The 72,089-nt window shown below is 42.8% G+C and overlaps 1 protein-coding gene across 1 annotated transcript; it reads right to left on the bottom strand.

Annotated features, from left to right (window-relative positions):
• Positions 1–8,929: 8,929 nt before the first annotated feature.
• Positions 8,930–41,602, bottom strand: LOC126982125 (uncharacterized). The gene is given in 7 exon segments (XM_050833947.1): positions 8,930–9,352; positions 15,429–15,624; positions 34,331–34,507; positions 35,661–35,685; positions 35,687–35,789; positions 36,728–37,540; positions 41,554–41,602. Coding segments are annotated over 6 exon segments (1,362 nt in total). The 3' UTR covers positions 8,930–9,352; position 15,429.
• Between the last annotated feature and the right edge of the window lie 30,487 nt (positions 41,603–72,089).

Genomic DNA, 72,089 nt, shown 5'->3' on the forward strand with positions numbered 1-72,089 from the left:
CCATATACACCAAGTCAAGTCATACACAGCTTTGTGGGAGGAGACACGGCCGAGGCGTGGTTTATGCGTGACACTGCTTGGAGCCAAACTAGAGAATGTAGCAACAGGGATTTAGAGAAAACGAGGAAAGGCGGACTAATTTAAATCAATCACTTCAACATGCCCTCCCTCACACCCCACACCGCCGTTTGTAGTCATTGAAATTACAGTCACGCAATAGCACAATAAAAAGACATATTTTTTCGTCAGTGGCTTGCCTGAACGCGCTGTGAAAGAAGGCGAGAATGCACATCCAGAGTGCACACACGGCCCCAACTTTAGTCACCCCTGAACTGGCGCGTATTTTTTTTTTTTTTTGGCTCCAAGTGACGTCATCCCGCTGCTCCGCCCCAAAACCGCCTCCTGCGCGTACCGGTCGCAGTTTTGGAGCAGAGTGACTTGACTTGGTATATATATAGATGTTAACATTCAAGTGCGCCTGGTATAGGTTATGGAAAACTACAAATACGAACAAGAAGAGCATGAGATAACCACATAAGAATTGGTCAGGCCATGTGCATGCTTGACAGGACCAACAGCTTGAAAAGTGGGAAATTGACTTCGCATTTCATTCTACTGTAATATTTTAATTTTTTTAATTGACGTATTGACGTGCGTGCAAAAATAGCAAGTGAAATCTTACCTTTTACATCATCACTCCCGTTGTAATTTTAGTATGTAAAAACAATATGGTCGGTATCATAAGACACTGTCGCTTCTCACATCAGTATTTCTAAAGGTCAAAGAGGGGATCAATTGTGTTCTAATGAGTGTTTCTTTAGGTTCACGGTACAGAAGAAGGGCAAAACTACCACCAGGGTCATGAAACTACTACTGGAAATGCCCAAAACTCCTCCAAAAGCCTTGTCAAATATGTGTACTTGGTCGGCGAAATTTTTAGCAATACGGCCCTATATCTTATAATGGAAAAATGTCATATTTCATTGTTGTGATAAAACTCAAACCTTTTCCCAAGGCTTTATTCAGCTTAAAGTCTATGCCATACTCTGTAAACACTAAACAGAGAGAGATAAATGCTATAGAAACAGCAGGGGTAAAACAAACAACCTAATACAAGAACACATAATATACAAACAAAACACTATAAATGCTGAAGCTATGATCATATGGTAATATAAATGTTGTAACAATAATAATGCAGAGATTGGAGTAGATACCTACTGAGCTGCTTGCGCTGGTGAGGGCTGGCTGGACACTGGCAGCTGCAACTAAACCAAGCTGCCATTACTGCCCCCCAACCCAGTGTTGCCAACCCAGGAACTACAGTGTAGCCAACCTAACAATAACATTTTAACCCTAACATTCATTATGTACATTTTGTTTCAAATTATAAATAGGCACTCATTTACCGACAAACATGAACACAAAGAAGCACAAAGGAAGAACAAACAACAGCAGACCTGCTGGTCCTTACGAAGCTGTTTGTGACAAGCTACACTAACTATCTAATCAAAGGTGGAAGATGAAGGACAGCAAAGGCGAAGGTTGAGGATGAGTTGGGGAGCTGAGTTGGCTGTGTGCGGATTGCCCAATTTAATTCAACAAGTCGGGGAGGCGGTGGCTGAATCGACAGAGTAACACCACCGCGTTCAGGAGGACGCGAGTTCAATCCCCGCCCGGTGCCACCAAGCTGGGATTTTTCACCCGCTGCCGAGTGGCTTAAAACTACCCACATGCTGTCCAGAAGACCACCTATCAACCCGGACTCTAGATTCTAGGATTAAAGATGAGCTCCGGGAGGGCAGCATGAGCCAATGCAAGATGGCGCCACTTTAAACACTCGCCTGCGCCAGAACGGGCTGGGCCGACCATCAGGACCCACCGGGAAGAAGCCTTGGGCCGACCATCAGGCCCCACCGGGAAAAAGTCTACGGGCGCTATAGGCACGAAGCCCCCCCAAGTGAAGGAAGCCACAGGGATGCCCACAAAGTTGAGCATGGCTGCGTGAGGACTTGTTTGAAGGAACCACAGGGATTAGCGTGTAGGGAGAGTGAGGCGATGTGCCCTCCCAGTGTATGCCCCTACTGACCGATCGATATTTAACCAGGTAGCAGCCGGGATCATGTTTCTTAATGGTCCCCCGAAGCGAGTAAAATGAGAAAAAATCACCCCTCACACAAACCATTTCATAACATATATCAAAGCATTTGTGATCAGATTATGTATCATCTATTTTGGGGGGTTTAAATCATGGCACAAATTTGGCCCGTCACTGCTACACGGTAAAGCCACAAATTTGGCCCGTCGCTGCTACCGGGTTAAAGTTCCAATGCTAACCCTACTTATGTTGCATTGTTGGGTAGGCGGTGGCTGAGTGGTAGCGTGCTGGGCCCACATTCACCACGTGATGGACGACGCGAGTTCGAATCCCCACGCTACCACCTCGGATTTTTCAGTCACCGCCAAATAGCTTAAAACTACCCACATGCTGGCCTGAAGACCACCCATCAACCCGGACTCTAGAGTAAACCATCCAAGTGAATCAAGGAGTTCCAGGGGGCAGCATGAGCCAAGAGAAGATGGCGCCACTATAAAAACTTCCCTGCGCCATGACGGGCTGGGGCCGACTACCATCCAGGCCCCTCAAGAGAGCCTACCGGCGCTATAGGCCTAGACGTAGAAAGAAAGAAAAAAAGTCTTTTGTTAAGTCTCTCTTTCAATAATACAACAAGGTGTGTATTTCTTTTATTTGCTACAGTTCAAGTATTTCCCTGGATGACATATAATTTTGTAACAATCTTCTCAGACTCTAAAGAAGTACAGAGCTACAATACTCAGCTATATTCAACCTCTGTCATGGTGCCACTGGATAGCAGGGATGATATTCCAAAGTTTTCACCAACAGTGTTACAAGGGAATTTAGGTACAACTACTGAGCAAGTATATAAATATTTGGATTCATGGGGGTTATAGTAGACGGTGGTTTAAAGATATTTTAATCCTGTCTCTCATGCTGTTTGGATACATCTTAGAGAGCACCATGAGATCAGATGACAGGAAATGGGTTCTATGAAATATTTCATTCATTTTTTAAATATTTTCAAGGAATAACTATTAGCATTAGGAAAGATGTCACTGTTACCTATAAATTATGTAATGTGGTATGAAGACACATAGGTTGTCAAGAGGCATAGATAAAACTTAAAATAATGCATCTCTCAATAACTGCCTTGGTCTCTCAAACACATGGAAGCAGGAAAAGGAATATTACCGATACAAAGTAAATATTCTGCTTTGTTAACACATTTAACCTTTACAGCCATAAAATTAATTCAGCTTTTTCCATCAAATTTATGGCAGAAGAAAAAGAGACAAAATTTAATTACATGTAATGCTACCATTGGAAACAGTATGGGCTTTCTTTTCCATGCCTATGCACTGCAAATGCAAGGGGTTTTATGCTACACATGAAGGAAAAAAATACTGACAATGATCTGTAGATACTTGTGTGACGGGATAACTTGTGGTTGAGAGACTACTGTACTACAGCAATTTTTCTGAAGCATAAAAACAAAGATTACACACAAATAAGAAGGTCTGTAACACTGCCCAACACTTCCTTCCATTGATGAATATTCCTCTCCTGCTCTGAGACTTAAGTAGCAATGCCTATAGTAATATGTTATTTACCTCTATTGCCTACACTAGCAAGCATTCATCAGTCTGTACATCATAAATAGCCATTCACTCCTCATGAAGTCTGACTAGTGTCGGTGATCTGGATGTCAGTGAAGCATGTGAGGACTCCGCTTTTACAGTAAATGAGTATATAGACTAAACTATACTGTCAATATATTACATGAATGACTGTTTGGTGCTTATACAACAAATGGATGACTACGAGTACATGGGTGGCCATAGTTGAATAACACTGAATGTAGGTGAATGATTGGTGATTGCATATGAGGCTCCTGACACTACACTGACATGAAGCTCTGAACCAATCGTCCCCCCCTGCCCCATGAAAAAAATATGTGTGTGTGTGCATATATATATATATATATATATATATATATATATATATATATATATATATATATATATATATATATATATATATATATATATATATATATATAATATATATATATATATATATATATATATATATATATATATATATATATATATATATATATATATATATATATATATATATATATATATATATATATATATATATATATATATATATCTATATATATATATATATATATATATATTTTGGTTTTATTTGGATTTTCATAGATTTTTTTAGGATTTTTAAATTTCCCGACGAGCAGGAAATTTAAAAATCCTAAAAGATCTTCCATGAAAATCCACATAAAACCAAAACAGAACTATTGGAAACTGTACTATTTGAGGGACGACTGTATATACCTGCTCCCTCCAATGCTTCCATCCGGCTCAATTTCCCCTACCTGCCAAACACAAAAACAGAACTATTGGAAACTGTTCTATTTGAGGGATGACTGTATATACCTGCCTCCCTCCAATGCTTCTATCCAGCTCAATTTCCCCTACCTGCCAAACACACTCCCTCCTAACACGCCCCCACATATACAAACAAGACTGCTCCCCCACCCAAACACCCAATGGTTACCCCACAAATATATTTTCCTAAATACCAATCACATCCTGCCAAGCTTAAGGAGAGTGAGTTTATTTCTCGCTGATCCTTGGGACGGAAGAATCTCTCAAATCAGTTGAGTTTATTAATTCTGATAATTCATGACTTTCAATTTATGTATTCCTTCCCAGCACACAAATGGACTTTTCAAGATCAAAATGGTGCCTGATTTAGTTTGTGTAAAATCTTATTACAAGAATTATCTAAAAAAAAAACTTTAAAGAAATAAATGCAGATATAGAACATGCAGTGAATTTGAAATTTACATTTAACAAGGAACAAATCAAAGTAATACATAAATATGGTATTAAAATAATATGTACAAAGAAAAGTAATACATTACTTACAATGATAATGTACTGGTGAAATTTACATGATTTGAACGGGGAACTTTGCAAATGTGTAGGAGTTCCGGGGGGCAGCATGAGCCCAGAGAAGATGGTGCCACTATAAACACTTGCCTGTGCCTTGACGGGCTTGGGCCGACTTCCATCCAAGCCCATAGCTGGGCGTTAAGACTCAGAAGGATGATCAGAGGATCATAGAGTTAGAGAATAGGGTTACGACTCTCGCCGCCCAGGTACACTTACTGGTTAGTGCAGCAGCAACAAGCCCCGCCTCCTCCTCCTCCCCTTCCTCTTCCTCTTCTTCCTCGTCCTCCTCCCCTCTAGTATTGTCTTCACTCACACAGCAGCCCCTCCCATCCTCCTCCTCCTCCTCCTCGACCATCTCCGATCTCCCCGCTTCCCACCCCTCCTCCTCTTCTTCCTCCTCTTCCTCCTCCTCCTCCTCCTCCTCCTCCTCCTCGCCTTCCTCTTCCGTCCCCCCTCTCCCCTCTCCCCGCCCACCCTCCTCCTCCTCCTCTCCCTCTTTCTCCTCCTTGTCCTCCGCCTCTTCGTCCCTCCTCCCACACCTGTCCTTCACCTTCCCTTCCCCTCTTCCTCCTCCTCTCCTCGTCCGTCCCTCCTCCCCCACCTCACTCTCCCTTTCACCTACTCCTCCTCTTCCTCCTCCTCCTCCTCCTCCTCTCCCTCTTTCTCCTCCTTGTCCTCCGCCTCCTCGCTCGTCCCTCCCTCCAACACCTGTCCCTTACCTTCCCTGTCCCCCTCGTCCTCCTCCCGCGCCGCGTCCGTTCCTCCTCCACCACCCTCACCCTCCCTTTCTCCTTCTTCCTCTTCCTCCTCCTCCTCCCCTTTCCACCTTCCACTTCTTCCACAATTCTCCTCGTTCTTCACAGCAGGTCCCTCCCTCCTTCCCGCTCTCCCTCCCCTTCACCCACCCCTCCTGGCCCCCTTCCGACCGTCGGGTTCTTGTTGTTGGTGATAGTCAGGTTCGTTATGTTGACAGGTATTTTGCTCCAAGGATAAGAACAGGACGAGGGTGTGTTTCAGGGGCAGGGGTGGGCCATATATCAGACAGGATTGAGGCGTGTATGGCAAGCGAGGGATCGAACCCCATTGTCTTTCTCAGCTGTGGCGGAAACGACGTTTCTCGTGTGCCAAGCGAGGACCTTCTCAGGCGTTTTAGATAATTGTTAGGCAGGATACGTGACGCTGGTGGGTCGCCAGTAGTGTGTGGCGTCCTGCCAAGGAGTGGCGTTGGCGATGGATGGCTGTCCAGGGCGATAGCAGTGAACAGCAGACTTGCTGAGCACTGCGAGCGCAATGGGTGGCTGTTCGTCGACAATTGGGACCTCTTCTTTGGCAACGACGCCCTCTACGCCCGTGACGGGATACACTTGACGTTCAAGGGTGTTGAGGCTCTCTCAGACTCCCTTGAGCGAGCACTTGGTACCCTGAGGGATTTTTAGTATAGGCGAGGGGGAGGAGTAATGGAGCAATGGGAGGAGTAATGGGGGGACATCTAGCTCATAATATAACCAGGCAGCTTAGAAGTAATTCTAGAGGAGTAACAGAGGACGGGCTAAGAATCTTCTATACTAACAGCAGGAGCCTCAGAAACAAGATAGACTTACTAAGGGGTGAAGCTTGTTCAGAAAATTTTGACATAATAGCGATCACTGAGACATGGATAGACACTGCTAATAGAAATTTTAGATCAGAATTTGAAATAACGGGTTATCAGATGTTTCACAAAGACAGAAGGGGCAGAAAGGGAGGTGGAGTTGCGCTATATGTTGAAGACTCACTTAAATGTTTAGTTAACAACTCAGTCAAAACTAACATGGATTCAGAATCAGTTTGGGTGGACGTTTACAAAGGGAAAGAAAAACTAACTCTAGGAGTTATATACAGGCCACCCAACCTTAACAGGCAGGACACGAGTATATTACTACAGGAGATTGGCAGGGCGAGTATGAGTAGAAATGTCTGCGTAATGGTGGTACTGTATGTTTGATTCAGCTTTCCAGCAACTCTTAATGTGTTAAAAAAGCATTGTGAGACTGTACAGGTCTACACTTAATGGTCTGATCATGCGCAGTTCACGAGAGACCAGTGTTTGTAAACAAAAGCGCCAGCTTTTGACGGTGAGACACCAAATAACACAACACCGGGTACCTTCAGTATCATGGCATGGTCACAAACGAATATGGAATATCAAATTTGAGGCAGTGAATAATCATTTTTGGGGGCAAAGTTAAATGATTTTTCTCTATGATATATTGATTTTTGAGTATCATAAAAAAATAACCTAGTGTTTTAATTTTCATGATCTAAGTATGAAATCTCATCACCGAAGCTATTTCATACCCCGAAGTTTTTTCATACAACACCGGGCCACGCATGCGCAGTAGGGAGACAACGGTTTTTTTTTTCTGAAAGGCGGAAAAAAAAGTAGCGATTATCGCTAGTTTGGTTACAAAAGTAACGAAGATACCGATATATATTTAAATAAGTAGCGGATGGTCGATAATCCGATTTTGTTATCAGCGATAAAGTATCGCGATAACTTATCGCGATAACGCCCAGCTATGTCCAGGCCCCTCAAGAGAGCCTACCGGCGCAACAGGCGTACACGTAAAAAAAAATAATAATAAATATAAAAAAAATTTGTTCTGGCTGGAGCCGAGGGAGAGGCATTGCTTTGGTTCTCTAAAGGAGCTGTGAGGCAGAGTACCATAATACTTCACTGAGATAATTCAAGTACACCAGGCAGTATACGTTATATGCGAGGGTTACGTTCTGCAAAAAGCTTGCATCATGTGAATTCGCATATATCGAACCCATCATCCCATTAATTATAGGGGGTTATGTTCCACAGCCTGTTTTCAAACCCTCTAACTATTTATTCCAGCATCGTTTCACAATAATAAAGCACATTGATTCCTTTCGGGGAGACACACCCAAACTCTACGATTTAAGTCGATAATTATAATTAGCTGCCTAGGGATTATCTTTAAGATCAGAGGGAGGAAAAGGTTAATTATAGGTGAGGAAAGTGCGGGAAAACATTTGCACCCGCCGCCCTCTAGTGCAAGTCGGCCACCATACCTCACCAACCACTCGCACCAGCGCCGCTACTCGCATAATAGCGAATTTTTCTCGCATAAAACAAATATTTTGCTCATTTTGGTTAAGTCGCATATGAGCGAATTTGCATATTTCGAACTTGCATATATCGAATACCCGGTGTACAGATAGTCCTCAAGGTAAAAGGAGGTTCAGTTCCAACAGGCAGGTCATGAGTCAAATAAAACATACAGCGTGCATCACAGGATTGCCAATTGAGTGGGTTCTTCACTAAATTTGGTGGAAAATCACATCAGCCCAGCGCGGCAAATCTACGAACGAGTAACTGGTGGATATTCTTGTCCAATAGAGCGGCATTTTTGCATTGCATATTCCTATCAGATGGAACCAACAACCAGCGGGTGACTCTATCCTCACTTACTAGGCAACTGGGCACCTAACACAGACCTGTACAACATACATGAGTCATTTCTTATTTATATATTACTGAACAATTTATCAAACCATTATTTGAATAAAATGTTATGGCCTTACAGCTCTTTTAGAACTAAAAAAAAAAAAAAAGTGGGATACATAAATTGCTTTTTCCTCTGCTCCAGCAAGAGGAAATAACAGGTAGTTCTTCCAAATATTTACTTGGAATTTGGAAAGTTCCTCATTGAAAATCTACAGTAAAATAATAATAAAAAATAAATATAAAAACTGAAATGTATAAGCACCTTTATGCTTTCCAATGAGTCTAAGAGCCGATTTCACAGTCCAACACAGTGTCTTCGTAACAGCCCGCACCAAACTACAGAAGCCCATACAATCCAAAATGGTGAGGTCTTCGATGCCACACTAAATACACAAGACTTTTCCTGTATAGCTTCATCAAATTTGTGAACTTAAATACATACACCAGACACTACACAAGGAAACTTCGAAGGCTCTGGTATTGGTTTGGGAGCTTACTAACCTATCGTGGGGAACTGTGAGACTGGCCCTAAGAATGATTGAGACATGAGCCTAACAAATGACAGCATAAAATAAATATGATTAAAAAAGAAATCTGGAGGTAGTAACAAATGCACGGTTTGCACGAAGAATATCTGTTAGTCTAGAGCACCAGTCCCATCTGTTCCAAGAGAGCTTGAGGATATGGTCTGGTTGTAACAATAAAACACTTCCTTGGTGTTTGGGTGCGAGCCAGCAGTTCAGAGATACACACACAGATCTTTGTAGCAGTCAACTGGAAAGAAAGTTAGATATCAATGAAAACACACAGCTATACATACAGAGTACAAGTGACTCTTGCTAGTTCAATGAAAATTCACTTTAACCCGGTAGCAGCGACGGGCCAAATTTGTGGCTTTACCGTGTAGCATCAACGGGCCAAATTTGTGGCTTTACCGTGTAGCAGCGATGGGCCAAATTTGTGGCTTTACCGTGTAGCATCAACGGGCCAAATTTGTGGCTTTACCGTGTAGCAGCGATGGGCCAAATTTGTGGCTTTACCGTGTAGCAGCGACGGGCCAAATTTGTGGCTTTACCGTGTAGCAGCAACGGGCCAAATTTGTGGCTTTACCGTGTAGCAGCGACGGGCCAAATTTGTGGCTTTACCTTGTAGCAGCGACGGGCCAAATTTGTGGCTTTACCGTGTAGCAGCAACGGGCCAAATTTGTGGCTTTACCGTGTAGCAGCGACGGGCCAAATTTGTGCCATGGTTTTAACCCCCCAAAATAGATGATATATAAACTGATCACAAATGCTTTGACATATATATATTATGAAATGGTTTGTGTGAGGGGTGATTTTTTCTCATTTGTCTCGCTTAGAGCGACCATTAAGCAACATGATCCTCGGGTTAATGGACATAGCATTTTGCTACTCTTCATTCACTATCAACACCAAAATTCACTAAAACAATTTTTTCTTGCTTACAATTTTAAACAGCACTCAGTCATTAGAGAAACTGCAATAACACGGAGAAAATATCCATAATGAACACCAATGAGTGCCAGGAATTGAACCCGAGCTGTGCCATAAGGGAATGATTAAAAGCGTTTCCGACGGGCTGCGTGTGTGAGCGGGGTCGCAAGAAAAAATTGTTTAAGTGAATTTTGGTGTTGATAGTGAATGATGAGTAGCAGTGGTAGCAGCAGGGGTCATGTTTCTTAATGGTCCCTCTAAGCGAGAAAATGAGAAAAAAATCATCACTCACACAAACCATTTCATAATATATGTCAAAGCATTTGTGATCAGTTTATGTACCATCTATTTTTGGGGGTTAAAACCATGGCACAAATTTGGCCCGTCGCTGCTACACGGTAAAGCCACAAATTTGGCTCGTTGCTGCTACACGGTAAAGCCACAAATTTGGCCCGTCGCTGCTACACGGTAAAGCCACAAATTTGGCTCGTTGCTGCTACACGGTAAAGCCACAAATTTGGCCCATCGCTGCTACATGGTGAAGCCACAAATTTAGCCCGTCACTGCTACACGGTTAATGAAGAGATTTTCTATTATCTTTTTCTATTACTCTCTCGGTCCCACACGTCCTCTGCGTGTATCGAAACACACAAGAAATTAATCACAACAAGGTGAGGGTATTCCCCGGTTGCCTGGGATTGAACCCGTGACCAGCGTGATGGGAGAGCCACTCCTTACCGAGTCGGCCAAAGAGGCACCCCACTCGCCCAGTGGGTTATGGGAGGCTCCCTCACCAGGCCTGGTCGCTGCACTACACAATGGCCTCCTTCCTCCACCCCAATTGCCACGACAACACAAGGGGCTGGTTTCTCAAACACAACAGCTGAGGATATTCAAAACATACTCAAGTCTGGCCCTATTACTCTTGAAGACTTGATAGCAAGGGCAAAGCTGCTAAGCTGGAAGAAAGCCAAGAGGAGGAGAATGTGGAGGATGTCAGATGTAGGGGTTTGTTGTTCACATTGATTACTGAGCTACTCAGCCATGGGGTGCTGATCAGTCACATCCTCGAGCAAGTTTCAACACTTACCAATGCATCAGACAAGTGTGCCATCCTCATTAACAAAGTATTGCATGGCTATTTGGATACTTGACTATTTGGGGAGGCGGTGGCTGAATGGTTAGCGTGCCGTGCAGCGTCCAGGAGCTCCAGGAGGGATGCAGGTTCGAATCCTGGCTGCTGCACGGCCGGGATTTTTCAGTCACCGCCGAGTGGCCTAACGGCCGTACCATAAGGCAGCCTCCTCGACTATAGAAGCTCTTCGGCCAATTTCTCATACCATAATCTTAGAGGAGCCTGCTCCGTAAGTGAAGGAAAGGTGTTGACAGGCGAAATTGTTGGAATCTGGCAAGGGGTCGAGATAGGTACATCCTCGTGAGCCCCTTCGCATATTTTAAGTGTCAATTCTGCATTTCTCTCATTAATATAGTAATAAATGATCCAGGAATTATAATAAAACGTATTTGATCTAATATGAATCTGCAAAAGTTTTTTTTAAATAAATGATTTAAAGTTTTGTTTAAGACTTTAGGGTTGTATCATGATTTTTAACCCTTGCCGAGTTGCAGTGTCAACACACCTCCTTGGTCAACTCAAGGAGCTAGGTAGTCTTTTCCTATAGCTCCGATGGGGCTCGAGCACTTTTCTAACGGCTCCTTGCTTGACGGATGGTAGCGAGGGGCAGAGAAGTGATGACGCCGGGCACATGTGGACTCCCTGGCTGTGTGCGTGGAGAGAGGTGGAAACCAAGGGGTGCTGACGTCACTCCCCACCCCCTATAGGCCTCCCCTCTCGTAGGCCTCGTGGAAACACGGGCCGCGCAGGGATGCCAACCCTATCACTCACGCTATGTTCCCAATTATACCTATATTTGCCTTTCAATCAACCATTTTCTTCGTGATTATACATTGAAAAATATGTATGATTACACTAATATATGTAAAATGCTTCAATTATCAATATTTCCGTGTAGAGATGTTTACAGAGGCTACCAACCCAACTCGGAAGAAGCTCTAGCGGAGGAAGGGACCAAGATCACCTTATAGTATCCCACAGAAAGGGGACACCGTTTAAGGGAAGAGGAGGAGGAAGGTTTAGAGGCTGCCTAATGGTACGGCCGTTAGACTACCCACATGCTGCTCTGAAGATCACCTATCAACCCAGACTCTAGATTACTTCTCCAAAGAGAGGCTCAAAAATGAGCTCCGAGGGGCAGCATGAGCTAAAGCAAGATGGTGCCACTATAAACACTCGCCTGTGCCAGAACGGGCCGGGGTGACCATAAGCCCCCACCAGGTGCAATAGGCCGTGACGTAAAAAAAAAGAAAAAAAAGTACCACATATATATGAACTCCCTCAAACAACAGCAGATCACCAACTTCTTTAATGCCCATAACTGAGTATAGCCTGAGCCTGACCCTGACACCATTCCTATCACCGCTGCTACTTCGGACCCTGAGCTGGAGCCTTTAACCTGGTAGCAGCGATGGGCCAAATTTGTGGCTTTACCGTGTAGCAGCGACGGGCCAAATTTGTGTCTTTACCGTGTAGCAGCGACGGGCCAAATTTGAGGCTTTACTGTGTAGCAGCGACGGGCCAAATTTGTGGCTTTACCGTGTAGCAGCGACGGGCCAAATTTGTGGCTTTACCGTGTAGCAGCGATGGGCCAAATTTGTGCCATTATTTTAGCCCCCCAAAATAGATGATACTTATAATCTGATCACAAATGCTTCGATATGTATTACGAAATGGTTTGTGTGAGGGGTGATTTTTTCTCATTTTTCTCGCTTGGAGGGACTGTTAAGAAACATGATCCCTGCTGCTACTGGGTTAAAGAAGCTGACTTTGACGGGTTCAGCAAATAAGAAGCTACATTACCTCCTTGCCGAGTTCCTGGCTGACTGGAGTGAACAGAAATAACAACCACCCAGAGTATGTAACATGGCACAGTAAAATGCCTTTATCGTAATTTGTATCAAAGAAAAATTTCAGTACCATAACTTTGCACCGTAACTATGTATTACCTTTGTACTGTACTAGTACGATAAAACATTGTGCAGGTAATCCTGGAGTTACAACGGGCTTTGGGACCAAGTCTGTTGTTGGGGGGGTGGTAGGAAGCATGGGAATTCTGTGTAAAGGCGGTGGCTGAGTGGTAGCGTGCAGGGCCCACATTCACCGCGTGATGGACAACGCGAGTTCGAATCCCCACGCCACCACCTGGGATTTTTTAGTCACCACCGAGTGGCTTAAAACTACCCACATGCTGTCCTGAAGACCACCCATCAACCCGGACTCTAGAGGAAACCGTCCAAGTGAATCAAGAAGGAGTTCCGGGGGCCAGCATGAGCCAAGAGAAGATGGCGCCACTATAAAAACTTGCCTGCGCCATGACGGGCTGGGGCCGAATACCATCCAGGCCCCTCAAGCAAGCCTACCGGTGCTATAGGTGTGGACAGAAAAAAAAAATGCTCTATCCACAGTGTGATATTTGAAATTTCATCTCATTACTTAACCAAGTATTACTACTATTATTTGCCTGGTCATAAGTGTAAGGAGTCATAAGTTGCATATGTTGTAACTTGAGGTCTACCTGTAGGGCGAGTTGGGGATGAACCGTACATGTGGACCCAATGAACAGATGTCCCCATGCCCATACATATAGGTTTAGAATGGTCTCCCTCTAACAAGTATTATTATTATTATTATTATTTTTTTTTTTTTTACAACAAAGGAGACAGCTCAAGGACACAAAAAAAGGAAACAGTAATAAAAAAAAGCCCGCTACTCGTTGCTCCTAAAAAGAATCCAAAGAGGTGGCCGAAAGAGAGGTCAATTTCGGGAGGAGAGGTGCCCTGATACCCTCCTCTTGAAAGAGTTCAAGTCGTAGGCAGTAGGAAATACAGATGAAGGAAGATTGTTCCGGAGTTTACCAGCGTGAGGGATGAAAAAGTGAAGATGCTGGTTAACTCTTGCATAAGGGGTTTGGACAGTATAGGGATGAGCATGAGTAGAAAGTCGCGTGCAGCGGGGCCGCGGGAGGGAGGGAGGCATGCAGTTAGCAAGTTCAGAAGAGCAGTCAGCGTGAAAATATTGATAGAAAGAGAGGCAACATGGCGGCGGAAATTAAGAGGTAGAAGACTATCAGTAGGAGGAGGAGAGCTGATGAGACGAAGAGCCTTAGACTCCACTCTGTCCAAGAGAGCTGTGTGAGTGGAGCCCCCCAGCCGTGAGATGCATACTCCATATGATAGGGAAGCGGGTTCACACAGCTAAGCAAAGGTGATATTGGCAGGGGATGCTTGGCTAAATTTTCAGATGTTTTTCTTTTTTCTTATTAATTTTCGATGTAATATTTCACCACAAATTAATGATTGTAGAGCCAGAAGTCATCAAAATAACAACACCTTGAGATATCACACACATCCAGCATCAAGTTAAATTATGCTAGAGAGCCATGGAGTCTTGCCCAGGATAGTTAATCGTTTAATCCACAATTGTATACGTAATAATAAATATCTTTCTTCGTGCCTTGACTCTAGTGGTCTCTGGTGTCCATGAATACACCAAGTGTGTTCATAAGGCACAGAGGATTGGGATATGTCTAGATGTGATAATATAAAGTGACCAAAGATAACTTCAACGTCTTTAAGGGGAGGTGATGGTAGTTATTTAACCCGGTGGTGGTAGCAGCGGGGATCATGTTCCTTAATGATCCCTCCAAGCGAGAAAAATGAGAAAAAATCATCCCTCACACAAACCATTTCATAATGTATATCAAAGGATTTGTGATCAGATTATGAATCATCTATGTTGGGGGGGTTAATTATCATGGTACGAATTTGGCCCGTCGCTGCTACACGGTAAAGCCACAAATTTGCCCCGTGGCTGCTACACGGTAAAGCCACAAATTTGGCCCGTCGTTGCTACACGGTAAAGCCACAAATTTGGCCCGTCGTTGCTACACTGTGAAGCCACAATTTTGGCCCGTCGCTGCTACTGGGTTAAGGGGAGGTGACATTCATTCTTTTCAGATTCTCTTGAATTTTGGTATGTATACATTTTTGTACCTGAAGTACAATATCTACGAGTATACAGGAATACAATTACAGTTGTCCCTCAAATGTACGGTTTCCAATAGTTCTGTTTTGGTTTTATACGGATTGTCATGGAAGATCTTTTAGGATTTTTAAATTTCCTGTTCGTCGGGAAATTCAAAAATCCTAAAAAATCTTCTTAGAAAATCCACATAAAACCAAAACCCAACTATTGGAGACCATACTATTTGAGGGATGACTGTATAAGGATCAACTTCTTTTATGGCTGCTGGACTTACCTCACTTCCGGAGTAGCTTGCTAACGTTAAGTATGGCCACAGTGATATTGTCCTGCGAACCACGGTGGAAGGCGTGCATGGTGAGAGCCTTAGCACCATGGTCAGGCTCGTGGAGGTGGTCCCTTACGAAGGCCACTGCCTCATCGTTGCTCATCACATCCCATAGTCCATCCGTAGCAAGGATGATGAAGTGAGCCTACAGGAGAGGGGCAGTGAGGTTTTGGGAACTTGGAGTCCTGAAAAATACAACAAAATCGAGGCCAGTGTAGTGATTACTGCAAAAGTTGGACAATAGAGAACACTTGACCCTAGCTGGTGTAGGGCCGAGCTTAGTAAGAACCTGCACGGAGTCTTGGAGAAAGTGGCCCGTCAGAGGAGGATAGTAGAGATGATGCCTTCATCTAGTGTAGGAAAAAGTTGGAAAGTTTGGTTTAGTCGGCGCAACATCTGTGGTCATATGCCGGAGAGAGACAGCAGGGGGAAGGAATTATAGGAGAAGGGAACAGACCCCAGGAGACGGGACACAACCCCCGATTAATACCTGGTACCCATTCACTGCTGGGTGGACAGGGGCGTAGGGTATCGGAAAACCCGCCCAATTTTTTCCACTCCGCCCAGGAATCGAACCCGGGCTCTCTCGGTTGTGAGCCAAGTGTGCTAACCACTGCACCACGAAGCCCCTATCTAATATAGGACAGAGGTTGCTCCTAATCTGTAGTCTTAGAAGAAAAGACTGAGTATTGAAAAATTGAGGTTGAGGATGTAGGAGTCACAGTGCTGGAAATAGTACAGAACATTCAGGGCCAGTCTTACAGTCCAATACAGCAAGTTCGTAAGCTCCCTAACCAAACACAAAATACGACGAAATTCCTTGAAGTTCTAGTGTTTGCCGTTGATATAAAAAGGAGGGAATTTTCGAAAACCACACAGGAAATTTCTTTATTAGTATCTGGTTTTGAATAGAAATAACGGATCATTGTGGTGGATATGGATTGGTTTGGATGCTTACAACAATGACTGGGGTGGACTGTTGAACTGGCCATCAGATGTGAGTGACGTTACATGTGACAAACACAGCGCTCCAGTGGTAGGGTAATTGATAACCCTCATCACTGGTGTGCCTCAGAATCCGCGGACACCCAATAATCCAAGGTCATAAGTATTAACCCCTTCACTATGGCCGGCCCAAAACAGCACCATGCGGCGTATCCAGGATCGCCGCGCACCAAATTACAAATGTCGCTATTGAATATAACAAGTTTTCAGCCATAAATTCAACATAATCATCATGTATTATATATGAAAACATGCAGAATTAAATGGTGCACATAAAGAGACTCACTACAGCCGGGCCAAAACAGCGCCTCATGCCATATCCGGGATCGCCGTGCGCCAAATTTCAAATGTCGCTATTGAATATAACAAGCTTTCAGCCATAAATTCAACATAATCATCATGTATTATGTAACGTACCTGCCGGCATACCAACACCGCAGAAGCTAGTTAAAAGCCAACTGGGAAAATTGGGAATAATCCCTTGTACATTTTTTTTTTTTTTTTACGTTGTTGCCTATTGCGCCGGTAGGCATCTTCCCGGTGGGGCCTAATGGTCGGCCCAAGGCTTCTTCCAGGTGGGGCCTGATTGTCGGCCCAGCCCGTTCTGGCGCAGGCGAGTGTTTATAGTGGCGCCATTTTGCATTGGCTCATGCTGCCCCCCGGAACTCGTTCTTGATTCGCTTGGACGGCTTCCTCTAGAGTCCGGGTTGATGGGTGGTCTTCAGGATAGCATGTGGGTAGTTTTAAGCCACTCGGCGGTGACTGAAAAATCCGAGTGGTAGCGTAGGGATTCGAACCCGTGTCGTCCATCACGCGGTGAATGTGGGCCCAGTACGCTACCAGTTCGGCCATCGCCTTCCCTGGTCCATGGCTATTTACCGGATCCAGTTTCTCCTCAGCCGAAACAATACCCGTAGAGGTTAATATGTCATAAGTCGGTAAGGGAAGAGAACGAGAAATACAAACCACGGCTTGAGTTGGCACCCCTGATATAAATCCAGCAGAATCCCCATATATTTTTATATAATATATATATATATATATATATATATATATATATATATAGATAGATAGATAGATAGATAGATAGATAGATAGATAGATAGATAGATAGATAGATAGATAGATAGATAGATATTTACGTTAGGACTTAGAAATTAAGGGAAAATTAAGTTTATAATTAACATACAAAAAGACAACCTCAGAAAGGCAGAGGAAGGATAGATTAATGTACCAAGCTGAAAGGCGAGAAGGAAAAGTGTTGGAACCTTGAGGTGGCCACGTCAGGGGAAAGGTCACGAGTTAACCGCTCGGCCTGACGAGATTCATTCGGGACTTAACCTTTCCACGGCACAGGTAAGCTCACCGCTCGCTAGAGTCCTGAGTGTCTGGGAGTGAGAGATAGCCCTAGCCGCCGTTCATTAGTGATTCATTCGGGACTTAACCTTTCCACGGCACACACAGGTGAGGGCGCGAGACAAGTTGAAGGCCGGTGTCCAGGGGTTAGACAAGGCGAGTGGCCCGCCACCTTGAAGCCGCCCCCATTGAGAGTCGGGAATGGACCCAGACGCCAGTGATGGACAAGGGTCATGCCCTCAGTCATGAGTCCTGAATGGAGCCAAGGTAAGGGCGAGCCAGTCCAGTCCCTGCCGCCCCCCCGCGACCAGCAGGCTGGTGATGGGAGTAGAAGCGGATCCGAAGCCCCCCTTTAGGCACGGCACAAAAACATAGTGTAGCTCGCAGGCCTCCACCAAGCCAAGGAAATTGTGTAAACCGGGTAAGGGGCATCCGCTTGGTGGACGAGGGGCAAAACAGTGACCTCACCCCCCCTGTAGCTGTAACAGTCTGATCTTTCTCTCACACTTATTCTTTTCTTCCGGTTTTTTTTATGAGTGTTTTTTGTGTGTGTGTGCACGCCGGTGCAGGAAGTTGAAATCGGAGTGTCTAGCCAATCGGGCGGTAGCCCTGTGATATATCCCGACATGGGTTCATTTCTCTCGCGTGTAGCATTTGTCAATAAGAATATTAGGGATTAGAAGAAAGGTTTTCACATTTGTAAACAATACATGCTACACTTCCTTCGTCTAGTGAGGATATGGTTAGAACCAGAGACCCCTAGACGACTTTTTTCTGGAAGAGGCTTAAGCCTGTGACTCCAGGTCCATAGCCTCAGTCAAAATATTAGGTAGGGTTTTCTTTTTTGGTGGATATTGTGACTTGTGTATTAACCAAAACATGCTACACTCCCATCGGGAGTGAGGATTATTGTTAGGGGGAGCAAATCAATAAATTGTATTCTGTCTGTCCTGTGTTAATGCATACAGCCTTCCTAGCCTAAGGTGCAGTCTCGCAATATCCCCCACCACGACCTCCGAAGGTAACCACGACCCCACACTACCAAACTTGGGACTGAGGATACCATCTACCTCAAGGAACAACCCATAGTAAGCTGGGGAACGACGGACACTGTCTGCCAGGTGGGACAGTTGTTAAAGTCAAGTGTTGCCAGGGCAGGGAGAGTCTGGGGACTAAACAGTTAGTTTAGTTCCCCCCCACCTGGTTCATAGAACTGCCGTTCCTCACTTACAGGCTTTGGGGGTTGTGCCATATTACAACCTCCTGGTGGCAGCTTACAGAGAGGGAACAGCAGGGAATCGAACTCAGCTGTACACTCTCTGAGGTTGAGGAATCTTAGCGTCACTATTTTTCCTCTTCCTCCCCTTTTTTTTTTTTTTTTTTTTTCCTGTGATGGCCCAGGGGTCGAACCCAAGGCTGTTATAATTATATATGAAAACATGCAGAATTAAATGGTGCACATAAAGAAACATAAATTAATTGATAATTTTGAGATGTAACCATAAATTTAGAGATAAAATAACTCATATTGGCTACAGTGAGCCAGGACACAGTGTGCGCGTCCTCGGATATGGTACGGGGCACGCAAGGACGCATTATACGCGTCCTCGTGTTGAAGGGGTTAATATATAAAATAAAATGCTGGTATAGTTTATGGTGGACATGCCCTACAAGTCCTGAATGTTAAACCACAAACAAAACATCGTCGTAAAATTGATAAAAGTTAGGATCTATCTTTTCAAAATATAGCAATTGAAAGTGGAGTGTGTCTCCAACTCTGCCAAATACTAGACTCTTCGATGTGACCCGCTGTCACTCTGCATTACGGTACCATTGTTTGTGCAGAGGTGGGCGCGGTACTGAAAAATCAGTTGTGTGGTTGCGGTGGTGCGGTACTGTAATGCGGGGAAAACTGAGAAATCGATAACCTGTAATAACTGATGTGTTGCCTGTGAATCAGGTGGTTACGAGCCGCAAGACAGACAGACGAACCAGATGTGGAGCTGGTGGCGTGACTACGCCTCGGCCGAAGGTGCCGAATGATCATTACTTAGTTTTTCACGGAGGATTGACGAGCAGAATTTTTCACCAGTATTGAGTAAGAGAACCTGTTGCTTCGAAACTACTTCTGAACTGGCGGAACCGGCCAATTGTATGTTAACTAAACCACCAATAAATGCGTTCACTGGCCTCTGCCTAGCCGCGGGCAGTGGGGGGGCGGAGGTGAGAAGGCCACGGTGTGAGTCTCCCCCTCACACACCGTCTGGACCTCACCCCCACAGGTACGTTGAACCCAGCTCCTAGGCACCGAGCTTGTTAGTGTGTTATCTTGATACAATGTTAATGTTACTTAAAGAGTTGAATTGACACACACCGTCTCGACCTCACCCCCACAGGTCCCCTAGCATACTGAGTGAGCTGGTACCTCACTTGTTGTGTCACTATGTAGTACGTGAACATCCCCTTTTGTGTGGGCTTATGATCACCCCCTTGGTATCTTAACCCCACACGAATACCTTGCCCATGATCATCTTTGTGAATGCATATTGGTGGTTGAAGGGACATTTTTTTGTATAAGTCTGCACCATAGAAACTTGACTTGGGTAGTTTTTGTTAGCTATGGCCAGGACTCTATGTCTATATATATTTTATGAAATTATCAGAGCTGGGCGCGACTTTTAAGTTTTTCAGGTACGACTTTGACTTTCCGACTTTGCCGCCGGATCTGGTGCAACTGCGACTTTGTGACTCTATTTTTGGCCCCCCAGTGCGACTCCGCTAAATTACAAAGTAAACTTTAGCGCGATAACAGAAACGTGCTTTTATAAGGCAGAGAACCCCCCCCCCCCCCCCCTTTTTTTTTTTTAGTTAAAACAGCCTAAACTAATATATACAGGTCATCCTCCTCTTCCTCCGTGTCCTCCTGGCCCATCTTCTCCAGGTGGTCAATGTTCCCCTTGAGGAACACAATGTTGACCTCATCCAGGGAGGACCTCTTGGCCCTGAGGATGTCCCCGGCCGTGCTGAATAGCCTCTCCACAGTTGCAGAGCTGGGGAGGGGGGTATTGTTCTTAATGAATAAATCCACCCACACCTCCCTGTGCTGGTAGGGGAAGAGGGACCAGGCCAGCTCGTCTTTAGAGGGCACCCACTCCTCCATGGACTTCCTCAGGACCTCCCTCACATCCTGCTGCTGGTTGAAGAGGCGGGCGTCCAAGTCCTGGGGTTCCTGCACTTCTGGCTGGCCAGGCTGACGCTGCTGCTGATCATCCTCCCTGAGCTTGATGACGGCCCTTAGCTTCCTGGTGATCGTATCCCTGATCTCCTCCATCTTGTCAGGGGCAATGATCTCCAGGGCCTTTGGGGTGGAGGGCTGTGGCCATAAGGAGGTCGCCATCCTCAAAGAGATGGCCAAACCTCTTTTCATAGCCCCTGATAGTACCATAAGTACATGTAATCACGGAAAAAATTGGAAAAAAAGGATGCAGAAGATAAACAAAGAAAAGTGACAATGTATGTTTAAATCCCCAGCACGTAGGTGGTAGACATTTAAAGATTAAAAGTCACCAAGGCGCTCTTGCACCTGGCAACAAGGCGCAGCACCTCCGCCAAGGGCTGACAGATTCAGACTGAGATTTTTTTTTTAAATTATATCTTCCAACTGAAAATACAGTTTTCCCCCTAAACTAAACTAAACAATCGAGATTTCCTAAACTCATAGGGTGGCCTAATGGATTTAAAGAAAGATAAAACCATGTGAGTTTAATAGGCTATATCAATATGATCTTTAAATTTAGAACCAAGGCCTAGTCTACGTACGATGGTCCAATTTTCACTTATATTGTTTAATTTTAAACATGTTAAAGGTAGAAGGCTGTTAGATTTTAATTACTTCTTACACTTCACAGTAATTTTTCGTCTTAGCCACAAGAAAAGTATAAGCACATATTAAAATACGAGAAAATGAGATTAATTCGCACGATAAACAACACAAGGCATAATACATTCTCGAACGTTTTTAACTGACATGACAAGTTTAAAACTTGGTTCACGCCTGAAAAGTGTATGTAATTTTACTAATTTATAATAAAATTCAGAGCGACAACCTTTTTTTTGGTACGTGTAGGTAGTTTCATGAAACGTCAGTCTCATATAATGTGAAGAATTTAATTTATCGTAAAAGGAAAGTTGAATTTTTAGCCAAATCGGGCAAAGCCAGTTTTAAACTGGCTTAAAACAGCCGCGGCAGTTTCTTTAAAAAAAGTCGCTTTTGTTCCTGTTCAAAGTCACAGAAAATTGGCGGTGCGACTTTGCTTAGTCTGACTTTTTTAAAACGTTTGCGACTTTTGACTTTGCAACTTCGAAATTCATAGTGCGGCAAAGTCGCAAAGTCGCAACTCGGTGCCGCAACGCCCAGCTCTGGAAATTATCTGTGATGGGTAGGCCCTTCTGGTGATTGGAATGATGAGTTGTAATCAGTATTGTAGAGTAACTCAGTAAGCTCGCTACCACTACCAACAGAATGATGAAGTGTAAATAATATTGTTACTTAACTTCAATAAGCTCGCTACCATTACCAACAGAATGATGAAGTGTAAGTAATATTGTTACTTAACTTCAATAAGCTCGTTACCATTACCAACAGAATGATGAAGTGTAAATAATATTGTTACTTAACTTCAATAAGCTCGCTACCATTATATACCAACAGAATGTGAATAAACTTAATCATAATTTAACCTTGTGTTGCGTCACCCTAACAACTATGAAACTCACTTGATAGTAATATATTAAAAACAGAGGATTGAAGCTGAGGGCAACACAGTACTTTTTCCGGAGTAGTGCGGTTGCGATAGTGCGGTCCAATTTTTTTCTTTCCTAGTGTGGTACGCGGTGTGCGGTACTGCGGTAGGGGTAGTCAAAATACAAAATACTTGAGTGCCTATCCTGGCTGTCCAAACAAAGGAAACATGCTTAAAATAGTACAATGAAAAATCTGGCGGCAGCGCGCGGGTTAAAGACTCGCAGTGTAGTGGTTTAGTCTGTCTAAATATTTAGTATTGAATTTTGAACAATAACTGAAAACTCACAATGATTGCATCACTGATTCTCATGACTGATACCGAATGACTGGTTGAGTCCGATTCACTGTAAAAAAAAAATAATAATAATAAATCTATGAGCATGCCGCGCAGCAAATGTCTTCTTCAATAGTTTTCAAAGTACTGCAAAAAAGTACCGCAGGATTTTTTAGTGCGGTGCGCGGTAGTGCGGTAATACTTTTTATGTGATGCGGTACTACCACACTACCGCACTAAGTACCGCACTTGCCCACCTCTGTGTATCTGAAATACCATGTGAAAAATACCACTATTGTTTCAGACACTCTGTTGGGACCCAGAATATGGACAAACAGAAGACGACCATAGCAGCACAGTTAATTAATAGTGACCCCAATCAGAGCCAAATACCGAGTGGAGATATGGAGACAAGAATTGTAAATATGATAGGAGAAGGAAGGAAAGCAATTAGTCAGATATACAAAGTTGTAAACATCTGATAAGCACTAACACTACTGAGAGGTTATGGAAAATACCCAGACCCACATACAGAAAACAGATACCCAGTAGGCGTGGTCAGGAAGTGTGGATAACCATTCAAGAGGACTCTAACATGTCACGTGCGGTGTGACGAAATGCTATAAGCGAATAACTGAAAAGAGAAGTCACTGTGGGAGTGTCTTAAGAGTGAAATCACAAATAGTAGGAGAAGTAAACAATATAACATAATGAGCGAGCCAATGGTTGTTGACAGGAAGTATTGGCTACTGGTTATGTAGAAAATGAAGGCGTGTCAAAGATGTAGTTCCGCCTCAAGCAAGGAAAAATGTGACCTAGACAACAGTGATATTATGGGCAGACCGAGCCTTGCACTCGCTTCAAGCAGACTTGCTACTCACTCAGCTGAGAATGGCTGTTGTGATTTTAATCGTGAGTAGAAATTCGAGAATCTAAGGGAAACCGATTGTTTTGTCCTGGAGATTATAATGTAGGAGATGTGTTGTAGGATTGTGAGTGGGACAGGATTGTGATTATTTGTTTGCGATGTAAAGCAAAGGTAGAAACCACTGGGTGTGGTATAATTTGGTGCTTCCGTGAAATTGTAGTAGATTATACTATAGGAATGTGTTATCAGGATGTGAGGAGAGTACTTAAATATTGTGATGTAAGCAGAGAGAAACAAACCACTGCTTGTGGAATGACGAGTGTTATTATGTTTAAAGACATGTCGTTTGTCATATGTTGTATCCATTGCTGAATATGCCAGCGTTATGATCGTCTGAGCATAGAATATTGCGTAAGGCAATTACTTTCATTTAATTTTAAATAAATTATTTTATTTTTCCCTTGTTTATCCCCGAACACGAGTCTCCAATAACAACTTAAGCCGGATCACTCTACCAGGGATACGAGACGGTGAGATCATTTATGGAGTAATTAATGAGTGATAAAAGAGTTGTTTTAATACAAGCTAATGCAAATGAAATAAAAAAAGTAAAAATTAAAATACAAGAAAAGAAGGATCCAAAACTGGTGGCAGCGGTATAGGGATAAATAGAGACATGTGCTTACAGTGCTTTTGTTTAATTTACTCTGACGAGAAAATGCCTCTCATTTTTATTAAGCTTTGCTCGTTTTAAGTGGCAGAAATAATAGTGACGATTTAATTATATAATTATTGGTTCTTCCGGAGGACATGAACTTTGACGATATGGTGGTTGAAACTCTGGCCAGCAATTGGTGTTCTGTAGTGCAATGGGTAGCTCACGCGACTCACAACCTAGGATTAATGAGTTCCTTCCCCGGGCGGAGTGGAGAGGGATGGGCAGTCTCTCTCCACCCGCGCCGCGATCCACTCATCAGTGAGAGGGTGTCAGGTGACAGGCAGCGGCAGTGTCCCGCCTCCCAGGTTTGTTTGTTTTAGGATTGTTACCCCAGGATGGAGGGGAACACACACACACACACAGTGTGTGGTGTGCCGCGGCGGGCATGCAGCCATAGAGTGACTTTATAAAGGCCTAACCCGCGACCCCACAGGTAGGAAGTGTAGAGTATGATCTAGAAAAAATGTGAATTACTAAGAAAAGTGTGAGGTATGGATAAAAAGTCAAGAATAAAAAATAAAATAAATAAATGAAGCATATGGACAAGTGTGAAGTATTAAGATAAATGTGTGAAGTAGGAGAATCAGAGGAAGAGGAGGCCAGGGTAGTGCCCCCCTCAGTTAACTACTATAAATAACATTAAATAAGTAAATGAATAATAAATAAATAAATAAATAAGCGTGCACACTTGCGGTGGAAAAAACGGAAAATAAGCGAAGAACAAAACAGGGAGTAACCTTTAATATAATAAGATGAAGGCTATAACGAACAAGGGAGTAACCTTTAATATAATAAGATGAAGGCTATAACGAACAAGGGAGTAACCTTTAATATAATAAGATGAAGGCTATAACGAACAGGGAGTAACCTTTAATATAATAAGATGAAGGCTATAACGAACAAGGGAGTAACCTTTAATATAATAAGATGAAGGCTATAACGAACAAGGGAGTAACCTTTAATATAATAAGATGAAGGCTATAACGAACAAGGGAGTAACCTTTAATATAATAAGATGAAGGCTATAACGAACAAGGGAGTAACCGCCTCACTTAAATATAAGGAAAAGAAGGCTATAACGAACAAGGGAGTAACCTTAAAAATAATGAAAAGAAGGCTATAATCAACATAACTCAAGAGTAACTTTGGTAGGCAGATCGCACTACTCATGATAATACATATGCAAAAGTGGCAGCACTCCTAGAAACAGGAGCGTGTGTGAGTTTTTAACGGATGAATTTATTAAAGAATTAGGGCTCGCAGTAAATGAATGTGAAGCGAAACCCGTGAATATTGTCTCTGTGCAAAGATACCTTATTGAAAATGACGATAAAAGACAAGTTAATATGGAAGGAAAAAGAAGTTTCCAAGAGTTATTGATAACACGCGATGTAGATTCGCCGACTCCTATTGTGTTGAGTACTGATTTTTCATGCAACACGAGATAAGTTTTAAAACATGGCAACTAAATGAGGAACAAAAGAACGAAGCTGAAAACTTATTAGATAAGGGGAAACCATGCCAATACAACCCATTATGCTAGGAAAAATAGGTCTTATATCTAGAGGTGAAGGATCTTAGCTAAATGTAGATGGAAATGAAGAATGTCTCACTGAAAATAAGGCCGTACGTTTCCAAGCAGCGGAACCTTTGCAACTGCATGCATCTGTTGCAGGTTACATAACGCTACTGACGCAACTACAGGCAAGTGAAGCTTTATTTGAGCCTTGTGTTAGTAATACTCAGGCTAGAGTCTTGTGCTCAGGGATAGTTAAGTTGACCCCTTCACCTGACAATCAAAGACCTTATGTCACTGTGCCGTATTTGAATATTGAAAGTGAAAGTGTAAAGATAGATGATAATACAACGTTAGGATTTGTGAAACCTGTCACTCATGAGCAATACGCTGATCTGCCACAAATATCTACTGTACAGACCGCTGACACAGTTAAGGCAGACTTGAAGCTTGCAGAGCTTGAAGCAATGAAGAAAAGCCTCAATCAAATTGTTGACGCTGAATTCCAAAATGAAGAGAGAGAGAGAGAGAATCAGGTATTAAAGTCCTTAATAAATAAATATATAACAGTGTTTTCCACAGAACAAGAACCATTAACAGTAACGCCCTATTTTCTAAGCACCATCAAGCAAAACACTGATGAAGTAGTGCACAGGCGTCCATATAACATTCACATCAGTTATCATGACGGAGTAAATGAACAACTTATATCGCTCCAGCAACAGGGTGTGATTCGCCCTTCGCGATCACCCTATAATGCCCCACTTATTCCAGTGCCAAAAAAAAAAAATGGAGTACTACGACTTTGTCTGGACTTCCGGGCACTTAATAAGACACTACGGGATGACCGGTACCCACTCCCTAATATAACTACCATACTCAATCAATTGGGAGATAGTAAGCTTTTTTCATGCCTAGACTTGAAACAGGGTTACTATCAAATCCTCCTAGATGAAATCAGCAGAGAAAAGACGGCATTTTCTTCTCCAGCAGGACATTGGGAATTTACTTCCCTCCCCTTTGGCCTTAAAACAGCCCCGTCCTGCTTCAAGAAAATAATAAACACTGTCCTTACAGGTCTATAAGGTAACAAGGTTCAGGTGTACCTTGATGACATAATTATCCTGGGCGATATATTTTCTAATCATCCAGATAACTTAGAGCAAATGCCGGAACGCTTAAAGGAAGCCAAACTGACTATTAGGATGGAGAAGTGTAACTTTTTTAAGGAAAAAGTAGATTACCTGGGCCATGTCATCAGCTCAGAGGGAATAAGACCTCAATCTAGCAAGCTGGAGGCCATACAAAACATCCTGGCCCCCCAAACTGTTCATGATTTACAGTCATTTCTTAGATTGACTAATTATTATCGCAAATTTATTGCAAATTATTCACAAATTGTTGCTCCTCTTCTAAAAATTTACAAAGGGAAAAAAGATACACAAGAAAAAAAAATCCATTCATGGACAGATGAAGCAAAAATTGCGTTCTCAACCCTTAAAGATAGAATGCTTGATACAGTCAATCTAAACAAATTCCTGACTTTAACAAACCTTTCGTGTTTACTACTGACGCGTCCTACTACAATACTGGTGGAGTATTGCAACAACAGGATAATGATGATGAACTAAGACCTGTATCTTTTTTAGTAGGAAATTGAACGCGGCAGAACAGCGGTACAGTACAGTTGAACGAGAGGCTTTAGCTGTAATTTATGGGTTGCACGTAAACCGCCCATTAATACTGGGTTACCCTATTGAGATCAACACGGATCACAGACCTTTAGTCTGGTTGTTACAGGTAGCTAGTCCCAACGGCAGGATAGCTAGATGGCAGACTCTCATGAGTGAGTATGGTTTCACAATCAATCATTTGCCTGGCAAGGAAAATATAGTAGCATATTTTTTTATCAAGGATGAAGGCTCAACAGGACACTGAGATTGAATTAGAAGGACACGCGCGATAATGTTTGTGGACGGGGAGCAACAAAAACCGTGGAACACGTGGATAATGAGGGGCAAGGTATTGCACTAGTGTAGAAAAAGAAACAGGCGCCGAAAGATGAGAAAATAAAATATATGATATGTATGGACCTGAATAGTGAGTGTATTGGCCACACACTTGACTGGAGTATTCAGGAGATTAGTGAGCTGCATGATGAGCAGCCAGCATATAAGTATGCTAAAAGAAGGAAGCCCCATGAATGAGATTGAGCAAAGACTCAGAGAAAAAAGGCATAATGTGAAGATGCCGCCCCTGTTAGAGGTACAGGTGGAAAATGTGTTATATTGTGTTGAAGACGCCCCTGTTAGAGGTACAGGTGGAAAATGTGTTATATTGTGTTGAAGATGGGCATAATGTGAGATGCCGCCCCTGTCAGAGTTGCAGGTGGAAAATAATGTGTTTTAGTGAATCCGTACGGAGAAGCCACTAAGGTGGTGGTTCTACCCCCCAAGTATTTCCAAGGCGATAACTCTGGCTCATTCGTCGCCACTGCAGGGCACGGAGGAACCAAAGTTACGTTATGTCGGTGTAGAAAGTTCGCTTTCTGGCCTGGAATGAAACGGGATGTAGAAAATTATGTAAGGAAGTGCGTCATGGTAGTCGTTTTAAAAGTGAGTTGGGAACTTGCACCCTGCTCCTTGGCGGCAATATCCAGACGTCACCGCTCCTTTTGAGAGAATACACATGGACCTTGTGGGTCCCATGGGTGTATCGGACAATGGGGTTCGATACGTAATGCCCATAGTTGATGTTTTTAAAAGGTATTTGATTACAGTACCCTTACGGAGTAAGGAAGCCCGCGAAATGGCAAGGGCGTTGTACGTGGATGTTGTTTGTGTACACGGTGTTCCTCAGACAGTTGTTACAGATCAAGGTTCAGAGTTCGTTAATTCCGTGATGCAGGAGATAAATTGGAAGCTACCTGTGCGACACGCGAAAATAACGGCTTACCATACAAGTGAAAATAAAATAATAAAGCGCGCAAATTATACCGTTGTTAACATTTTGAGGACAATGGTTCTAGGAAATGTGTCCGTTTGGGATATAATGATACTTACTTGCAGTCACCCTGGCCTATAATGCTGCGTATCATCGCACCATAAAGGAGTCCCCTTTTATCGAGAGGGAAAGAGAGAGGATTTTTAGAGATCCTCATATACCATACACTATGTTAGAAAAAAAAAATCAGCAGCCCTGGTATGATGTTGAATCCTATAAAGAGGAAATAGCTGCAATTGCAAGGAAAGTTTATGATATTTACTCCTATAAACAGGAAATGGCTGCAATTGCAAGGAAAGTTTATGATATTTACTCCTATAAAGAGGAAATGGCTGCAATGGCAAGGAAAGTTTATGATATTTACTCCTAGAAAGAGGAAATGGCTGCAATGGCAAGGAAAGTTTATGATATTTACTCCTAGAAAGAGGAAATGGCTGCAATGGCAAGGAAAGTTTATGATATTTACTCCTATAAAGAGGAAATGGCTGCAATGGCAAGGAAAGTTTATGATATTTACTCCTAGAAAGAGGAAATGGCTGCAATGGCAAGGAAAGTATGATATTTACTCCTATAAAGAGGAAATGGCTGCAATGGCAAGGAAAGTTTATGATATTTACTCCTATAAAGAGGAAATGGCTGCAATTGCAAGGAAAGTTTATGATAGATGCCACGTTTACATTGAAGAAAGTAGAGAAGTGGAAAAATACTACAAACCTACAAAAATCAAAACTATCAGCGTTGGAAACAGTGTTCCTCAAACAGAAAATAAAATAAAAAGTTGCAGCCTATTTTGATGAACCCTACAGGGTAATAGAGAAGATCAGTGATGTAGTGGTAAAAATTAGGAACCTCAGGACTAGTAAGGTTTCAACGGTCCACACAGATAGACTGAAAGTCCTTCATGAAGACTGCATCGATGTGCAGCAATGTCCAACGGTTAGGCGAGCATACCCTTTAAATCCGGAAACAGACACTGAAATATTTTCTGCATGCTCAACCCTGGTACAGAGACTAGTTCTACCGAAAATGATAACTCGTAGCGGAAAGGTGACTGCTACTCATGACGCATTAAATAATGTTCGTTCTACAACAGCAATAAACAGCTGATGCACAGGCCCTACCTTCTCAGGTTACTCCCAAACTTTCAGAGCCACCTCAGCATAGATAAGGCCTTCGCTCTTCCTCTACGGTACAAGAGTTACCTAATGTAGTGTCAAAGCCAATACGATATAAAACAAGGATAATGTATGAGGATGAAAAAGCAATAATTAAGCGCAAATATGACGAAGTAAACCACAGATTTATTTGACTCTTTCGGTGTAAGACTCAATGACACAACAGGAGTCCCCGATACGTGCTGGCCAAAGTTTCACACATACTATCTATATTATAGTTCTCCCAGACAGAGACTATAGTACTGTTTATTCTCACAGAAGATGTTTGAGCTGCATTATATAAAGCACGGAATTTAACTGCTTCTTTAACTTGAAATGTTATTCAAATGTCACCTGAGTATCCACCTGTAAAAGCAATAAAATACACACTCTTTAATTTTGAAAATGAATTCAGTTCATTGTTGCATCATCTAAGAAAAGTTTTAGGCTATGTGATGACTACGATTCAAAACAAGCTGCATGCTTCTATGAATTATAAAAATAAAAATAAACGGGAAATAATTATTTTCCTAACGATCCTTGTCTAATAACCTATTTGGTACTGTGACCCAGGCTCAAGTTGACACGATTCATGGAAAAAATAAAGTACTAGAGTCATTAACTGAGAAAGATTTAATATAGTTAAATGTTTATTATGGAAAACTCAACATCGTTAAGTAATATGCATGCCATGCAATCTGCCTTTAATAGGCTATATTCAGCTGTAGATGTATTGAACCAAGTTGTGCGCCAATTTTCTATTGAATTTGGCATTAGGAAGAGAAAAAATCTCCTACAAGCATTGTTAAATTTTGACTAAGCATTGAGACACATAAGTCCAGGTAGACAGGATTTAAAGGTGAGTCTGCAGGCTTCCCTGCAAACATACATAACTCCAACCACTATGTGAGACCAACAGTTGTTAAGTACATTAGAGGAAGCCTAGGTTCGGCCTCCAGGTCTTTTGTTCCCTGCAGTTCCTGATTTTTTAGCTTTATATAGGGATATGATAACTGTGTCCTCCAGGACAACGGCTTTGCACGATTTTCGTAATTTCTATTTCACCAAACCTTTACGAGGAGATCCGCCTGACACCTTTGATGTCTTTCGAATCGACTCCCTTCCATTTTCTGTGCAGAATAGCACTTACTATCTTATGTATAGTATTTATTCAAGATATATTGCCTTCAGTGAGAATAGGAAAATATACTTTCTTCTTTCTAGTATAGAACACTGTAACAAGAATAACCATATGTTAGTTTGTCCTCCCACAGACCCCGTCTATGAGGCTATATAGTCACGCAGCCTCTTGTGAATCGGCTGCTTTCTTGAATCATAAGTCAGTGATTAACTTCTTCCACACAATAGTCTTAAAAACATTTCCCCTTATGTTTATAAAAGGTCCTGGCTACTGGACCTATTCACTTGCCTTCCCCATCACTCTGACACTCACATGCACTACCAGTCCTGTAAACAAACATACTGTCAGCCTCACGGATAGTGGGATATTGACGCTTCGGCAAGGTTGCAACGCCCACAGCCCATCCCTGACACTTCCTGGACAAGAGGCAGTTGTGGAGGGGCCCCCCATCACGGTCTCTCTCGCCCCTCTCCCTCTCCACCTCCCTCCTCTCCAAGAATTCTTACAGGCCATCTTATCTGGTCCGTTTTGCCTGACCTTCCATCTCTTCGCAGTGCTGAGTCCATCCCCTTACAGGAGCTAACAGCTGGCTTGCAGCCCCTAAATTCTGTGGTCGAGCCGGATCAGCCCTTTCAACCCGAAATCCATTGGTAGATTGTCTTCGCCATTGTCGTGATCCTGGTTCTTCTGCTGGTGACGTCTGCCGTGGGGTATTCCTACGTCCTGCGCTACGCACGACGACGCCTGCTTCCAGACTCGAGCCCACTGCAGACATTGAAAGGCATATCTTCTCCACCAACACCTGTGAGATCTCAGGGGCGAGATCTTCCGGAAGGGGAAGTATGTTGGGACCCAGAATATGGACAAACAGAAGATGACCATAGCAGCACAGTTAATTAATAGTGACCCCAATCAGAGCCAAATACCGAGTGGAGATATGGAGACAAGAATTGTAAATATGATAGGAGAAGGAAGGATAGCAATTAGTCAGATATACAAAGTTGTAAACATCTGATAAGCACTAACACTACTGAGAGGTTATGGAAAATACCCAGTCCCACATACAGAAAACAGATACCCAGTAGGCGTGGTCAGGAAGTGTGGATAACCATTCAAGAGGACTCTAACATGTCACGTGCGGTGTGACGAAATGCTATAAGCGAATAACTGAAAAGAGAAGTCACTGTGGGAGTGTCTTAAGAGTGAAATCACAAATAGTAGGAGAAGTAAACAATATAACATAATGAGCGAGCCAATGGTTGTTGACAGGAAGTATTGGCTACTGGTTATGTAGAAAATGAAGGCGTGTCAAAGATGTAGTTCCGCCTCAAGCAAGGAAAAATGTGACCTAGACAACAGTGATATGGGCAGACGGAGCCTTGCACTCGCTTCAAGCAGACTTGCTACTCACTCAGCTGAGAATGGCTGTTGTGATTTTAATCGTGAGTAGAAATTCGAGAATCTAAGGGAAACCGATTGTTTTGTCCTGGAGGTTATAATGTAGGAGATGTGTTGTAGGATTGTGAGTGGGACAGGATTGTGATTATTTGTTTGCGATGTAAAGCAAAGGTAGAAACCACTGGGTGTGGTATAATTTGGTGCTTCCGTGAAATTGTAGTAGATTATACTATAGGAATGTGTTATCAGGATGTGAGGAGAGTACTTAAATATTGTGATGTAAGCAGAGAGAAACAAACCACTGCTTGTGGAATGACGAGTGTTATTATTATTGGCAACAACTGAGCACAAATTGTAGTATTATGTTTAAAGACATGTCGTTTGTCATATGTTGTATCCATTGCTGAATATGCCAGCGTTATGATCGTTTGAACATAGAATATTGCGTAAGGCAATTACTTTCATTTAATTTTAAATAAATGTATATTTTCTTTTTCCCTTGTTTATCCCCGAACACCAGTCTCCAATAACAACTTAAGCCGGATCACGCTACCAGGGATACGAGACGGTGAGATCATTTATGGAGTAATTAATGAGTGATAAAAGAGTTGTTTTAATACAAGCTAATGCAAATGAAATAAAAAAAAGTAAAAATTGAAATACAAGAAAAGAAGGATCCAAAAACTCTTCTATGTGTCCAAGACAATACTTACTGAGTTGTGTTTCTTGGGTGCAGGCATTAATACATGTTCTGCATCCTGTCTCTACATTCTCTTTCATCAGATTATAATTCTTTTTTTTCAAGTTTACTCCCCTTTTTATTTCTCTGGCCATCCACGGCGGATCCACGACACCATTTACTCGCCTGGGTTTCGTAGGCACTGCAGCCTTCTCTACCCCCAAAAGCTTATCTTTGAAGTCATTCCACACGTTGTCGATTGTATTGTCGGTGAGGTTAAATTGGTCCCAGGTCACAGGGGGAAGCAGCTCATGGGCTACGTTGAAATTTGCTTTTTGTAGTCTGGTATCACTGACGGATTGTCTATGAGTTTGTGACTTATGTTGACATGTTGATCATGTTCCAATAAAAGTAACACTTGATACTCAAAAGAAGATTTCTGAAACAAAAGAAGTAGTTTTTCCAGGTACAGGTAACTCTCAATTTATACGAGTTTGGTTTACACGTTTTTTAAATAACGCGGGGTCCAAAATCCAAATGAATGTTTAATTCACACGTTTTTTTCACTTATACGCGATATTTTATGGAGTGTCCACCAGATGTCTCACTCAACTGGACTCACACGGCGCCGCGGCCACACAGCTGAGCTCAGTTCTTCCCGTTCGCCACTTGAACAACAATACAGTACCCACGCTGCCACGCTACTCAACAACAACAACACCCTCGCTGCTGTGCTACCACGAGGGGAAGGGCAGCCAGAGGAGGAACCACGAGAGGGAGAGGAGTCAGAGTGATACAGTAGGCAATAAAGGTACAAACCTACCTCTTGTTTGATTTACAGTGTTTTTGATTTACATGACCTCTTCAAGGACACAATACTCACGTAAATCGAGAGTTACCTGTATACATATATCACTCATTCATAAATTTCTCACCCTATGATCTAAAAGGCTGAAAGTTAAAACATCAGGCTCTGCAGTGATGAGCTGGCGAGGCTCCTTGAGGGGGAAGTCACCAAGGGCACGAGAGGTGGCCAGCACCCCTGCCACACGCCCCACCCCAGTGAAGCTCATGAAGCCACCAGCCTCCTTGATGCGGCGACACTCCTTCAGCTGGAGAGAGAGAGAGAGAGAGAGAGAGAGAGAGAGAGAGAGAGAGAGAGAGAGAGAGATGCACACACACACACACACACACACACACACACACACACACACATAGACACACACACAGAGAGAGAGAGAGAGAGAGAGAGAGAGAGAGAGAGAGAGAGAGAGAGAGAGAGAGAGAGAGAGAGAGAGAGTTAACAGATACCCCAAAATAACTGATAGTACTGTATAAAAAAAAATAATGCTGCCGGTTCTAGAAGTTTTATCAGTCGTACTTCTGATGGGCATAGTATATCCACGTTAAACTGGGCGATGGGGTAGTGGCGGCTGCGGGGTTAGCCTAGCCCCGCACCTTGCCACACACTCTCAACACCTCTCGCTTCCTCTGCAGCCGCCACTACCCCATAGACCAGTTTCACATGGAAAACTATAGCATCGATCGCCGCCATTGGTAACGATCAAAACAAACAAAACGACTGTGAAAGCGGCCCTTAGTATCTCATAGCAAGATCTGCTGACTTGGCCTCCTCCATCCAGGGTTGTCTCTTACAGAAACAATGCAGTGAGCCCGGCCTGTCTGAGAAGCGTGCCATACCCCTATACAGTCAAAGTTGGTGTTCACAGACTTTGTAGGTAATAGGCATCAAATCAGTCTCATGGAGTAATCACTGGTTTGACACAAAGACAGAGAGTGTGTGTGTGTGTGTGTGTGTGTGTGTGTGTGTGTGTGTGTGTGTGTGTGTGTGTGTGTGTGGAAAGTTTGGTTTAGTCGGCGCAACATCTGTGGTCATATGCCGGAGAGACAGAAGGGGAAGGAATTATAGAAGGTAACAGACCCCAGGAGACGGGACACAACCCCCGATTAATACCTGGTACCCATTCACTGCTGGGTGGACAGGGGCGTAGGGTATCGGAAAAGCCGCCCAAATTTTACCACTCCGCCTGGGAATCGAACCCGGGCTCTCTCGGTTGTGAGCCGAGTGTGCTAACCACTGCACCACGAAGCCCCTGTGTGTGTGTGTGTGTGTGTGTGTGTGTGTGTGTAAGGATCCTCCAAAGTATAGAAAGTAACATATCCTTGGTTACTGATAAAATTTGTCTACTAATAATTACCAGTTGAGTAAACATTTTTTCTACCACAGTGGGAACAAACACGTACTTGGTTAGGCTTGTGGTCAAAGGAGAGGTATGGTGGACCCCTTGAGGTCTGCCATCACTGCACGAGAGTCTCCCACGTTGCCGATAACCAGAAGCTCCCCATCCAGGACAGCCACCACCGCTGTCGACCCTAATGGAGAAAAGAGGTTGAGTGGGAGGCGTAAGGGAGCATCATGTAGATAACAATGATGTGTAAACAATATATCATTTTTGTGTAAGATACAAAAAATATAACCTAGCAAGAATCGGCTGGAAATTGTCGATGAAGACCAAAATGAAGTGAAACAAAGGCCTGTGGGATATACAGTCAGGGATAGGGTAAGGAAGATTCTCTGGGTAACACCTATCAAACACTGACATTCTTCTATTTAAACACTGACATTCTTCTCTCAAACACGGTCATTCTATCAGACATTTTCACTCTCTCAATAACTGTCATTCTTCTATTTGAACACTGACATTCTTCTCTCAAACACGGTCATTCTATCAGACATTTTCACTCTCAATAACTGTCATTCTTCTATTTGAACACTGACATTCTTCTCTCAAACACGGTCATTCTATCAGACATTTTCACTCTCTCAATAACTGTCATTCTTCTATTTGAACACTGACATTCTTCTCTCAAACACGGTCATTCTATCAGACATTTTCACTCTCTCAATAACTGTCATTCTTCTATTTGAACACTGACATTCTATCAAGCAGTGTTATTACTCTATAAAACACCCATTTTATCAACTGTGTCATTCTTCATCAAACATCCATTCTATTAAGTGCCATTCTTCTGTCAAACATCCATTCTATCAAGTGTCATTCTTCTGTCAAACATCCATCCTACCAAACACTGTAATTCTTTCTCAAACATCCTTCCTATTAAGTGCCATTCTTCTGTCAAACATCCATCCTACCAAACATTGTCATTCTTTCTCAAACATCCATTCTATTAAGTGCCATTCTTCTGTCAAACATCCATCCTACCAAACATTGTCATTCTTTCTCAAACATCCATTTCATCCAACACTGCACTCAAGAGCTGAAGGGAGATGACTTAGGACAGGTACACACCAGACATGTCGGTACGAGCCTTGCAGTGGGCTACAACCTGGCGGTCCACAGCCAAGATTTGGTCGGTGAGGAGGCGTGTGTAATTAATGTTGTTAAGAACATCGATGTAACTGGAATCATTGAGAGTCCCACACCCTGCCCCTGAGCCCGAACCCGCTCCTGTCCCTGCCGCCTCCTCCTTCTTATCCTTAGACCCCGAAGGCGAGTTCAGGGACAAACGGCGTAGGTTGACAGTAGTGTAAGTGTCATCCTTTTTTAGTGGTATCGAGTCGTCTTTGGATGACGATGAGGGTGAGGTGGTTGTAGAAGTAGAAGAAGGGATGGCAGATGTAGACGAGAGGTTCTCTACGCATGAGCCTGCTCCCGTCACTCCCGTCGTTGCTGCGGGTGACTTGGCCTCTGACCCCTTTCCCTCCTTGTCGGTAGGGGGTGCGATTTTCTCCTGGGCATTCTGAGAGTCCACCGCCTTCCCTGCTAAGCTATTGGGAGTGCTGACCTTGCTGCTGTTATTGTTGTTATTGTTGATGGTCGTGGGTGTAACGGGGCATGTTTCTCCGTTCTCCTTTGAGGCGTCTTCACCCACTGGCCATCGTTTCTCAGCCTTGCCGTTGTTGTTACAGCCTCGTGTCTTTGTGTTGGTTTTGGTTTCGCCATTGCCACTATTTTTGTTATTGTTGTTGTTGTTGTTACTGTTGCTGCTGCCGCTTCCGCTGTTACCTTGCGTCCCTCCAGCTGCAGGTATTTGATTGCACAGCTGTTTGATCTTGTCGATGGTGGTTTGGAAGAGGTTGTCCTTCACAAATTCACCGTATACTGGGAAAGAAAATATGTGTAAGACAGCATAGCATGTGAGGAATACATAATACAGGTAACTCTCGATCTACACGAGTTTGGTTCACGCGTTTTTTAAGTAACGCGGGATCCAAAATCCAAATAAATGTTTAATTTACACGTTTTTTTCACTTATACGCGATATTTTATGGAGTGGTCACCAGATGTCTCACGCAACTGGACTCACACGGCGCCGCGGCCACACAGCTGAGCTCAGTTCTTCCTGCGCGCCACTTGAACAACAATACAGTACCCACGCTGCCACACTACTCAACAACAACAACACCCTCGCTGCTGTGCTACCACGAGGGGAAGAGCAGCCAGAGGAGGAACCACGAGAGGGAGAGGAATCAGAGTGATACAGTAGGCAACGCAACCTCTTCAAGGACACAATGCTCGCGTAAATCGAGTTACCTGTATATACCTGCCTTGCTGTAAGTAAATCAAAGAAAACAACATATACAGTAAACCCTCGATATAACGGACCCGCTTATAACGGATTTCAGATACAACGGACAAGGTCAGAGTAAGAAATCCACGGGAACCGACCGAGAACAGTTTTTCAACCACCCTCTTCTGGTAACTACAACGGCATCTGCTAACCACCTCCCTTTATCTGCTGTTCATCCTTGGGTAACCACAGTCTTTTTTCAGCCCACCTGATGAAATGCTTTCCTCCTTGTGGTTCACATTCAAATGAAGAACGTATTTGTACCACAGGAAAGTCTTATGCATCAATCCAGGACGTAAATGTAATGGAAAATAGCCATGTGTTTGTGAGTGTCAGTCGGGGATCATGAGAATCAATGAGAAAAAATCACCCTTCACACATACCATTTCATAATATATATCAAAGCATTTGTGATCAGATTATGTATCATCTATTTGGGGGGGTTAAAATCATGGCACAAATTTGGCCTGTCGCTGCTACACGGTAAAGCCACAAATTTGGCCCGTCGCTGCTACACTGTTATAGGGGTCGAGGGGTGTGAAGCCCCCCCATTAGGTAGGTCATCTTAGGTTACGTTTGGTTAGTAAATTTATTCGGCACACGGCGGGGCGTGGAAATACGCAGCGTGGGACGGGACGTGGCAGCGTGCTCCAATTCGCGGTCCAGTGATGCGAGAAATGCCTCTTCTCAGAAAAAAGTGTCTCTGCTCTCCACCACGCATGTGCACTGAGGGGATACAAAGGAAGAAAAACATTAATATAATCTGTCTGGTTTTGTTCTACTTTGTCCGCTTGTGATCTTTGTGGGCAATGAGTGAAATGTAGAAACAGTAAGGAAGTTGAACATTTCTCTCTGCGAGTTATTTTACGGCTGCAGCTGTTGGATGTGGCGGGTGAACAACAGGCATTCAAAAGCCAATCCTTTAATGATTTGTGACAGAAACAGTTACCAGATTATTTCATAACACCTCAAAACCTACCACAAAAAAAAAAAGTTTCATCTGCCAGTGCCAGATTGGTGCACTTGTAAAATTGTACCCATTCCCCTAACAATACGGCCCCCCCCCCCCGCATATACCTACGTTTATTACGTTTGTGACAAAAGCACAGTTTCTAAACCTATCAAGTCGACACAATCTTCCAAACACCTATCCCCTATTCTTTGACAACACTCAGCTGTCACCTTCTTCAACACTAAACATCCTCAGTCTATCCTTAGCTCCAAATCTCAACTGGAAACGTCATATCGCCTCTCTCACTAAATCAGCTTCCTCGAGGTTGGGCGTTCTGTATCGTCTCTGCCAGTTCTTCTCCCCCGCACAGATGCTTTCCATATACTATAGGGGCCTTGTCCGCCTTCGTATGGCCACACTCATATGGAGTATGCATTTCACGTGTGGGGGGCTCCACTCACGCAGCTCTTCTGGACAGTGTGGAGTCTAAGGCTCCTCGTTTCATCAGCTCTTCTCCTCTTACTGAGTCTTCTACTTCTTAAATTTTGCCGCCATGTTGCCTCTCTTTCTATCTTCTATCGCTATTTCCATGCTGACTGCTCTTCTGAACTTGCTAACTGCATGCCTCCCCCCCTCCCGCGGCCCCGCTGCACACGACTTTCTAATCATGCTCATCCCAATACAGTATAAACCCCTCATGCAAGAGTTAACCAGCATCTCCATTCTTTCAACTCCTTCACTGGTAAACTCTGGAACAGCCTTCCTTTGTCTGTATATCCTCCTGCCTATGACTTGACCTTTTTCAAGCAAAGTGTATCAAGACACTTCTTCACCCGAAATTGACCTCTCTTTCGGCTACTCTTTACTTTTTACTTTTGTGGGAGCGGCGAGTAGCTTTTTTTTTTGTACGTTTTTTGTTGCCCTTGAGCAGCATCCTTTGATGTAAAAATAAATAAATAAAAATATATAGATTTAGAGATGAATTTAGCAATATATTCATTGATCTTCATACAATCTGTAAAAAAGGCAAAATGCAGCTTATATATATATATATATATATATATATATATATATATATATATATATATATATATATATATATATATATATATATATATATATATATATATATATATATATATATATATATATATATATATATATATATATATATATATATATATATATATATATATATATATATATATATATATATATATATATATATATATATATATATATATATATATATATATATATATATATATATATATTCATGAATGATTTTTCTATGAAGAAATAAAACAATATGCCTCACATGCTTGAAAACACTGGGGGAACAGTCATGCTTGTACACGCGGCCAGCTGTGTACACGGATCCGTGTTCATGGAGATCCGCCTTTATGTTTGTAAACAAAGGGGGGACAGCCAGGAACACGACACCGGCAGGCTGTCTTGAGGGGCCTCTTGGGCGACCCTTGCCCGTTGGTGGCGGTGATATATGACTCTCTTCGCTGCCCCTACGTGCCCCTCTTGACCGAAGTCGCTTTAGTTACGGTTGATTGAAGATCTGGGCAGCATGTGGGTAGTCTTCCGACACTCGGCGAAGGATGGAAAAATCAGCGTCTTTCGGTGGGACTCGAACCTAGGTCCACGGGCTCACCACGCCCGCACGCTGACCACTCGGCCACCGCCTCCCCAAATCTTGTGATTATTGCCGTAAAGGAGAAAGATGAACTAACTTTTTTTTCTTAAGGCTTTTACATAGCAATAACCCACGAGATTTACAGTGAGCAGCTGGCATCAACGAACGGCTTCGTGAGTAACTTAGGGCCGCTTTCACAGTCGTTTTGTTTGTTTTGATCGTTACCAATGGTGGCGGTCGACGCTATAGTTTTCCACGTGAAACTGGCCTATGGGGTAGTGGCGGCTGCAGAGGAAGCGAGAGGTGTTGAGAGTGTGTGGCAAGGTGCGGGGCTAGGCTAACCCAGCAGCCGCCACTACCCCATCGCCCAGTTTTACGTGGAAATACTATAGCGGCGATAACAGCCATTGCCAACGATCAAAACAAACAAAACGACTGTGAAAGCGGCCCTTAGTAAGAGAACCAAGACGAATCACGCACGTATCCAAGCTTCAAGATACATACAGATATGAACCGTGGAAAACGTTTGCAACCAAGTTTAAAATCTCTCTCTCTCTCTCTCTCTCTCTCTCTCTCTCTCTCTCTCTCTCTCTCTCTCTCTCTCTCTCTCTCTCTCTCTCTCTTTCTATATATGAGATCATAAGTATAGATAGAGAAAGATGGAGGAAAAGTGTGATGTGACAAGGAGTGGAATGACGTACGGTAGGTAGATTTATGGAAAGGCGCCAAAACTCTCTCTCTCTCTCTCTCTCTCTCTCTCTCTCTCTCTCTCTCTCTCTCTCTCTCTCTTTGAGTGTGTGTGTTCTTTGAGTGTGTGTGTTCTTTGTGTGTGTGTGTGTGTGTGTGTGTGTGTGTGTGTGTTTTACCTAAGAGAGAGAGAGAGAGAGAGAGAGAGAGAGAGAGAGAGAGAGAGAGAGATTGGTGCCTTGCTTACCCGCTACCGTCACCTTCTACATCCCCGTAGTTTCTAAATGGGTCTTGGGGCGCTTGGCTCATGGGGGCGCGGTATGGGGGTTCACTTCCTCCCGACACGCAGATGTCTCATGAACTGCGCGGTGACTCTTCGGAACTTCCATTCGTGGGGTGCCGAATGTAAGTTTGACCACTTCACAATCATGCATATCATTGTATTTCTAAGGTTGGTATTATAAGACAATATCCCTTCAAACATAAACTATTTTTAAAGGTCATAGAGGGTGTCAATTGGGTTTTAATGCATGTTTCTTTAGGTTCATGGTATAGAAGAAGGGTTAAACTACCACCAGGGTCATGAAACTAGTGCTGGAAATGCCCAAAACTCGTATGACAGCCTTGTCAAATATGTGAAATTAGGAGACGAAATGTTTAGTAATACGGCCCTTAGGAACTTCCATTCGTGGGGTGCCGAATTTAATTTTGACCACATCACAATCATGCATATCATTCTATTTCGAAGGGTCGTATTATAAGACATTTCGCCGCCCAAGAACACATATTTGACAAGGCTTTCGTAGGAGTTGTGGGCATTTCCAGGAGTAGTTTTATGACCCTGGTTGTAGTGTGACCCTTCCTCTGTAACATGAACCTAAAGAAACACTCATTAGAACCCGACTGACCCCCTCTTTAACCTTTAGATATAGCTGATGTGAGAAGCGAAACTGTCTTGTAATACGACCCTTAGGAACTTCCATTCGTGGGGTGCCGAATTTAATTTTGACCACTCCACAATCATGCATATCATTGTATTTCCAAGGTTGGTATTATAAGACACTATCGCTTCTCACATTAACAATTTCTAAAGGTTAAAGAGTGGGTCAGTCGACTTCTAATGAGTGTTTCCTTAGGTTCATGGTACAGAAGAAGGGTCAAACTAACACCAGGGTCATAAAACTACTCCTGGAAATGCCCACAACTCCTACGAAAGCCTTGTCAAATATGTGTTCTTGGGCGGTGAAATGTCTTATGATACGACCTAACTTCAAGTAGTAGTTTTATGACCCTGGCGGTAGTTTGACCCTTCTTCTGTACCGTGAGCCTAAAGAAACACTCATTAGAGCCCAACTGACCCCCTCTTTGACCTTTAGGAATAGCTGATGTAAGAAGCGAGAGTGTCTTATAATACCGGCCTTCTTCTTCCGCAGCATTATTATCCCGTTTCTATGCGGGGTCGCTGTTCTTGATGAGTCTCCTCCGTCTAACCCTGTCCTCCGCCACTTCAAGGTCCAAGTTCTTCTCCCTGCCGTCCGCCATAATACAGTCCTTCCATCTCGTCCTGGGTCTCACTGGGTCACGATGTTAATGAAGGTTATGGCAGGAAGCAAATAATAACGCCCTAATCCTAATAATAACTGGCACAGTCAATGCGCCCTCCAAGCTCCGCCTTTTCAATTCCGCAAACGAACACGCCCACGGTGGCGTAATGCCAATCGTGCGCCCGCTGCAGGGAATGAAGGTTTAACATCTATTCGTGGCTAAGTGGGCTTCAACGCACATACTTAGCATGTATTAACAGCGTGAACAAAACACGAAGAAACACACTACACCTAAATTACTGTGAAAACTTACGCGACGAATCTATTCCAGTCGGGCTAATAAACTCACTGAATGCCCAGACTTTTGGAAGACGTACAAGCCATTATTTTTATACCGCAATACGTCCATGCGCCGGGTAGCTGAATGTATTTGCAGTCTTCAGTGTGGGCCAAGGTTGCAAAGCGCCTCCCCCCTCTGGGAGTCTTCCCTCTCCCTTCTCGCCGGTCCACGAGACACGGTCTTCCGCACGTGACTCAACATTCTCATCAATGGCAACTGTCCGAATCACAAGCTACGAGTCTCTAGGATAAGTAACCATTGGCAATCCCTATACTACCACAGTGATACTTTTTTCCACGCCGTAGCTGTCAGTATCGAGCATCCCTTTCACTACAGAATGGTACGCTATCGTTTACAACTCTACTTAATCTCCAATCTGTGAACCTTTGCCTGTATTATGCTTTTTCCTCCTTTTAAGTCACTTTATAATTCAGGGGCCTTTGTTGCCAACTCAGTATTTCCGCAGCAACCTACATAATGGTTGTCTAAGTTAGTGATACTATTTTTAATATCCCGAGCACTCTGGTGCCAAGAAAGAAAAGGTGCGGTTGGGTCAGGTGAAAATGGATTAGGGGAAACCCCTTACTAATGGAAACAGTTAAAGCTTGTGCTTGTTCTCGAAAGGCAATGCTTGTTACAGTTATATCATACACCTCATCTGGCTTTTGTGGGGGTGGCGATAAAATGTTCTCTCAAAGAAATATATCGCCACCCGTACTCTAAGGGTTAAGGTTGGTAGTGTCAGATGCTCCCGCCCCTCACACCAACTATTTCCAAAGCCCAAAAAGGAGGTTAATCGAGTTCTAATGAGTGTTCTTTTAGGTTCACGGTACAGGAAAAGGCTCAGACTACCACCAGGGTCATTAAAGTACCCCTAGAAATGCCCTAAACTCCTACGAAAGACTAGTAAATTACGTGTTCTTGGGCGCAGAAATGTTTGAAAATATGGCCCTAAAGCCCTTCATCCATAAAAAATAAAAGATTACCTACACGCTGCCCAGATCTTCAATCAACCCTAACTTCAGCAACCTCGTTCAAGTGGAGCACCGGGGGGCAGCATGGGCCAGGCAAGTCATATAACACGGTAGCCACTATAAATAAAATACGCCTGCCCCAATACCGGGCTGGGGCCGTCCATGAGGCCCCTGACCTGGACCTGGACCTGGGTAGTGAGTGCTGTGTGTGTGTCGCCAATGCCTCATCATCTACCCTGTCCCTGCCAGCATGCTCAGGCTCCAAAGGACACCATGCCAGTCACCCAGCAGCATGGGAAGGTCAGTTAACCCGGTAGCAGCGACAGGCCAAATTTGTGGCTTTACCGTGTAGCAGCGACGGGCCAAATTTGTGGCTTTACCGTGTAGCAGCGACGGGCCAAATTTGTGGCTTTACCGTGTAGCAGCGACGGGCCAAATTTGTGGCTTTACCGTGTAGCAGCGATGGGCCAAATTTGTGGCTTTACCGTGTAGCAGCGACGGGCCAAATTTGTGGCTTTACCGTGTAGCAGCGACGGGCCAAATTTGTGGTTTTACCGTGTAGCAGCGACGGGCCAAATTTGTGGCTTTACCGTGTAGCAGCGACGGGCCAAATTTGTGGCTTTACCGTGTAGCAGCGACGGGCCAAATTTGTGGCTTTACCGTGTAGCAGCGACGGGCCAAATTTGTGGCTTTACCGTGTAGCAGCGATGGGCCAAATTTGTGGTTTTACCGTGTAGCAGCGACGGGCCAAATTTGTGGCTTTACCGTGTAGCAGCGACGGGCCAAATTTGTGGCTTTACCGTGTAGCAGCGATGGGCCAAATTTGTGGCTTTACCGTGTAGCAGCGACAGGCCAAATGTGTGGCTTTACCGTGTAGCAGCGATGGGCCAAATGTGTGGCTTTACCGTGTAGCAGCGATGGGCCAAATTTGTGGCTTTATCATGTAGCAGCGACGGGCCAAATTTGTGGCTTTATCGTGTAGCAGCGATGGGCCAAATTTGTGGCTTTACCGTGTAGCAGCGACAGGCCAAATTTGTGCCATGATATAAGCCCCCAAAATAGATGATACGTAAACTGATCACAAATGCTTTGATATATATATTATGAAATGGTTTGTGTGAGGGGTGATTTTTTTTTTTCGTTTTTCTCGCTTAGAGGGGCCATTAAGAAACATGATCCCTGCTGCTACTGGGTTAAGAACAGCCCAAGTATGGTTAGTGTAGATGAGTGGGACAGCTGAGTGTTATAAAAAAATAGGGGATAGGTGTTTGAAAGACTGTGAAGAGATGACAGGTGGAGAAATTGAGTTTTTGAGTCACTGAAGGTACTAGAAACCGTATTACTAAATATTTCGTCGTCCAAGAACACATATTTGCTTCGTCACTCAGGTGGAAAAAGACGCATGCCACCTTCACCTAGGCTGTGTAGTCGTTCCTACAAGAACCATCTACAACCAACCGGGCAGCAACCACCACCTGTGTCTCACCAGCCCAGGAGCTTAAGGCCATATTTTTAAACATTTCTGCGCCCAAGAACACGTAATTTACTAGTCTTTCGTGGGAGTTTAGGGCACTTCCAGGGGTACTTTTATGACCCTGGTGGCAGTCTGAGCCTTCTTCTGTACCGTGAACCTAACAGAACACTCATTAGAACTCAACAACTCATTAGAACTCGAAAGAACGAACCCATTTGACAATACCAACCTTATTTTAGGGTCGTATTATAAGACATTTCGTTGCCCAAGAAAAGGTCATTTACTAGTCTTTCGTGGGAGTTCAGGGCATTTCCAGGGGTACTTTTATGACCCTGGTGGTAGTCTGAGCCTTCTTCTGTACCGTGAACTTAAAAGAACACTCATGAAAACTCGATTAACCTCCTTTTTGGACTTTGGAAATAGTTGGTGTGAGGGGCGGGAGCATCTGACACTATTAACTTGAGGCACCTCATCACTAACTCCTTGACTGCGGATTTCCTACAAGAAGAGATCACCAAGCTACAGGAATGGAACAAAAAGTGGCTGCTATAATTCAGTGAAGAAAAATGTAAAGTCATGCACCTTGGGAGGGGAAATCCAGCATACTAATACCACATGGGAAACACTCCACTATCCACCACAGAGGCAGAGAAAGACCTGGGAGTGTATGTTACCAGGCTACCAGTGAAGGGATATCCAGCACACCAATACCACATGGGAAACACTCCACTATCCACCACAGAGGCAGAGAAAGACCTGGGAGTGTATGTTACCAGGCTACCAGTGAAGGGATATCCAGCACATCAATACCACATGGGAAACACTCCACTATCCACCTCAGAGGCAGAGAAAGACCTGGGAGTGTATGTTACCAGGCTACCAGTGAAGGGATATCCAGCACACCAATACCACATGGGAAGCACTCCTTCGTCCTCCTCCTCCCCTCTAGTATTGTCTTCAACCACACAGCAGCCCCTCCCATCCTCCTCCTCCTCCTCCTCGACCATCTCCGATCTCCCCGCTTCCCACCCCTCCTTCTCCTCTTCTTCCTCCTCTTCCTCCTCCTCCTCCTCCTCCTCCTCGCCTTCCTCCTCCGCCCCCTCTCCCCTCCCCGCCCACCCTCCTCCTCCTCCTCTCCCTCTTCCTCCTCCTTGTCCTCCGCCTCTGCTCGTCCCTCCCTCCCACACCTGTCCTTCACCTTCCCTCTTCCTCCTCCTCTCCTCCTCGTCCGTCCCTCCCTCCCCACCTCACTCTCCTTTCACCTACTCCTCCTTCCTCCTCCTCCTCCTCCTCCTCCTCCCTCCTCCTCCTCCTCCGCCTCAAATTCCTCGCCTTCCTCTTCCGTCCCCCTCTCCCTCTTCCCGCCCACTCCTCCTCCTCCTCCCTCTTTCTCCTCCTTGTCCTCCGCCTCCTCGCTCGTCCCTCCCTCCAACACCTGTCCCTTACCTTCCCTTTCCCCTCTTCCTCCTCCCTCTCCTCGTCCATTCCTCCCTCCACCACCTCACCCTCCCTTTCTCCTTCTTCCTCTTCCTCCTCCTCCCCTTTCCACCTTCCACCTCTTCCACAATTTCTCCTCGTTCTTCACAGCAGGTCCCTCCCTCCTTCCTGCTCTCCCTCCCCTTCACCCAACCCTCCTGGCCCCCAATCCGACCGTCGGGTGCTTGTTGTTGTTGATAGAGATGTTCCTTATGTTTACAGGTATTATTGCTCCAAGGATAAGAACAGGACGAGGGTGTGTTTCCAAGAGGCAGTCGTGGGCCATATATCAGACAGGATTGAGGCTTGTCTCTCGCGTGAGCGATCTAACCCCATTGTCTTTCTCAGCTGTGGTGGAAACGACGTTTCCCGTGTGCCAAGCGATGACCTTCTCCCGCGTTTTAGGGAATTGTTAGGTAGGATAAGAGATGCTGGTGGGTCGCCAATAGTGTGTGGCGTCCTGCCAAGGAGGGGCGTTGGCGATGGATGGCTACCCAGGGCGATAGCAGTGAACAGCAGACTTGCTAAGCACTGTGAGCGCAATGAGTGGCTGTTCGTCGGCAATTGGGACCTCTTCTTTGGCAACGACGCCCTCTACGCCCGTGACGGGATACACTTGACGTTCAAGGGTGTTGAGGCTCTCTCAGGCTCCCTTCAGATAGCACTTAGTACCCAGAGGGATTTTTAGTGTAGGCGAGGGGGGAGGAGTAATGGGAGCAATGGGAGGAGTAATGGAGGGACATCTAGCTCATAATATAACCAGGCAGCTTAGAAGTAATTCTAGAGGAGTAACAGAGGACGGGCTAAGAATCTTCTATACTAACAGCAGGAGCCTCAGAAACAAGATAGACTTACTAAGGGGTGAAGCTTGTTCAGAAAATTTTGACATAATAGCGATCACTGAGACATGGATAGACTTTGCTAATAGAAATTTTAGGTCAGAATTTGAAATAACGGGTTATCAGATGTTTCACAAAGACAGAAATGGCAGAAAGGGAGGTGGAGTTGCGCTATATGTTAAAGACTCACTTAAATGTTTAGTTAACAACTCAGTCAAAACTAACATGGATTCAGAATCAGTTTGGGTGGACGTTTACAAAGGGAAAGAAAAACTAACTCTAGGAGTTATATACAGGCCACCCAACCTTAACAGGCAGGACACGAGTATATTACTACAGGAGATTGGCAGGGCGAGTATGAGTAGAAATGTCTGCGTAATGGGGGACTTTAATTATAGGAATATAGACTGGGAAGATCTAGTGGGTGACCTGGAAGCCGAGGACTTTCTTGAAGTTATACAAGATAATTTCCTTAAGCAGGTAGTTACTGAGCCTACCAGAGGAGATAACATATTAGACTTAGTCCTAACCAATAATGGGAACTTGCTACGTGAGTTGGAGGTGGGAGGAGAGTTAGGAAATAGTGATCACAGAACGGTTCGTTTTAGGTTAGACTGGGCGGTAACCCGTGATCCAAACCCAGTGTTAGTGCCAGATTTTAGAAGAGCAAACTACGAGGGGCTTCGAAGATATCTTGAAGGGGTAAACTGGGATAATTTAGGGATTCATGAGGGCCAGAACTGCGGATTGGAGAGCCAGGAGAACCAGGTAGAAATGTCTTACAATAATTTAGTTAGAGTAATAGTAGAGGGGCAAGAACAGCATATACCACAGCGAACACTTAGAAAAGAAAACAATGATCCTAAGTGGATGACTCGTGGACTAAAACACGAGATTGGGTTAAAGAAGGGAATTTATCAGAAAATAAAGAATGGGGAAACACATCTCAGGGGCCGGTACGTCGAACTATCTAGATTAGTTAAGAAAAACACCAGGATAGCAAAAAAGAACTATGAGATCAAAGTAGCAAATGAGGCGAAAAGTAACCCTAAGGGCTTCTTTCAGATGTATAGAACAAAAACACGGGAGAAAATTGATCCGCTGAAATCAAACACAGGGGAGCTAGTAGAAAATTACGAAAATATGAGCACATTGTTGAACGACTACTTCCTGTCAGTATTCACACAGGAGGATCGAACGACTATACCGGAAAGAGTTCAGGTGTACGAGGGCGGGGATGGCGATAAATTGAGGGATATAATCATTACCAGGCAAGTAGTTCAGGATGAGATAGATAAGCTTAAGAAGAACAAGTCGCCAGGTCCTGACGGGATATTTCCGAGGGTATTAAAGGAGCTAGGTGATATAATCAGTGACCCACTAACCGACATCTTTAAGATGTCGGTAAATACTGGCTATGTGCCGAGCCTATGGAAAGTAGCTAATGTGACGCCGATTTTTAAAAAGGGGGACAGGTCAGTTGCTTCAAACTATCGCCCAATTAGCTTAACATCGGTTATAGGGAAGATGCTGGAGTCCATAATAGCCAGGAACATTCGGGAGCATTTAGAGAAACATAGCTTAATTCACGACTCGCAGCATGGGTTCACAAAAGGTAGGTCATGCCTCACCAATCTCTTGTCCTTCTACAATAAAGTATTTGAGGCGGTTGACAGAGATGAAAATTATGATGTAATCTATCTTGATTTTAGTAAAGCGTTTGACAAAGTTCCTCACCAACGACTGTTGCTTAAATTGCAGGCTCACGGAGTAGAGGGTAAAGTTTTGAACTGGGTCAAGGCGTGGCTTAGCAATAGGAAGCAAAGAGTGCAAATCAATGGTAAAAGATCTGACTGGGGATGTGTTACGAGTGGGGTCCCACAAGGTTCGGTATTAGGTCCACTTTTGTTTATTATTTATATCAATGACTTAGACACAGGAATTAGTAGTGATGTTAGTAAATTTGCAGATGATACCAAGATCGGTAGAGTAATTGAGTCGGATCAGGACGCTAGTATTCTCCAAGGTGAACTCAACAGATTATATGACTGGGCGGATAAATGGCAGATGGAGTTCAATGTAGGGAAGTGCAGTATTCTGAGTGTAGGTAGGAACAACACCTCACATAACTATTGCTTAAATGACACTCTAATAAGTAGGTCTGGGTGAGAGCTGGATTTAGGGGTCTTAGTGAGCTCTGATCTCCGTCCAAGGGCACAATGCATTCTAGCTAGAAATCGAGCTAATAGGGTACTGGGATTTATTTCAAGGAGCGTAAGCAACAGAAGCCCCGAAGTCTTCCTCAAACTATATTTAGCATTAGTTAGACCTCATCTTGACTATGCGGTTCAGTTCTGGTCACCCTACTATAGAATGGATATCAAAATGTTAGAATCGGTGCAGAGGAGGATGACTAAGATGATTCAGGGGTTGAGAAACTTGCCATACGAGGAAAGACTCAAACAGTTAAACTTGCATTCTCTAGAAAGGCGAAGGGTGCGTGGAGACATGATCGAGGTTTATAAATGGATGAAGGGCTTTAATAAGGGAGACATTCATAAGGTTTTGTTGGTAAGAGAACCGGGTAGGACACGAAGTAACGGGTTTAAACTGGATAAATTCAGATTCAACAGGGACATAGGCAAAAATTGGTTTACTAATAGGGTGGTGGATGAGTGGAATAGGCTTAGCAGTCATGTGGTGAGTGCCAATACAATTGTCACATTCAAAAATAGACTAGATAAATTCATGGACAGCGATATTAGGTGGGGTTAGATACACGGGAGCTTAGGGTCAAAGGAGCTGCCTCGTACAGGCCTACCGGCCTCTTGCAGACTCCTGCGTTCTTATGTTCTTATGTTCTTATGAAACACTCCACTATCCACCTCAGAGGCAGAGAAAGACCTGGGAGTGTATGTTACCAGGCTACCAGTGAAGGGATATCCAGCACACCAATACCACATGGGAAACACTCCACTATCCACCACAGAGGCAGAGAAAGACCTGGGAGTGTATGTTACCAGCCTACCAGTGAAGGGATATCCAGCACATCAATACCACATGGGAAACACTCCACTATCCACCACAGAGGCAGATAAAGACCTGGGAGTGTATGTTACCAGGCTACTAGGCAAGGGATACCCAGCACACCAATACCACATGGGAAACACTCCACTATCCACCACAGAGGCAGAGAAAGACCTGGGAGTGTATGTTACCAGGCTACCAGTGAAGGGATATCCAGCACATCAATACCACATGGGAAACACTCCACTATCCACCACAGAGGCAGAGAAAGACCTGGGAGTGTATGTTACCAGGCTACCAGGGAAGGGATACCCAGCACACCAATACCACATGGGAAACACTCCACTATCCACCACAGAGGCAGAGAAAGACCTGGGAGTGTATGTTACCAGGCTACCAGGGAAGGGATACCCAGCACACCAATACCACATGGGAAACACTCCACTATCCACCACAGAGGCAGAGAAAGACCTGGGACTATATGTTACCAGGTTACCAGTGAAAGCCAAATCCGTGCCAATCGCAGCGGAGGGACTAAGGGTCGTATTTTAAAACATTTCGTCGCCAAAGTGCACATATTTGACAAGGCTTTCATTGGAGTTTGGGTCAATTCCAGTAGTAGTTTTATGACCATGGTGGTAGTGTGACCCTTCCTCTGTGCCATGAACCTAAAACAACACTCATTAGAAGCCGACTGATCCCCTCTTTGACCTTCAGAAATAGCTGATGTGAGAAGCGAAAGTGTCTCAAAATATCGGCCTCAGCGTGGGTAACCTGAGTGACCTCCCAGATACTGCTCATCTGCATCCCACCATCAACTGTCACCTGAAACCAGTGTCCAACCTGAAGATTAACACCTCACTGGCGTCTGGAAGATGATCCCCGGCACCACCACACTGCACCCCCCACCCCACCTCCACCCCCCCAAAAAAAACACCATCACCCCAACCTTCCAACAGATATGTCAGAGCCCCGTTCCCCATCCCTCAGGGGGCTTCGTGGTGCAGTGGTTAGCACACTCGGCTCGCAACCAAGAGAGCCCAGGTTCGATTCCCGGGCAGAGTGGAAAAATTTGGGCGGCTTTTCCGATACCCTACGCCCCTGTCCACCCAGCAGTGAATGGGTACCAGGTATTAATTGGGGGTTGTGTCCCGTCTCCTGGGGTCTGTTCCCTTCTCCTATAATTCCTTCCCCTTCTGTCTCTCTCCGGTAAATGACCACAGATGTTGCGCCGACTAAACTAAGCTTTCCAAACTTTTCCCCACCCCTTTCCTTTTTGTAATTGTCTTGTTTGCAAAGTTTCCTTAAAATATATTTGTAATATGTATATTTTCAGCCTAACAGCTGCCATAACTTAATAAACCATTTATTATAATTATTATTATTATTATTATTATTATTATTATTATTATTATTATTATTATTATTATTATTATTAATATTATTATAACAGTCTTCAGCATAAATGGATTAATTATTTACAACAGTTTTCTAAAGATAAACCACAGAAAACAGCTATGGGTCTTTTTTCTTTCATGGCAGACTAACTGTAGCAGTAGTCATTCCACGGGAAATCGGAAAAGTACATCCTCAGGTCGTCCCACCGAGCTGAAGCAAAATGCCAGAAGCATCGCCTCTTCGCAGGGTCCAGAGGTTGTACAGGAGCGATAGGACAGGATACAGGAATAAGGTTGTGATCGGAGGAGCCCAACGGAGAGAACAGTTTGACAAAGTAAGCAGAAGACTTTAAGGTAAGGAAGTGGTTTAGTCTGTTGGACCTGTCTCTAAGACTGTCGGGAATACGTGTAGTGTACTGAACCAACTGCTATAGATCACTGAGGATAGCAAAGTTGTAGGCTTGTTCACCAGGCTGGTCAGTGTAAAAGGATGAAAGCCAACGCTGGTGATGAACATAAAAATCTCCTAAGATATAGATTTCAGCGAAGGGAGAGTGGGTCAAGATGTGCTCCTCTTTAGAGTTCAGGTAGTCAAAGAATTTTATATAGTTAGTAGAGTTAGGTGAGAGATACAAAGCACAGATGTATTTAGTAATAGAATGACAATGAAGTCTTAGGGGCGAGTCGTCGTGTCAGCAACGGCCGGCGTGTGTTCAGGGAGGTGAGTCCAAATCCCCGCCCGGTGCCACCAAGCTGGGATGGTGTGAAACTCTGAAGAGTCAAGGTTGTGGGCATGAGAGCAAGTGACGTCGTTGCGTACGCAGACGCAACATCCAGCTTTGGATTGAAATTTAGGATAGAGATAGTAGGAGAGAACAGAGTAGAGATTGCTGTCAGTAGCCTCAGAAACCTGTGTTTCGGTGAGAAAGAGAAAGTGAGGTTTAGAGGAGGAGAGGTGGTGCTCCACAGAATGAAAATTAGGACGTAGACCGCGAATGTTGCAGAAGTTAATGAAGAGAAAGTTCGAAGAGGTATCAAGACACTTCTTCGGTCGAGGGCCGAAAGTGGAGTCCGCTCTGGGGGCATTTGTGGTCCCCCCCCCACCCCCACCCACCCACCCACCCAAAAAAAAAAAAAAAAAAAGAGGATTCCGAGGCATTACTTGGAGTCGCCATTTTTAATTTTGAAAAAAAAAATAGTAACTGGTGTATGTGTGTAGCGCGTATGTAGTGTGGTGTGGAAAGAAATAGGATCTGTCTTAGATAGCAGATAGTCCTTAAAATATCAGTAACAAGAAAAAAAACCATGATCATTAGTTTCACCTTCACGATTAGCCTCATCACCGTCATCATTAGTCCCTGTGATTGTATGTAGGTCATCACTTCCTGCTAATTGGCTGAACCAGTAAACCCTACACTATGGACCGGAAACTTGCCCCAGCCCTGTCAATAAGCCGTGAATTTTGGAAAATCATCCTCTTTGATGCGAATCGCCATAACTCCCTTATTTCTGGGGCTACATAAATGTTTTTGGTATCAATCGACGGCGAAAAGAAAGGGCTATATTCTTTAATAAGCGACGGGCTCAAAAAACGATTCGGAATGGTAAAAAATAGAATAATAAACGACTGGAAAAAAAACTATTTTGGAGTCTTCAACCTTGAAACCCACAATTTTTTTTAGAATTTCAAAAACCTTACTTAACAAATAATTTAGCCCTACCAATCTGCATTTTAATATGATGCATAACATTTTCCTACTCCCAGTAGTTTCGTCGCTAGAGTTCGAAACGTAAACCCTTTTGAGAACTTTGCTATTGCCTCTAGAAAGCTGTAATTTGTCATGTATCCACTCTTGACATTTTAGTTTGACCAGCTCAAAGGAGTTTTTGATAGCTCGATTCTCAGTTTGTCGTCGAGCCGTCACAAAATAACCTGTTTTCGGCCATTTTGCCGCGATTTGGACAAGTCCTACTTTTTTGCTTTTAATTTTTTCATTTATTTTGTGCTTTCCATTTGTTTTTCTGATTATTAATCTGTATTAATAAAGCTTTCATTTGACCCCAAGCACGCCTTCCTGGCTTCAGTAGTTTTTGCTCGAGCTTGACCAGAAGGTGCGACAAAAATTCTCCGAACTGACTCATTTCACGCGCCACGACGAAAAACCTTCCTGGCGCCACAAAAATTAATATATTTGCATAAGAATTCATATATGAAGACTTCAATATGTTGACTATCTTATGTTAAAATCATTTTAAGATATCTATATGAAAAGCTACTATTTTTATATAATCCTTTCACTATATAAATCAACCTATATTAAGCGCCTTATTATACATGCTATTTTTAATTTTTCATTTAGTAGTCAACCCTATTTCTTCCCATTCATGAGTAATACATTTAATTTGCTTTCTTTTGATACCATATATATATATATATATATATATATATATATATATATATATATATATATATATATATATATATATATATATATATATATATATATATATATATATATATATATATATATATATATATATATATATATATATATATATATATATATATATATATATATATATATATATATATATATATATATATATATATATATATATATATATATATATATATATATATATATATATATATATATATATATATATATATATATAGCTATTTTATATATATATATATATATATATATAGATATATATATACCGTCACCTGGTACCACATGCTGCCCGCGACCCACGTGAGTACACACCGAGGGGGAGAGATGAGAATATGGATGATGGGAAGGGGAGGAGGTGCAGAACGTGATGCTTGGAGGGAGGGAAAGAAGGAAAAGGTGGGATGGGGAAGGAGAAGTAATGAGGAAAATAGGAGATGATGTGAAGTGGAGAAGGGACTTATAAGAGTGATGCCGGGTAGGTGAGGGATAGAAAAAAAGAGGAGATGAGAAGTAGAGATAAAGGGAAAGGGAAGAAGGGGAAGACGATGCTCGTCGTTTGTTTGTTGAGTGCAAAATGGAAGCATATCAGGAATGATGCGAAATAACAAATAATAAGGATGAGTAGCGATAGATAATATATATATATATATATATATATATATATATATATATATATATATATATATATATATATATATATATATATATATATATATATATATATATATATATAATAGCATTCACTACCTTTTCGAGGTTTTCTAACATAGTAGACACAGTATGTAAATGACCGGACTGTTCCAAAAGTCGTTTGTTGCATTATAAATCCTGTTTAGCTTTGGACCGCGTAGAAAGTTGTACAGGCTGTTGCAAATGAAAACAAATTACGTCATTTTGTATTACACAAAGTGCAGTTGGTGATTGAAACAATATGCATATGACATCACAGTTGCTCCATCAAAACATTGAGATATATAACTAAAATCTAGTCCACATTCATTTAGTGTTTTAAGTGTTAATGAGGCCAGGCTTTCTGCCTCAAAATTATCTGTTGCTGTCATAACAATTAGACTCTCCTCTACTTTACACATCGTACAACTACAGATACAGTATACTTTTCTGTGTTGGTTGGGTCACGAGCTCCATCAGACTTTGTGCTGAAAAATGGTATGTCAGCCTCCTTGATATCATAAACAACATTTTCTATGAGTGTCTTTCATAATGTCTATTATCTCATTCTGAATCCTTGCAGAAGTGTAGGGGCAATCTTTGGAGTCATTTGAATAATCTCTGAGAGCTTCTTATCTTTAGACAATGTATACTACTGAAATAACTTCATAAAAAGACCAAATGGCTCACCTTGAGACTCACCACTTGCATCAAGACACCCTGCTCCACTCCTACAATCCATTATACCAGGATGCTGAGAAGTTTCTCTTACTATTACCATACTGCTTTGGGTTAAAAGAAGCAAACTTAGGCTGTACTGGTTCACGATCAGCCACCCTTAAATCTGAAGGAATTTTGATTTCACTTGGTCCTGATCCATCTCTACCAGTCTTGTTTTTCTCTGGTTCTCTGGTTCTCTGATAATTTTCTGAAGATTCTTCACACGAATCTATCCATATGGTCACATTGCTCCTGACCTGTAGGAGTGACACCAAGCTCTTGGTAAAGTCATATTATGGTATGGGGTAGAATACAAGCTGCAATCCTATACTGTATATAGGCCTAAAAAGCTAGTATCAACCTAAAGATAATGAAAAAATAGCCTTGACTTTCCTAGCCCGACCTGACCTCATAACACTAGTCAAAAAATCTTGATAAAACTTATTGTGAAGGAATGTGGCCAGGCGTCGTTAAGATGGAGGGGATGCGCCGGACCAATCCTCTCTTTAGGCCCGTTAAAACTTATTGTGAAAGAATGTGGACAGACGTCGTTAAGATGGAGGGGATGCGCCAGACCAATCCCCTCTTTAGGCCCGTTAAAACTTATTGTGGAGGAATGTGGCCAGACGTCGTTAAGATGGAGGGGATGTGCCAGACCAATCCCCTCTTTAGGCCCGTTAAAACTTATTGTGGAGGAATGTGGCCAGGCGTCGTTAAGATGGAGGGGATGCGCCAGACCAATCCTCTCTTTAGATCCGTTAAAACTTATTGTGAAGGAATGTGGCTAGGCGTCGTTAAGATGGAGGGGATGTGCCAGACCAATCCTCTCTTTAGATCCGTTAAAACTTATTGTGAAGGAATGTGGCCAGGCGTCGTTAAGATGGAGGGGATGCGCCAGACCAATCCTCTCTTTAGATCCGTTAAAACTTATTGTGAAGGAATGTGGCCAGGCGTCGTTAAGATGGAGGGGATGTGCCAGACCAATCCTCTCTTTAGGCCCGTTAAAACATTATGGAGGAATGTGGCCAGGCGTCGTTAAAATGGAGGGGATGTACCAGACCAATCCCTTTCTTTAGGCCCGTTATCTCTCAACCTCCACGGGCGGCAGACGAGATATAAACCGCAAGAAACGTTTAACAGCTAAGACCAAGAAAATTGGAGTTGTATAAAGAAACATTTATTTTCTTGTCATTTGACATTAAAAAGAACCTCAAAATGACATAAGGCAGAGAAAGAAGCGAAGATGCGGCGTTTTCTGATGATATTTTGCATCTTTTTGACCGCTAGGCAACGTTGTCTGACTTTCGTGGCTGTGACTTTAATCCCGGAGCAGAGCTGTTTTTTCGTATGTTGGAGCTTCCTGCATCATCTCTTAACATAATCATCACGTGTGGGCGAGAAAATATACATTTTTGCAATATTATAGTTAACATCAAGCTAAAACAAGGAGAAAATTCGAGTTGGTTCAGAACTCATACATGCGAACTGTGAACATAACTCTCGCCACGGAGAAATCGTCTGCTGCTGCACGAGAGGCATGTACAAAGGATTAAGCACAAGCTATCTGTAGTCATCCTCTAGAAGCAAATCGTCGAATTCCTCCATCTTCCTACTTTCGACAGTGTGTGCACTCTGCGTACTTGGGTCTGAAGAGTGATGTACACGAGTTATTCCCGGGCGGTGGCGCCTGTCGTCTGGCAGCGGGGCTGTAATTCGTTTTCAGTAGAAACGCTGTATGGTATGCTATCGTTTGACTTCTCGGTGACACTACTGAAAACTCCTAATGTTGCCTAGCCCTGTGTTGAAATGGCTGAACCCTTGGAAGGTTGAAACACACTTGGCTAAGGCGACGATGTACCATACAAATGTTGCCAACATGCTGCCTCGGTGGGATCGCGGCCTTATTACATCTGTGAGGTTCATCTTGTGTGCCAAAAAAAGGTTAACAAGTACCAATCTTCTTCAGTACCAACACTTAGTTCCGCAACAATTTGCATCGCATAGCATTCCCTCGATCGATACTTCAGGAGCAAAGTATCATCGTGGTACACAATTTTGTCTGATCTCGAGATTTTTCCTCGCTTAAGATAACACACGGCATATTTATCTTCAGTTGTATATCGTAACATTATTTTTTAACACACACACACACACACACACACACACACACACACACATACACACACACACACACATTACTTTTACAAAGTTATGCGAGTGTGATGCAGAATTTTATCGGGATGATGATGGTGGTCTTAGTTTCTTAATAATGAATGGTGGGGCCAAGAAACCGGGTGGGAGTGAGGTGTGTGAAGTCGTCGGTTTTGGATGAACTGGACACAACCACGGCCGCCGCGGAGGGCTGGGCCTCGGGGCATCATTCAACACAACGCAGGGAGATGGGGGACGCACGCTGTGGTATGGAAGGCCGTGCTTGCAAGGCCTTACTACCCATTATAAGGATTTGGAAGCGATGACGTAGCTTTCTTAAGTGTTTGTTAGGGATTGAAAGTGTTATGATTGGAGGTACTTGTGTGTTTTCTCTCTCCCTTTCCTTCTCCTCCTACTCCTCTTCCTCTCTCTCTCTCTCTCTCCCGGTCTCTAGCTGTAGATTAAAGGTTCCACTATCTCTCTGTGGTCTGGAAACCGTTGTCAGGGCGCTAATAACAGAGACATCACGGTTTCAATGACTGGTTTCTGGGTTCACGTGAGGATTTTTTTTTTTTCAAAGCTGTTACGTTTTCGCATTGTTCTCTGATTCCAAGGTTCTCTGAGGCGGTCTCTTGTTCTCTACTGGGATATTGAAGGTTTCTCTGTATGTCTGTGGTATCGATGGTTCTAAATATCAGGTATTCTTGACATTAATGGCTTAATATTTAAAGCATTAACCTATTAGACTCATTAGAGGAACAGTTAATACCTCCTCAAAAAAATCCTCCTTAGTCTGCCTTAAAACTGCCATACTCTTTTGAGACTTGTTCTGTTTTGAGCGAACATTACGATATTTCAGCCTTGTGACGTCAACGATGCAGCGTCTCTTGGTCTATAGTTGTAGATCAAAGGTTTTTCTACCATTCCGGGGTCTCGAAACCGTTCTCTGTGTGCTAACAACAGAGATAGGACGGTTTTATTGAGTGGTTTCTAGGTTTTCAATATCGGCGAAAAAGTTGAAAAGGTGTTACGATTTTGCTTCGTTATCGAGTTCAGTTTTTTTTTCTGAGGTGTTCTCTCGGTCTCTAGTTGTAGATTAAAGGTTTTTTATCTACCTGTGGCTTCGAAACGCTCTCCGCGCGCTAATAACAGAGGTATGACGGTTTTAATGAGTGTTTTCTGGGCTCTGGTGACGAGTTTTTGCAGAGCTGTTACGTTACCGCTCTGTTCTCTGACTCCAAAGTTTTCTAGTACGCCTCTTGGTCTCGACCTGAAGATTAAAGGTTTCTCTGTGTCTGTGGTCTCGGTGGTTCTTAAGTTATTCTTAATTTTATTGCGCAATATTTCCGCCCTAACCTATCAGGGGAACAGCTATAACGTTTCAAATAAATCTTCCTCAGTCTACCTTAAAACTGCCATTTTCTTTGAGACTTTAATCGTTTTTAGCGAATATTACGCTATTTCGGCCTTGTAACATCAACGATATAGCGTATTACCACGTTATAAACTATTTCCTATCGCTCGGTGCATATTCCCGGCCTTCATAAGGGCTGGAAATACGAGAAATAGGGAATTGGAAGCGGACGTCGAAGGAGTACCTCAAATATGACAGGTCGTTCCCGTAGACCTTTTCAGAGAACTTTTACGGCAGTGTTCTCGCTTTGGTGTCTAATGCTGAAGGTTCCTAAGACGGCCTCTTGATCTTTGTTTGTAGAGTAAAGGTTCCTCTATCTATCTGTGGTCTCGAAAACGTTCTCTGTGCGATAATAACAGAAGAATCAAAGTTTTAACAGGTGTGGTTTCTGAGTTGTCAATATGAACGGAAGCTTTCGCAAAGTTGTTACGTTTTCGCTTCAATCTCTACTTCTGGGGTTCTCCAACGCGGTCTCTTAGTCTCTAGTTGTAGATTAAAGGTTTCTCTATCTGTCTGTGGTCTCGAAACCATTTTTTGGATCGAGTAAGGAAGGTAGGAGCTGTTTAAATAAGATCTCTCTCTCTCTCTCTCTCTCTCTCTCTCTCTCTCTCTCTCTCTCTCTCTCTCTCTCTCTCTCTCTCAGGTAAGCATAGGTGAAGAATAATTAACTAAAAAAGCTTGTTATCACGAAGTCAGGTCCACCGTGGGATATATTGATATTATTTTTACTGTCATTTATATTTATTACAGAACGTGATTGATTAACAAAAAAAATTGGATTCGTGAATTTTTACGATGGACTGACTGAAGGGGGGAGGAGGAGGGGATTGTGTGTGTGTGTGTGTGTGTGTGTGTGTGTGTGTGTGTGTGTGTGTGTGTAATTCACCTCTTTTTTCACCTCTTGGTCTGCTGCAGGTCTCTCTCGAGACAGCCAGCCGTTCCACTAAGGAAGGAGCTCAGAGCTCAGTGAACGATCTTTGTGTAGAACTGAGACCACTCACACACAACACACCGCGACAACGAGGAACTCCTCGCCTTATGTCGCATACCTACTCACTGCTAGGTGAACAGGGGCTACACGTGAAAGAAGGTAAACCCAACTTATCTTCACCCGGTCAGGGAATCGAACCCCAGTCCTTCTGGTTGTGAGGCAGACGCTCTAACCACTGATCTACCAGGCAGTGTGTGTGTGTGTGTGTGTGTGTGTGTGTGTGTGTGTGTGTGTGTGTGTGTAGATATTATCATGCCTGCACTTAAAGAGTTGCTCGCTGTGTAGTATTGCCGCAATGTTTGGCTGAAGTATTGGCGGCCATGTTTGTGCTCCCAGGAGTAAAAGAAAAAACTACAGCATCGCACGCTATACAACCATCAACTAGATTTTGCTTCCTCATTCCTTGCTGTTTTATGAATAAAACACGCAAAAACAGACACTTAGGATACATCAAACTATGTGATTTATTTTCTTGTCCTGGGAAGAAACAGGAAAAAGAAAAAAAAGACCAATAATCTATACATGCCTGAACGCTGCGATACGATTCTTTCTTTTCACACTTGTTTAGGTAAAGACACACTGTAATTATACAAAACTTGCTGCTTCATGATAAACAAAACAAGTGAAACACAATAATAAGGAATACATGTGAACTAAACTTCCCTTTGACTTTCTTTCTCGTATAAAAAAACGAGAAAACTTTAAATACATATAACTTTAAGTGATATATATATATATATATATATATATATATATATATATATATATATATAGATATATATTTATGAGATATATATATATATATATATATATATATATATATATATATATATATATATATATATATATATATATATAAACCAATTATCACTGCATACACGAAGGCAGGACTTTGCTTCTTCATTCTTTGCTCTTGCAAAACAAAAAAAAAGAGAAGTACTTTAAATGCCAAACGTTCCGTATTTTTTTCCTTTTTTGTGACGAAAGAGGAGCAACAAAGCAAGATTTATCCACACATGACCGCTGACCTTGGCTGCCTTCTTTCTTTACAGTTGCATATAAATATAAAACGAAAAACGCTTTATATTATATGAAGCAGAAAGTGATAGAAATGGTATGGACACTTTAAAGGAAGGGAAGAGGACCGAAAACCAAGAAAATACATGGGATGGCGGCCGCGACCTGTTGGCAGGACGAGGAAAGGATGGATGGGAGGAGTGAGGGACGGATTGCAGGGGAGAGGTCTTGAGATGGACCACGTGGAGGAGGGGACGATATATGAACACCGTGCAGGGTGGAGACGGATCGTGGGGAGTGATGTCAGCTGACAGATGTTCATACATCTACCTGGCGTAGGGTGAGAAAGGTGTGAGAAAGTTAAGGACGGGAAATAACTCTGATTAGTATCATACATTACGGTTTACCAGACGTGTATTCCGTCCCTTTGGGTCTTGCATCTCGTGTATGTATGACAACAGCTATAAATGCTCTTAGTTAATAGGAGTATTCATATCTTCGTCATATATATTTTAAGTATGTTTTTCTTTTTGTTGTGGTCTTGAAAAGGAATGAATAAGATGAATATTTACGTTTAAATTCATAACTATTTATTAGTATGTAAGCACTTAATATATTTTCCTTGTTCTGAGACACACATCAGTTTCATTGGTACAAAATATTATATTATTTTCTATTTTCTAGAATAAATGTTACAGAGCTCAGATAGACATCAGTTTAATTTGTCCAAAATAAAGGAATCATTCTTAAAGTGCTATACTAAATGTTATAGATTGCAATCAAATATAAGAAAAGAATAATTGGTACAAAATGAGTATATCATCAAGCAGAAATACATTAATATTTGCGAGGTTTTATCACTATACTCTGTTCACTCGAAGCGTGCATCTGGCTCCTCGCTGGGTTCTGTACGACGCACGTGACAGACTGTCTGATCATAATAATTATGGCGTATAACTGAAAGAACATTGTACTCAGTCCTCCGTGAGCACGAGTCTCGTGCGCCATGGAATGAGAAATGTTCGGTGTTTTGTTTATATCACGGTATTATTTATAATCTGTTTACACCATCGTGTTCGGAATGCTTTTCTTTCTACCAAAATAGCGTATCTTGTACAATAGGTGAGCTACGAGAGATAATATAAACAAAACACCGATCATTTCTCATTCCATGGCAGTGATTCTCGCCGCGCACGAGACTCGCCGCTACTCGTGCTACGGAGGACTGAGTACAGTGTTCTTTCAACTATACTCGCCATACTTTCTTTATTTTTTGTTTTACCGAGTTGTGACAAACGTATTTATGTTCTACAATCATCACCGAGTCTTTTTCTCTGTACCAAAATAGCGTACGTGAGCTACGGGAAATAATGTAGAAACATAACACCAGAGAGGCCCGAGACTGAGCACACAACTGGACAGCCAATCACGAGCAGCGCCCAGGAGCGAGTATAGGCGCACCTGACAAGCACCAAATGGACTGCTACAAACTTGGCGGAGGAACTTTTTTGGCAGCCATAGCCGGTAACTGGCTAAAGAGTAGCCTATCCAGATATTTTGTTTTTATTTACTAATGATCCACGAGACATCCTGGAGGTAAATCAAAACAGCCTCGTAAGGACCAGCAGGTCTGCTGTTGTTTGTTCTTCCTTTGTGTTCCTTTGTATGTGGTTATCTTTGAATTCATTCATACACACACTGGTAATATTCCTGTGGTGTCTGATTCACTTGTTTGAGTGAAATTCTATGGTGAAAAACAGTCACAAATTGGTGTCACAAGTAAAAATGAACCTAGTAATGAAAGTTTTGCCACCATGAAATATACACAAATAGATAAATATGAAAGCTCACCTAGTCACAATAAGTGACATCACCTGCTTTGCGCAGTAAAAATATGCTATTTGTGGAATTTGACACCCGCAAAATGGTGTATAGGCTGGCTCTGGCCTGCGGGCGACAGCCTCAACGTTGCCAGATTGTCGTACTCAGCCGATTATATTTCCCGACTTCCTACCCCTAAACTGTCTTCGGGGCTCCAATAACGAAACTAATTTATAGTTATCGTTAAAAGAGTTAGATCTGATGTTTATTGGCAATAGCTAGGCGTCAGAAACCGTTAAATACTGTGCTCTGAGTACGATGACCTGGCAACGGTCGCTATACGTATTTTCATATTATTGTTCTCTTGTTTGTTCAATGCTGTGTTAGAGAAAAAGAATACCCATAATTTTAGTTAGTTTTTGGTTATAAGGATTCTTTACGAAATTCAATTATAACATTACCTTCTACTAGTTAGGAAACGTACTGAATCCTGGATCGGCTATAATGATGTTAGGTGCGCCTATTATGATCAGATAGGCTATCACGCGCGTCGTTTCAAAACCTGACAGTTTGCATCGATCGCTCTAGATACACTTGACAGGTAGTAACACCCAAGGCAAGTATAGAGAAGGTAGCGTCATACAGGCGGGAGGAAATCACTCGTTGGCAACCCTCAGACTCGCCGCTCACACACAGATGGGGCGTGAGGTGAGCGGCGAGTCTGACTTGAGTAAACAAATGCCGAAGCTAATGAACACCGTCACGGCGTGGCTTATGTTTGGAGGTGTTTTTGACCCTATGTATATTTTTACCTCGGGACGTACCACACACCATCAGAAGCAGAAAAGCATGCAGATTCAGGATCTGGGCTTATAAAAGTGATGCGACGAAAACCAGCTGAGTACTAAGGAGTTGAAGGGAAATAAGTGCAAGAACATGTTTACTCCATCCTTCACTTAACTCTGATTTTCGTATGTGTAATTTTACATTATTGTTACACATTTATACTAGTGTGATGCAGAATTTTCTCAGGAAGATGATGGTGGTCTCAGTTTTTCGTAAAAATGAATGTTGGGGTCAGGAAACAGGGTGGAAGTGAGGTGTGTGCCGTTTATTTGCTTAGACAACGATGCTGGGTCGGGGCTTACTTAGGCGCGAGGAAGGGTCGGAGCTTATCGCGACGCCAGCCAATCATCGTCCAGGATGAGATGGAACATTTCTATTTATATTTTTTATTCACCGACAATTGCTTCACAGGGTATATAACAAAAAATCCACATCTTATTTTATTTTATTGTAGTAGTTTATAACATAAAAAACATCCGAGAGGTCCTAATAAAAAAGATCACTTCAAAATTTGGTTCTTCACGTTCTATGAGAGTGACTATACCTCTCTATACTTGCCTTGGTAACACCACCAATAACACCTTGGAAGCTACCACTTGTGAGAAATCTGAGCACTTGTGTAGCTACAGGCAATGTATGTCACCGCCGGGTTGACATTGTGATCATTGTGTCGTGTTTTAGGCACAGACGCATTCCTTCCATTGGTAGCCGATAATGACGTAATAAATATTCGTCCTGACGTGCAGAAGGTCCAGTGGATCCCTAAACCTTCTCTCTCGTCTCACAACACGATGAAGTTATTCCATCACAAGGACTCCATCTGCCGTCGTCGTCTCTCGAGCTCAAACGATGTTTCAGCGGATGTCGCCTATAGTCCACCGAGTCTAACTTGAGCGCTTAGGCACGGCTCCCTTGAGCCGCGCAGGTGCCACATCACCCCATCACCCCATCACTCTCCTCAGAGGATCTCTCTCTCTTCTTGACGTTATATATAATATATTTTGCTTGGCTGTGCAGGACGCGAGAGTAAGACCTACATGAGTCTCCTGCGGTGGCGGAAGGGTGAATGGTGCGGCCTGGCGTCTGTTGCCAAGGTTCCTCAGGCGGAACCGTTGCATGAGCCACCTTGCCAAGTGAAATGGAAGGTTTACAGAGTCTGTGTTTTTCCCACACATCTCAAGCCATTCATAACACCACTATCTCGTATTATTAATATCATATATATATATATATATATATATATATATATATATATATATATATATATATATATATATATATATATATATATATATATATATATATATATATACACACATTCAACAAAGAGATAACGTACAGACTAACAGTGAGACAGATCGCCATGCGCAGGTCATCGCTAGATGTGTAAACAATGGGGGGTGTCCCGGGCCAAGCCACAGGGCTCAAGTTAGATTCGATAGACTATAGTGACTTCTCATATAGTATTGGGAATTTCAGAGTATTTCAGGGGATGTTTCATATATCAGAACGCTTCTGCCACCTTGAAATTAGTGTGGAAGGTGGTTAAAACAATATAGAATGCTTAACCCCTAAAGGGCGGGTGTCAAGACTTCCGGCTCCGCCTTTTTCCGCCACAATTTTGAAGTTTGCGCGGGGATTTGTGGACCAGCACAACTCCTCGGCTGCCACACAACTCATACGTTCAATATTCGGTATTATGAACTAAAAATATTCACAGTGAAATAAACATATTCAGAGTGAAATAAACACTCACAGTGAAATAAACATTCACAGTGAAATACACACTCACAGTGAAATAAACACTCACAGTGAAATAAACACTCACAGTGAAATAAACATTCACAGTGAAATAAACACTCACAGTGAAATAAACATTCACAGTGAAATAAACACTCACAGTGAAATAAACATTCACAGTGAAATAAACACTCACAGTGAAATAAACATTCACAGTGAAATAAACACTCACAGTGAAATAAACATTCACAGTGAAATAAACACTCACAGTGAAATAAACACTCACAGTGAAATAAACATTCACAGTGAAATAAACACTCACAGTGAAATAAACACTCACAGTGAAATAAACATTCACAGTGAAATACACACTCACAGTGAAATAAACATATTCAGAGTGGAATAAACACTCACAGTGAAATAAACACTCACAGTGAAATAAACACTCACAGTGAAATAAACACTCACAGTGAAATAAACATATTCAGAGTGAAATAAACACTCACAGTGAAATAAACATTTTCAGAGTGAAATAAACACTCACAGTGAAATAAACACTCACAGTGATATAAACATATTCAGAGTGAAATAAACACTCACAGTGAAATAAACATATTCACAGTGAAATAAACACTCAGTGATATAAACATATTCAGAGTGAAATAAACACTCAGTGATATAAACATATTCAGAGTGAAATAAACACTCAGTGATATAAACATATTCAGAGTGAAATAAACACTCAGTGATATAAACATATTCACAGTGAAATAAACACTCAGTGATATAAACATATTCAGAGTGAAATAAACACTCAGTGATATAAACATATTCAGAGTGAAATAAACACTCGCAGTGAAATAAACATATTCACAGTGAAATAAACACTCACGGTGATATAAACATTCAGAGTGAAATGAACACTCACAGTGAAATAAACACTCGCAGTGAAATAAACATATTCACAGTTAAATAAACACTCACGGTGATATAAACATTCAGAGTGAAATGAACACTCACAGTGAAATAAACACTAACAGTGAAAGAGACATATTCATAGTGAAATAAACACTCACAGTGAAATATACACTCACAGTGAAAGAGACATATTCATAGTGAAATAAACACTCACATATTCGTAGTGAGATAAACATATTCAGAGTGAAATAAGCATATTCAGAGTGAAATAAGCATATTCAGAGTGAAATAAACTTATTCAGAGTGAAATAAACTTACTGAGTGAAATAAACATATTCAGAGTGAATAAACATATTCAGAGTGAAATAAGCATATTCAAAGTGAAATAAACATATTCAGAGTGAAATAAACTTACTGAGTGAAATAAACATATTCAGAGTGAATAAACATATTCAGAGTGAAATAAGCATATTCAAAGTGAAATAAACATATTCAGAGTGAAATAAACTCATTTAGAGTGAAATAAACTTATTCAGAGTGAGATAAACTTATTCAGAGTGAGATAATCATTCAGTTCATTTTTTGCAACATAATAAAAAAAAAAGAGTTATGTTGGAAGCTTATAGGCTAAGGCCTATCTATGGTATATATTATATCCACTCATTGTGATTTACATCTTATTATAATGACACTTTAAAAAAAATAATAAAGGGGGTTTCTTTCCCCGCAAGTGGGGTAGAACGCCCACTGGGTAGGCCTTTTACCCCACTCTGGCTTACAATACAACTCACAGAAACATAAGGAAAATATTTTTTTCACATTATAAAAATATAATATGTATTCCCTTTTTGAAAACAATACCTTATATATTTATCGATGTGAAAATATAGGAGCACAATCAAATTTGTGTCTCCTAATGAATAATGTAAAACTAAACAATTAATTAATTTTCTAAAAAGTATCCTCTTCTTTCAGACTAGTAATATTAGACTAGCTTCCCTTTCTTCTGAATTTTTGTAACAAAAGGAACATCTACTTTCATGAAAAAATTTATGGAACTAAATATTTAATTAATATGATAAAAATGTCCTTTCTGTTGAATATTGACATCTGAAACAGTTAAAAACATCAACATCCTTATAGTCTCAAACTCAAAAGAGTTCACTCATGGATGCCTTTCAAAAACTTAAACAAATTCTATTTATAGCAACACTGTAATGCCTAATCAGACCCACTGTTTTGACATACGTACAGATCTAGGCCTACTCCAGTTGTACATTCTGCATGTGACCAATTTCAACAACCCCGACATTGGACCCATTTTTCTCAAGGTCTGCTATTAGCAAATGGTTCCCCACACACCAAACAAGGCCATTTGCCAATTTACTGATAATGGGGTAAAAGGCCCACATGTGGGGTATAAGGCCTCCCTGTGGGCAACTTACCCCAAAGCCACAGGGGGCCTCTTACCCCGGCAACTCATATATACACAAAATGTCACCACCCTTCCTACAAGTAAGTAGGCAGAGTATAATCACATGCAATATGGTCTAAACATCTTAGAGCAACTATTCATAGCTATCAGGCTAACTCTACAGCTCATTTTCGTTAATTGGGTATCATTAAAATCATTGAAAACTTACAAGAAATTAGTCAAAAAGAAGAAATGTCCCCTTGTGGCCAGAGCAACTGTCCATTGTTTAGTCCAGTAGCTCCTGTGAGCACAGAGAGTTGGCGTTGCCTACTTGATCATGTGACTGCTTGAGAAAAGAAAGAAAGAAAGACAAAACCAAGCGGGGGGCCTTTCACCTCAGGGGGGCATCTTACCCCACCTTACCCTATCTGTTGCACTCGCTATGTATCCAAAGGGCGCGGCTAAATACTGACAGATACGTACAGAGGCTAACTCGGAAGGCGGAGCAGAACGTGAATGGTACGTGTATCGGACCAGCATTTGCGTCACCCACACACTACATGCTCAGCAGCTGAGAGGGAGCATGTTTAAATTGAATAATCAAATTATTTCATATCTCCATTGACTATTGTGCAAATTCCGGGATTATCGTATTATCGTAGAGGTGTTATTGTACATCGTTCAAACGGTCAGATTTCCGTATTTGTACGATAATTATTGTACGACTGGCAATGCTGGGTCACCGTCTTGGTAGTGGGACGCCCAAGAGCCTAATAATATTTACCTTTTAATTAACTATTCTTCCTTATCTCTTAACTTGAAATGCAGCAAAGTAACCTAAATATATTAAAAAAAAAAAAAAAATCTATTAGCCATTGAAAGCCATATGTATAACTAACAACGGCCTCGGATACGAGTCTATTATCTCCTGCTTATTCATTAACTTTGAAGGAACACATTCAAAATGATTAACTTGGCATCAAAAAACATGATTTTTTTTTTTTTTTTTTTTTTTACAGCAAAGGAGACAGTTCAAGGGCACACAAAAAGCAAACATTAATGAAAAAAAAAGCCCGCTACTCACTGCTCCTAAAAAGAATCCAAAGAGGTGGCCGAAAGATAGGTCAGTTTTGGGAGGAGTGGTGTCCTGATACCCTCCTCTTGAAAGAGTTTAAGTCGTAGGCAGGAGGAAATACAGATGAAGGAAGATTGTTCCAGAGTTTACCAGCGTGAGGGATGAAAGAGTGAAGATGCTGGTTAACTCTTGCATAAGGGGTTTGGACAGTATAGGGATGAGCATGAGTAGAAAGTCGAGTGCAAGGGGGCGTGGGAGGGGGAGGCATGCAGTTAGCAAGTTCAGAAGAGCAGTCAGCGTGGAAATATCGATAGAAGATAGAAAGAGAGGCAACATTGCGGCGGAATTTAAGAGGTAGAAGACTATCAGTATGAGGAGGAGAGCTGATGAGACGAAGAGCCTTAGCCTCCACTCTGTCCAGAAGAGCTGTGTGGAGTGAGCCCCCACATGAGATGCATACTCCATACGAGGGCGGACAAGGCCCTGTATATGGACAGCAACTGTGCAGGGGAGAAGAACTGGCGGAGACGGTACAAACGCCCAGCCTCGAGGAAGCTGATTTAGTAAGAGATGAGATATGAAGTTTCCAGTTGAGATTTTGAGTTAAGGATAGACCGAGAATGTTTAGTGTTGAGGAAGGTGATAGCTGGGTGTTGTCAAAGAATAGGGAATAGTTGTTTGGAAGATTGTGTCGAGTGGATAGGTGGAGAAACTGTGTTTTTGAGGCGTTGAAGGACACCAGGTTCTTCTTGCCCCAATCGGAAATAATAAGGTCTGAGGCTGTTCTGCAGTCTCCAGCCTTGAGTCGTTAAGTTCCTGAAGGGTGGGTCTTCTATTAAAAGAAGTTGAATAATGCAGAGTGGAATCATCGGCGTAGGAATGGATAGGACAGTTCGTTTTGGAAAGAAGATCATCAATGAACAACAGAAAAGAGTGGGAGATAGGATGAACCTGTGGGACAATTAATCACTAGATTTAGGAGAAGAACAGTGACCGTCTACCACGGCAGCAATAGAACGGTCAGAAAGGACACTGGAGATAAAGGTACAGAGAGAAGGATAGAAACCGTAGGAGGGTAGTTTAGAAAGCAAAGATTTGTGCCAGACCCTATCAAAAGCTTTTGATATGTCCAGCGCAATAGCAAAAGTTTCACCGAAACGGCTAAGAGAGGATGACCAAGAGTCAGTTACAAGGAGATCACCAGTAGAACGCCCCTTGCGGAACCCATACTGGCGACTGATAGAAGGTCAGAAGTGGAAAGGTGCTTTTGAATCTTCCGGTTAAGGATTGATTCAAAAGCTTTAGACAGACAAGAAAGTAAAGCAACAGGACGGTAGTTTGAGGATTGAGCGGTCACCCTTCTTAGTACAGGCTGTATGAAGGCATACTCCAGCAAGAAGGAAAGGTAGATGTTGACAGGCAGAGGCGAAAGAGTTTGACCAGGCAGGTGACAGTACGGAGGCACAGTTTAAGGACAATAGGAGGCACTCCATCAGGTCCATAAGCCTTCTGAGGATTGAGGCCAGAGGCATAGAAAACATCATTTTGAAGAATCTTTTATAACAGGCAAAGGAGTCAGAGGGGATGAGTAGGAATATGCCCAGAATCGTCCAGAGTGAGTTTTTGAAAAAGTTGAGAGAAGAGTTCAGCCTAGATAGATGAGACGGCAGTGTTGCCGGCCAGGACTGAGGAGTGGAGAAAGATGAAGAAGTGAAGTTGGAGGAGATGTTTTGGCTAGATGCCAGAAGTTACGGGAAGAGTTAGAAGCAAGGTTTTGACATTTTCTATTAATGAAAGAATTTTTGGTTACTGGAGAATAGATTTGGCACGATTTCGGGCAGAAATGTAAAGTTCATAATTAGCATTAGTTTGAAGGCTCTGGTACCTTTGTGAGCTACCTCTATCATTGACAGCACGAGAACAAGCGTGATTAAACCAAGGCTTTTTGCGTGAGGAGTAGAGAAAGAACGAGATGTATGCCCATTCCAGAGACAATCACCTCTGTGATGCGCTGAGCACACACAGAGGGGTCTCTATCCTGGAAGCAATCATTCCACGGGAATGGAAAGTACATCTCAGGTTGTCCCACCGAGCTGAAGCAAATGCCAGAAGCATCGCCTCTTCGGTGGGTCCAGAGGGTGTACAGGAGCGATAGGACAGGATGCAGAAATGAGATTGTGATCGGAGGAGCCCAACGGAGAGAACAGTTTGACAGAATAAGCAGAAGGGTTTGAGGTAAGGAAGAGGTCTAGAATGTTGGGCCGATCTCCAAGACGGTCGGGAATACGTGTAGGGTGCTGGACCAACTGCTCTAGGTCGTTGAGGATAGCAAAGTTGTAGGCTTGTTCACCAGGATGGTCAGTGAAAGAGGATGAAAGCCAAAGCTGGGGAATATTGAAATCTCCTAGGATGGAGATTTCAGCGAAGGGAGAGTGGGTCAAGATGTGCTCCACTTTAGAATTCAAATAGTCAAAGAATTTTACATAGTTGGTA

The sequence above is a fragment of the Eriocheir sinensis genome, chromosome 4 (assembly GCF_024679095.1).
Source record: "Eriocheir sinensis breed Jianghai 21 chromosome 4, ASM2467909v1, whole genome shotgun sequence".
Classification (NCBI taxonomy): Eukaryota; Metazoa; Arthropoda; class Malacostraca; order Decapoda; family Varunidae; genus Eriocheir; species Eriocheir sinensis.